Source organism: Mastacembelus armatus, chromosome 13 (assembly GCF_900324485.2).
Source record: "Mastacembelus armatus chromosome 13, fMasArm1.2, whole genome shotgun sequence".
Classification (NCBI taxonomy): Eukaryota; Metazoa; Chordata; class Actinopteri; order Synbranchiformes; family Mastacembelidae; genus Mastacembelus; species Mastacembelus armatus.
Window position 1 is genome coordinate 26,987,347 of NC_046645.1, and position 72,089 is coordinate 27,059,435.

The following is a 72,089-nucleotide window of genomic DNA, read 5'->3' on the forward strand; positions in this document are numbered from 1 at the left end:
CAGGATGAATATGTCAGTCTGAATGAATCAACCCCCCTCATTCATAAAAATGATCATGTTCCTCGAAGCACAGGTCGAGGTGGAGGAGTAGCTACAATCTTCCACTCAAACTTATTATTAAACTTTCATCCTAAGAACAATTTTAACTCATTTGAGAGCCTCACTCTTAGTCTCTCACATCCAAACTGGAAAACACAAAAACCAGTTCTACTTGTCACTGTGTACCGTCCACCTGTCCCTTACTCAGAGTTTTTAACTGAATTCCCTGACTTCCTGTCTGATCTAGTGCTTAGATCAGATAAAGTTATTATAGTGGGAGATTTTAACATTCATGTAGATGTTGAAAATAACAGCCTCAGCATTGCATTTAATTCTATATTAGATTCAATTGGTTTCATTCAAAATGTTAATAAACCCACCCACTGTTTCAGTCACACCCTTGATCTTGTTCTGACCTATGGCTTCGAAATTGAACATCTAATAGTTTTTCCCCCAAATCCTGTTTTGTCAGATCATTCTTTAATAACTTTTGAATTTAAAATGATGGATCATGCAGCGTTTGGAAGAAAATTCCACTACAGCAGATGTTTATCCGACAACGCTGTTAATAAACTTAAGAAAATGATTCCATCTTTATTTACATCTATGCCAAGTATAAACATAGTGGAGGGCAGCTGCTTCAATCCCACTCCCTACCAAATTGATCATGTTGTTGACAGCGCTGTAACTTCACTGCGTGAAATGCTTGATTCTGTAGCCCCTCTGAAAAAGAAGTTGGTGAATCAGCGAAGACTAGCCCCATGGTATAATTTACATATTCGTACCTTAAAGCAGGCATCATGAAGGCTGGAAAGGAAGTGGCGTTCCACAAACTTAGAGGAAATTTTTCTAGCCTGGAAAAACAGTCTACTAACATATAAAAAAGCTCTCCGTAAAGCCAGAACTACATACTATTCATCACTAATAGAGGAAAATAAGAACAATCCCAGGTTTCTTTTCAGCACTGTAGCCAGGCTGACAAAAAGTCACATCTCTGTTGAGCCCAGTGTTCCCTTAGCTCTCAGCAGTGATGAATTTATGAGTTTCTTTACAAATAAAATCACAACTATTAGAGATAAAATTCAGCAGATGCTTCCTATACCTGCAATAAATGAATCTTCTACTACAGTAGCTCTTGAATCATCTGTAGGACCTCAGTTATGTTTAGACTGCTTCTCTCCTATAGATCTCTCTGAATTTACATCAGTAGTTGCTTCATCGAAATCATCAACGTGTCTCTTAGACCCCATCCCGACTAGACTGCTTAAAGGCACCCTGCCATTAATGAACTCATCTTTATTGGACTTGGTAAATTTATCTCTAGTATCAGGCTACGTACCACAGGCCTTTAAGACTGCAGTAATCAAACCTTTACTCAAAAAGCCTAGTCTTGATCCAGGAGTCTTGGCTAATTATAGACCAATATCCAACCTGCCATTTATTTCTAAAATCCTAGAAAAAGCTGTTGCTAAGCAGCTATCAGACCACTTACACAGGAATGAACTATTTGAAGATTTTCAATCAGGATTTAGAGCACATCATAGTACAGAAACAGCACTGTTGAAAGTTACCAACGATCTTCTCTTAGCCTCAGATAATGGACTTGTTTCAATACTTGTCCTCCTAGACCTTAGTGCAGCATTCGACACCATTGACCACAACATCTTATTATAGAGACTGGAGCATGTGATTGGTATCAGAGGAACAGCGTTAACCCTCTGGGGTCTGAGGGGGTTTTTGGGGCCTGGACAAATTTTGACATCTCCTGACATTTGTGCTTTTTTCAGTGTTTTTTAAACATATTAATGTCTAAAGTCTAATAACACTGTAATCAGCACAAAATTGGCTACAATAATATGTGAGCTTCAAGTTTATACATTATTGTGTTTTTGAGAAAAAAGTGGTTATGCATGGCTAGTGAAAAACTACAATTTTTTACTCACTGAAATAAGACCATAAAACACAAACAGAACATTGGTTCACAAGACTTTGGAGACCAGCATGTTGTAGGCTAAAGTGTTTACTTCAGAGTGCTGTGAATGTCATCTTGTTCACACATTCACAGTAAACAATACACTGATTTAAATTTTCTAAGACACTTTTTGTCCAGAAAGGCCATATGCAAGAGGGTGTGTCTGAGGATGAATAGTCATGTGATTTACCTGAGAACACAAAAGACGCACTGAACGTCCAGACAAAGCCGCGCATAATGAGCCTTTCAGTCAATGTAGATGGGACGGATTAGTGCAGTACAATACAACACAATGAGGAGCCAAACGATCCTCATTTGAGTTAAAATCAGTGTTTTTACTCTGAGGACAAGCTAAACTGTTTGTCTCTGTGTGGAATGTAAGGAGCGCCGCTTCACGTGCGTAACGCGCCATCATCCAAACCCGCCGAAAAAGTGAGTAAATTCTATGATGAAGTTTGATATTTTGTGTCATTTCTCGGGGGCGTGCACATATTTACCTGGTTCACCTGAGATTATTTACATGTGAACAGTGGACAGTGTACAAGGCGGGGTCGCATTACCTGTAATGAGGTGAGACAGGAAAAAACGGACTTCTCCTTACGTTCATATGGATTAAATAAAAAGTGATGATTTGTTTTTGACTTGAATTGTTTCACTCAAAAGAAAACATTTCAAGCTTTCTAGCCATATAATTCTTATTTTTATGAGCCAAGTATTCGCTGAGATTCTGGTTGTTTTATTTACGCGTCTGTGAAGAGAAATGGCAGAGACAGAAAAGTCCGAGAGCGCACCCTGTCGGCTTTCTTTATTTAAAAAAACCACAACGTTTTGTTGTTATTATGATGGTATACCACTAAAACTAGACCCTTTACAGATTTGAATGATATTCTTCTTTTATCTGTACGATCAGAATTGACGGAGTAATTTAAGTTTGTTTCGGCCTTATCAGAAAAAGATGCGTCAAAAAGCGCCGGCGCGTGCGTCGACCCCAGAGGGTTAAAGTGGTTCCAATCCTATTTATCGGACAGATTCCAGTTTGTTCATGTCCATGATGAACCTTCCACACGAACAAAAGTTAGTTATGGAGTTCCACAAAGCTCCGTGCTAGGACCGATTCTGTTCACCCTGTACATGCTTCCTTTAGGCTATGTCATTAGGAAGCACTCTATTAATTACCACTGCTATGCAGATGACACTCAGTTAAATTTATCTATTAAACCTGTTAACACAAACCAGTTAACCAGACTTCAAGCCTGTCTAATGGACATAAAGGCCTGGATGACCAGTAACTTTTTACTTTTAAACTCGGAGAAAACAGAAGTCATTATATTTGGGCCAAAAAATCTCAGAAATAACTTTTCTCAAATTATAGCTACTCTAGATGGCATAACCCTGGCCTCTAGCACTACTGTAAAAAACATTGGAGTTATTTTTGACCAGGACATGTCCTTTAATTCACACATAAAACAAATCTCTAGAACTGCATTCTTTCACCTGCGCAACATTTCCAAAATTAGGAACATCCTGTCTCAAAATGATGCAGAAAAACTAGTCCACGCATTTGTTACCTCAAGGCTAGGTTACTGTAACTCATTAATATCTGGATGTCCCAATATCTCCATAAAAAGCCTCCAGTTAATCCAGAATGCCGCAGCCAGAGTCCTGACAGGAACTAGCAAGAGAGATCATATTTCTCCTATATTGGCTTCTCTTCATTGGCTCCCTGTAAAATACAGAATAGAATTTAAAATCCTTCTTCTCACATACAAATCCCTTCATAATCAAGCTCCTTCATACCTCAAAGACCTCATAGTACCATGTTATCCCAATGGACCACTTCGCTCTCAGAGTGCAGGTCTACTTGTGGTTCCCAGAGTTTCCAAAAGCAGAATGGGAGGCAGAGCCTTTAGTTATCAAGCTCCTCTCCTATGGAACCAGCTCCCAGCCTGGGTTCAGGAGGCAGACACTCTCTATACTTTTAAGGCTAGACTTAAAACCTTCCTCTTTGACAAAGCATATAGTTAGGGCTGGCTTCAGGCAACCCTGAACCATCCCTTAGTTATGCTGCTATAGGCCTAGACTGCCCAAGGACCATCGGTGCACTGAGCTCTCCTACCCTAACCCCCCCTCTTTCCTTCCCCTCCCCTCTCTTCTCTCCTCCCACCTCATGTATATTCCACCATTGAATGTCACTAACCTTGTGCTCTCTCCCTCTCTCTCTGTTCTCTCTGTACCTTCTGCAGGTGTCCCTGGTCCTGGAGCTGTATATCGCTGATGTGCAGTTACTGGTCCCACCAACCTGCAGTGTCTATTTGTTGTTTATTGTTGCTGTTCTTTTCTCTCTGCTCTATCCACTCACCCCAACCGGTCGAGGCAGATGGCCGCCCAAACTGAGCCCGGTTCTGCTGGAGGTTTTTTCTTCCGTTAAAGGGAGTTTTTCCTCTCCACTGTCGCCAAGTGCTTGCTCATAAGGGAATTGTTGGGTTTTTAGTTTTAGTTTTTGTAAAGTGCCTTGAGATGATTTGTATTGTGATTTGGCGCTATACAAATAAAATTGAATTGAATTGAAATTGAATCGCATGCGCAGGTTTCCAGTTTCCCAGAGAACTCATATTTTTTCTTCCATTCACCCAAATATCTTGCTGATCCTGGGGAATAGGTATTCATAAATTTAGGATCCCCCGTTAATTGGGGTTTACTGTTTCGCTTTCCCATAGTTGCAACTTGGCACAAGCAAACGATCAGTCACAACAGCGTGGGGATCGTCCACTGTATCAAGCTTCTACAGGTACTAATTACCTGTGGATACAGCCGTCCACCACACTCAACTTCTCAATTTTTACTTGTGCCCAACAAATAACACACAGTTTCAGTAGGAAATGACACCGTTCTACTCGGTTGGCAATTGCCTGTCCAACGTTCCCTTTTCATCAACAAACAAACAAATAAGCATTCACATTCACTCACTCACACAGTTTAATATGCGCCCTCCTAGTGTCCCTGACACTGGAAATACCTCATCATGTCCCTGACATGTGAATTTATTTTGCCATGGTCTTTTATCCCTCTGTCTCTGACAGTTATCAAGTGGTCTTGTCTAACAGTTTTTCACCGTCCGTGCATTCGAATCCCGCTCTGCAACGGTATTTAATTTAGACTCACACGTGATTTTTCCTGATGTCCATTCACACAATTTCACCCGCGGATCTTTACCTGATTTGACGCAAGGATTGCCTTCACGGTTTCCGTCAGACAGTAGAGCTGAGAGGATGTTTCCAGACGGGGATCCGCCGACCTCCCAACGAATTCACGTGGGTGGATTTTCTCCAGCCGTCTAACGACTGACTGTGCACAGATTCACGGCGTCCTCATCCTCCTCTTCATCCAAACTGTCGTATTGGAAACCGGGCGGAAACACCAATAAATATGTCAGGTTTACGCTACACTGACATGGTTCTTTTCCTGAAGGCAATGAAACACACGACAACTTTGTACCGAGTATATGTCTGCAAGTGAAAACTGCCTCAGTTGCAAACGGAGAGAAGAGACTTTCTTCTCTCCCCATGCGACTTTCACCCTTCTCTCCCTCTCTTCACTTAGCAGTCCTTTATTTGTATAGTGGGGAACAAAACCAGACACAGGATACATGGGTGCAATAAAACTTCAGTTCATCATGGGTCATAAGGTTATGGAGGTCAGCTGGAGAAACAGACCTATCACATAAACATCCTGTCTTCAGATCTAATTCCACAATGGCAACCTTTAAACTTTTGTCCTTATAACCCCAACACCCTGTCTTCGAACGGGTTGGTCTCCTCGGAGTGATCGGGGAGCTCGGGCGTAGTTCGTCCACTAGTGATCGAGGACTCCGTAGTTTCCCCGTCACTCAGGTATCCCTTTGCGGCCAGAGTGGAAGATGGGGGCCTGAGTCGTTTGGGGCAGATCAGGCACGTGGAGCTCTCCCCCTCTGATGTCTAAGACCGGATACATACTTGGTGTCGAGGGTGCTGCTGGGCTACTTACCGAATAAGGGGGTGGTTTCTTTTCTGAAGCGGGGCTCACTCCTTTTTTCAGCTCTGTGTTCTTGTGTAGATGTTGTGTACTCTGCCACCACAGGGCAATATTGGTCCACTTGTTGGCTTCTGCCTCTTCCTCCTTAGCATTTTGTTTAAATTTGATTTTGCTAAAGGTTGAGGCCTTCTCGCCCTCCTTCTTGGCTTCTTCTGCCCGATCTTTATGTTGTTGAGCCTTTTCCCAGATCCATGGAATCATGGCGTTGCGATCCTGTGGAGTCTTACCTTTTTCTTTGATCAAATCCAATAATCTATTTTTGTATTTCTCCATTTCCTCTTTAACATTCTTTCCACAACTTGTTAGTCTGCCTGCAGACAATGTCGATGCCACTTGTGTCTCCAGTTTTACCCATTTCTCAGCTGGGCCCGATCCATCATCCTTTATCTCGCGATCAGAGTCTCCAACCATGGTTTCAATGTTATGCTTCTCTGAACTGTTGTATTCTTCTGTTTCTCCACCAGATGGAGCAATTTTCAACTTTCTATTGTATTACCTTCCGCTGCCACTAGGGGCAGCCACTTCTTCTGCACTCCTGTCTGGCTCCACCAGTGGGAGCCTAATTGTAGGTGGAGCCTTGTATTACTTACCTCACTCCTACTTCCTCTTCACTCCTCAGTCTGCTCGAGCTCTCAACCCAAACACTTTTCTCTTTTCACTTACCTCTCTCTGTCTCTCACACCAAATGTCAACCCATTATTCGCATTGTCCTTTTTACACACTCAAATACCACTTCTACACCCAGTCACAACCTCACTCTTACTCTTCTTTATACTTATATATTATACTTTATTTATTTATTTAAGGCGACAATGTGTTTAGCAGCCGATCCAACACGGCACTGTCAATCTTAACTCAAGACCGATCTAACACGTTATATCTGCAATTCAACATGCAGTTGTATTTACCCTTTTATTCCAACTGGAATTTTATTTACTTGCAATCCAACATGCAATTATATTTACTTGCAATCCAACATGCAATTTTTCGGGGTCTCCCAAGCTCCCCGGGTATTTCAACCCAGCTCAGCCAGTCCCGCGTCGAGGACTGGTGGGATCCGCCACGACCGAGAGTTAAATACCTTGGTCCGCCGATCCAACACGGCACGGACTCATATTCCGCCAATCCAACACGGCACGGAATTTATTCACATCCCACAGTACACTTTTTAATATTTATGATATATTCATTACTTCAGGTTTTTATAATTTACCTTCCAGTCCGTCAGAATTTATTACCAGTCTGAAATGCACATCGACAATCCTCAATTTAGATTTGTTCAATTTAGCAGAATTTGAGTAACAGGTTTCTGCTTACCTTTAAGTCATTGCTCCATACAGAGGTCCATTGGCTGTCCCGTGGCAAAGTCTTAGCTTGTGTGTATGAGCTGCAGGAGGAACTTCAAGTGTTTTTGACAAATGAGAAGTGTGATGATGCTAAGTTGCTTTCAAGTGATGAGTGGTGTGCAAGACTGGCATATCTGGTAGATATATTTCAACATTTGAATGACCTGAACACACGAATGCAAGGCCGAGACAAAAAACCTGCTCACAAGTACAGATAAAATATTCGGAATTCGTTCAAAGGTGCATTTTATTTAATTAATTATGTTTTTTGACATATTTATTTGGTGATGTGCCATGTGATTTTTCTAATGTAAAAATATGTGCCGTGGTTCAAAAAAGTTTGGGAAACACTGCATTAGAAGGCTAAAAAGTATGCAGCGATTCTACAGAGGTATCTCACACTTGTGAGCATGAAAAGGATGTGCTGACTTTGTCTCTACCGACCACGTGGCAGGGTCTGCTGGAGGTGGTGATGATGGTGTGCACGCATCTGGTGGGGAGGAGGGCAGCATGCGAGATTTGGTTGTGGATGAGGTGTTGTGCATTTTTGCTTTTAAATAGTTTTAACCTGCTTATTGTATTTTTTCATTTGTGCTAAAATCCTGGCATCTTGAATATATTTGCATTTTTTCATTTTGTAATAATTTCTTGTTAAACTCCATACATGTTGTATGTCTGGAGTGCGTTTTTATATGAAATAATATCTGTGTACAAAGTGTTTATTTTCTCTCATTGTAAATAAAAACACTGTAAAAACACTGATTGTGAATCAATCATTACACAGGATAATGTGTTCCCCACGTCACCGAGAGGTTAGCTTGCACCTGGGTCGTAGAATAAACCACCCTGGTGGTATTTTTCAGGAGACACTTGACTATATATGGGTTGAAACTGTCTGGTGAGTGTCCAAAGCTGTCAAAAAACATTGCTTGCCAATCACCTGTCAAATATATCGCCAACCAGTGCTGTCCTGGCAGGCAGGAGGGGTTAGTTTACAATCAACGCAGCAGGACATCGCAATATTTTAAAATGGGCCATGTGATCACATGGTTTCACTCCCACAAAACAGGTTCTGCCTCCAATTATCCTTTTAGCAGCACAAATCAATTCGATGGTGTTCATGGCATGAGTTTCAATAAGAGTCCACCAGCACCAAATACCGCATAACAGATCATGTTAACGGTGCACGGTAGCAGTGTTCGGAACCAGGCCTCTAGTCTTACATTCTGTCTTGATCAGAGAGACGTTTCCCGTTGCTCCACTGTTGGCCTCTAAGTTAAAACAGAATAAGGTGTACCCCTGTCCAAAGTCGTGTAATGGCCAGGGGTCTTCTGTCTTTAAGATGCCGTCCTGTTGTTTGGACCAGCTGATAATATTCACGGACATACTGGCCACTGGGAAAGTGCAGCTGGAATGCTTTACCCAGGTGTGTTTAACCATCAGCGTAAAGACACAAATACTCAATGTCCATGTGCTCAAAATTAAATGGATTTCTGCTAAAACTGCCTGTGTAGGCTTCATTGTCCACGAAACCCAGTATGACAAATTTGGGGATTTGCACGATATAAAGATTTTCCTGACAGCAAACTCTGGTCCCTGCTGTGTGTAAGTCTGAGGATGGGTGAAAGTGTGACGTTTTTCACAAAAAGACTGGCGGACAGGGTTTTAACACAGAATGGTGTATTAGGGGCAGCCATTAGGCAGAATTCATCTTTCACCCTTACGAATTTCATGGAGATGTCAAGTCCATTAAGTAGAAATTCTTCCTGAAAAAACAGGTCAGCATGTATAGGAGCAATTAATTCCACAATCCTGCTGTTTTTTGTATATCTGCCCCTGGCCCCTAAGCCGGTATTTTCTCCTTCCAGGGCGACATCATTCATATGCCCTGCTATGTCCTTAGCTGTGCTGAATTGAATTTCCAGAGTGTCCCTCCCGTAGTTGATTAAGCATTCGATTATGGCACTGTAAGGACAGGTGTTAGATGCCTGGCTGATTAGTCTGTCACCTAGTATCACATCCACTTGTGAAAACAGGGTCCTGTCAGGATTTGTGATCTTCACACGCAAATACAAATGAGTGTCATTCAGGTCAATATAATCTTCACCGCTGGCTGGCACGTAAAATTCTATTGGGCCGGTGTCTGTGAGGGAGGAAACTGGAGGTATCTCAATAAAGGTCGAATTTTCAATAGACATCTGTGTACATGGCACCGTAAACAAATCTACTTCTGTCTTCACGCATTCTGTGGACTGGCTGTGAATGAGCGACATCCTTAAAATATGTCTTCAGCTACACTTCTACTGCTGCGGTGGGACCCTGCTCTGCGCTGCTTGACAGCTGCTTTTTTTCCGCATCGCCTGACCCCTCCACACCCTGCATTTTACGCACCTTCATGGCCTGGCGTGGAGCCGCTGCCAGTACCCCAGGGGTCTCTTGACGCCCCTAGCTGTATACAAGAAGGTCTTTTCCCAGGGAGGGATGATTGCCTCCCTATCAGTGTTACGCCCCAGCCTAGTGGTTGCCGGAGCGTAACACGATTGTGGAGTTTTTCTCCAAACCTCTTCCACTCTCACAAACACGAACTAGACGAACTACAGTTAACAAGAATATTTATTCTGTTGAAAACACAGAATACAAAACAGAATGTTCAAAACAAACACAAACGCTAATTTAGCCCTACTCAAACAAAAACGCTCCGTGAGCCCTACGATCTCAATCAAAAGAAACAACACAAAATCACAGGTCGCTAGCCTGGAAACTCCTAAAACAAACAGGAGAAAACAAAACACAAACGTAGCCTAAGAATCTAAATATCTAATCTAAACAACGAAAAACTACTATTACCACTAAACCTACAAAACGAAACAAAACCTAATCTCTAACTAACTAATTTACGAAAACGAAGTCTTTATCAAAATAGCTGGGAATGGCAAAGGTGGGAGAAATAGCTCTCTCGAACAGTAGTCCGTGGGCTTCTTATCTTCCTTCCGGGAAGTGTTGGACCAATCCCGGAAGTCCAATCCACGGTCCTTGAGTCCACGCCCACTCCAGCATCCGACACACACACACACACACACATACACACACACGAAATGGGGAGGGGAGAGCCAACAACACACATAATGACCCCTAGGGTCATAACACCTCCCCCCCAAGACCAAACATTTTCCCAAGAAAACGTTTGTCTCTTTTTTTTTTTTTCTATTTTTAACACCGGGATAGTGCATCAGCCATAACATTATCCAAACCTTTCTTATAGTGGATCTCCATATTGTAGTCCTGCAACAATAAGGACCAGCGCATAAGACGATGATTGTTGTTTTGCATTCGAGTCTAAGGCTAATGCCTCCTTCTCAATGGTGCTGTAATGTAGCTGATGGTTCTTGAATTTCTTCGAGAAATAACAAATTGGATGATCTATGCCCACATCATCCTCCTGTAGGAGTACAGCACCTGCTCCAAGAGCACTAGCGTCCACCTCCAACTTAAATGGACGGGCGAAGTTTGGGGCAGCCAGAACAGGAGCACCACTAAAGTAAAGCCTTGGCGGCCTCAAAAGCAGACTGACATTTCTCTGACCACTGGAACGGAGTTTTTGGACTTACTAAGAGGAGAGAGGAGCTACTACTTCAGAAAAGTTTTTGCAAAATGCTCTATAATATCCAGCCATTCCTAAGAATTGGCAGAGCTCATGGCGTGTCAGAGGGGCTGGAAAATCAAGTATTGCTTGCACTTTGGTAGCAATGGGAGAAACGTAGCCTTGGCCAACCTGTTTTCCAAGGTAGGAAACTGTTGCTTTGCCGAATTCACATTTAGCTAAGTTGAGCGTAAGAGAAGCCTGTTTTAACCTGTCAAAAATTTTTGTTAGCGTGTCTAAATGTGAGGACCAGGTGTCAGAATATGCCACGATGTCATCTAAGTATACTTCACAATTGTCCACACCTGACAGTACTATGTTCATTAGCCGCTGAAAAGTTGCTGGTGCATTTCGAATTCCAAATGGCATGACTGTGTATTGCAGAAAATGATCCGGAGTCACAAACGCAGAAATTTCTGAAGCACGAGGTGTCAGAGGAACTTGCCAGTAACCTTTTAGCAGGTCCAATTTTGTGACAAAGCCTAATATCCTAGCCAGGCGTCCTTTAAATTTCAGCACCTGTCCTTCGGCACCTAGTATGTGGACTCTGTGAGAAATATGACTGTAGCGCATTTTTATAAACAATGTAGACACGTCTAACATGCAAGTGGTATTGAATCCCTGAGTTATGCTATCAAAAGTGTCATAGTGACCGACAGGAATGTTCTATACATTCTCCTTGCCGGTCTTAGGCTCTCTTATTGATATGGCGGCAACATCTCGGAGAAAGCTGACCAAGGTAGTCGGGTACTGAAATTCGCTGAGACCGACTTCATATGGCTCATCCAGTTGTATTGGTCTGGCCAGCTGTACCCTGTAATTCCGTATTTTATTGTTGGGATATAAACGTGTGGACGCATTACTCGGCAATGTTACATGAAACCTGTTAGTCTCCTTGCTGTCTTTAAACGTGTCTTTGTTTTTGGTGTAACTCCCTTGTATGAAAGCTAACTGCCCCTGTCTCCCTCTTTCAACTACAAATGGCGTTTTTCGTCTCCCACTTCTCTCAACAAAAGATAGGCGCCTGTGAGGCTGTGATAGTGTGGGGCACTTTTGTTCACATCATCTTTGACCACTGTGTGACCAAGTGGCACGGAGCTGCCTCCCTTATATATTCTGAATATCTTTTGCCTGCACGCAGGTGTTAAATTTGTCAGGCCACCCCACCCATTTAACCAGCAGCTTGTCCCCACGTCTGGCCCATATTTCCTCTATCTTATAAGACTTATTTTCATCTATAATCACAGGCTGGAGCTGTTCCTGATAAAACGTTCCTTTCACAGCGTCGCCAGCTAGATCACACACTGTGACGTTCCAGAATAAAACTTCCGGGAGAGGAGTTTTATTCTGAAGAGACTAACAGGATGTTGAAGAACTATATTCAGCACATTGACTCATTAGCTTAACACTTTTCACCTGTGTTGGTTCACAGTTTAAATAGCAGACCCTGGGCAGCAACAAGCTGCCTGGTTGTCTGTTGCCATATCACAGAAGACCACGCCCGTCACTCCATTCATTCTTCTGCTTCAAGAGAAGGAGTCGAACATCGCCAGCCACAACCACCTGGTGAGAATACGCACACGGCTAAGGAACACCGGAACTACGGATAGTTCCTCTCAGTGGATGACTTTGGGAGGAGTGAAAGGAGGAACGAGGATAAACGGCTTAGTTTGGATCTGAGCTTACGCGGAAAAAACGCCAGCACGAGAGTTGCACAGGAGGAGACCGCGAGGATACCACTCCGCACCTAAATCAAGGAGGACAGGTGCGTCACTCACTACCGGCAGACATTTCTCACTAGTCTCTCCTCTCTCTCTGTTTTTACTTCAGCTCTGGAGAGAGCGATTGCCGTGGACCTCCGGGGAAGCCACTGCCAGACATACTCTGCAGATGCTGTGAGTTTGGACTAGCGTTTGTGAGGACCTTAAACGAACCCCGTTCTCACAAGTGATTCTACTTCCAGCAGTATCTGTCTGGAGTCACCTCTAACCACCATCTTTCCGACCACAACCAACCATAGACACTACTAGTCACTTACTTTGTGTAAATAAACACTTTATTGAACATTGACTTGACTTTGGGCGTTTCTGTGTGGGGTAAGGCTGTGACCCAACAATACAAATCACTAATAATCATGACACACACACTGTACACTACCGGAACTGTTGCTCTGCGTTCTTTTATAGTGAAAAATTCTGTGAATGTCTGCTGGTAACCCTTCCTGAATACCCCTCGATGCTTTTATATTCTCACTGTGTCAAATTTGAATATGGGGCAGACTTTTTCACCTGCAGTCTAGCACAGTGCATTAAACACTTCCTTCTCATTGTCTTCCTTCACTGATGCAGGGGCTCTCTTTATAGACCTGTGGTATGAGGCGTTATAAGCGCTCACTAGGTCATTGATTTTATCAACATATCTACGTGAATTGGCATCTGTTAAATAGCGCCATATTCGCCCTTTAAACGTTCTTTAAAACGCTCCACAATGGTAGCTTTAGTTTCATTTTGTGTAGAGAAAACATAATATTATACTTTTTCAACAGTTGGTTGAAGTGATGGTTGTAAAACTGCCGCCATCTGTTTGGAGCTTAAAGTGTGAAACTGTCCTCTTTGAAGCTGATTCTGCAGAAATTCTTGATTCCTCTGACATCTATTCAATTCAATTTAATTCAATTCAATTCAATTCAATTTTATTTGTATAGCGCCAAATCACAATACAAATCATCTCAAGGCACTTTACAAAAACTAAAACTAAAAACCCAACAATTCCCTTATGAGCAAGCACTTGGCGACAGTGGAGAGGAAAAACTCCCTTTAACGGAAGAAAAAACCTCCAGCAGAACCGGGCTCAGTTTGGGCGGCCATCTGCCTCGACCGGTTGGGGTGAGTGGATAGAGCAGAGAGAAAAGAACAGCAACAATAAACAACAAATAGACACTGCAGGTTGGTGGGACCAGTAACTGCACATCAGCGATATACAGCTCCAGGACCAGGGACACCTGCAGAAGGTACAGAGAGAACAGAGAGAGAGGGAGAGAGCACAAACTAGGGGAGAGAGAGAGCACAAGGTTAGTAAGATTCAATGGTGGAATATACATGAGGTGGGAAGAGAGAAGAGAGGGGAGGGGAAGGGAAAGGGGGGGGTTAGGGTAGGGGAGCTCAGTGCACCGATGGTCCTCGGGCAGTCTAGGCCTATAGCAGCATAACTAAGGGATGGTTCAGGGTTGCCTGAAGCCAGCCCTAACTATATGCTTTGTCAAAGAGGAAGGTTTTAAGTCTAGCTTTAAAAGTACAGAGAGTGTCTGCCTCCTGAACCCAGACTGGGAGCTGGTTCCACAGCAGAGGAGCTTGATAGATAAAGGCTTTGCCTCCCATTCTGCTTTTGGAAACTCTGGGAACCACAAGTAGACCTGCATTCTGAGAGCGAAGTGGTCTATTGGGATAATATGGTACTATGAGGTCTTTGAGGTATGAAGGAGCTTGATTATGAAGGGATTTGTATGTGAGAAGAAGGATTTTAAATTCTATTCTGTATTTTACAGGGAGCCAATGAAGAGAAGCTAATATAGGAGAAATATGATCTCTCTTGCTCGTTCATGTCAGCACTCTGGCTGCGGCATTCTGGATTAACTGGAGACTTTTTATGGAGATACTGGAACATCGAGATAGTAATGTGTTACAGTAGTACCTAGCCTTGAGGTAACAAATGCATGGACTAGTTTTTCTGCATAATTTTGAGACAGGATGTTCCTAATTTTAGCAATATTGCACAGGTGAAAGAAGACAGTTTAGAGATCTGTTTTATGTGTGAGTTAAAGGACATGTCCTAGTCAAAAATAACTCCAAGGTTTTTCACAGTAGGGCTGTAGGCCAGGGCTATGTCATCTAATGTAGCTATAATTTTAGAAAAGTTATTTCTGAGGTTTTTAGGCCCAAATACAATAACTTCTGTTTTCTCTAATTTCTTCTTTAATTTGTTGGGTTTTTAGTTTTAGTTTTTGTAGAGTGCCTTGAGATGATTTGTATTGTGACTTGGCGCTATACAAATAAAATTGAATTGAATTGAATTGAATTGAATTGAATTGAATTGAATTGAATTAAAATATTAGTCATGGAAACACTTTAAAAATATTTACTCTTTAAACATGGCAGATTTAGAGGTAGGTGTTGATTATTCTCATTATCAAACCTCATGAACATGAACAGGCGGAATTGTCCAGTCCAAATTTGTGCAGGAAGAGAATTTGGTCTTGAACTTGGTGTCATATATGACAGAACATAAAAATGTTTCTGCCTGACCTTCAGTATCTGTCAAGTGTTACACAAGGTTTTTCAAGTAGAGACGAGTCTTAAAAGTCAATATTTTTAGCTGATGCTTTTGCAGTTTTGACAGTAAATCTGTATCTGCATTAACAATATGCAGTAAAAGTCAAGCAAAATTTTGAACACTTTTGTGTGTGTCTCCCTGGCATTTCTCAGTCCATCCTCTTTTATTATTTTCTTTGTATAAATCAATACTCCTCTTTCTTGTGGTCTGTCTTCAAATGTCAGCTGTATTTATCTTGAGAGAAAAATGAATAGAGAAACTGCAGACAGAAAATAACTATAGTGGTGGTGTGCAATATATATTTCACTGAAAGTGTGTAAGCCCAAAGAAACTGTGTGTCCTAGAGGTGTGTCATCACACAGCCTGTTGAGTTTAGTTCCTGAAAATCTCACCTGCTGTGGCAGATCCTAGGCTTACATTGGACAGGACCTGAAATGTCCATAAGCAGCCTTTCAACCAGCTTTCAGTCTGTCTTTTTCTATTTCAAATGGAACTTGTCACTCCTGTGCATATCACTAGATGCTACCAGACTTTTCCTCCTGTGCACTAAAAGCCAGGGCTGCTCCTAAAACACAAATTATTGAGTCACCCAACTCACCAATCAATGGAAACTGCCCCTACAAACATGGCCCCATAGGTTTTTTGAAGGCAGTGGATCACCTTTTCTTGATAATGGAGATATAGAAGTTTTCTGCTACTTCCTCAAAATGTTAAAATAAAACTGTCTAGTGGTGGCAGTAATTAGAAGAAGCAGCGCATCAGGAGACGACAAAGTCCATGTTACAAGAAGGTCGGGGTGGACAGTTGGGTCAGAAAACACAAGTCTCTCCTCCAGAAAAAAGGTGTTCAATTCTAGTGTGAGACCTTATGTTTTCTATGTGTTGTTGACATATTTCAGTGTAAAACTGAAAAGTCTTACCCACTGATGATGTTAGAGGAAAGGTCAGGTCAATGGGTTATCAAAGTCAGATGACTTCATCCTCTGGGGATAAACTAATGGCACATTATTTAGAATAACAGTTAATTTCATCTTCATGGCTGTTCTGTTTACTAAATGTGGTGTACAAGGAAAATGGGCAAAACAATACAAACAGTTTAAATCCCTTTATCCACCCACTTTCTGCTGTCTGGGGAGTCACAGGTAAAAAACCTGGATAATCTCATTGGTCTGGGATGTAGTTGGTTTCAAATGGAAAGGCAAATAAAGACCCTAATGAACTTACATTTTGTATTAGGCAAATAGAAGTGTCACATCTAGAAGAAAAACAAAGGGACAAATTAAAAATGAACATTTTCAACAGTAGCAGCAATCCTGCTGACATAGTAATAGCTCAATTAACCACCTAAACACAACTTGAGTGGGAAGAAAAATGCAACAAGGGGGAATAAATGAATCTTAATGCATAACACTTGAGATAACTGAATTAATGAAATCTGCTGTGACATGCATGCTACCAGAAAACTGTCAAACTTAGACAGCAAGTAACCTTTGAACTTACATTCCTTATATTTCTTCATATTTTGTTGTGCAGTGTGGTTAAGGTTAGGCATATGGGTTAAGGTCAGGGGTGGGTCCGCCCCTAACCTTAACCTTAACCCATTAAATATCTAACCCACCCATAACCCTAACTTAGGGCTAGGGTCTAGGGAATCAATTATGGCACTGAGTGTCCTCACAAATGTAGAAGTGCATGTAGAAGTGCACTGGGCAGAAGACACCAGGAACATGCTGAGAATGGAAAGAGTTTAAAGTGAGCTCACAGCTTGTTTTTATTTATGTTTGTCTGCTCAGCCATCTGTCTCTGCTGATTCACTGAGAGTTTACTGAAGGCTGATATATACTTTTTTAGTGAAGTTGTCATATATTCGAGTTGTATTGTAAACTGCAATGTGTGTTCTCTGTTCTGACAGCATCATTGGTTTGTTTGAAACCAATAAATACTCACTTCCAGACAAAAGCTACAGCTGCATTTACATGGAGCCTGGTACTCTACTAATAATGGGAATAAACTGGTATCCTGTGACCACCTCAGTGGGAACAGACTGGCTTGGTTCGGCGCAATCAGAAGGGGTTGAGGAGGGGGTCAGGATGAGTCTGACGCTCCAGATGTTTGGTTCACAGCTGTCTCCATCATTCTCTACTGTCCTGCTCATTTTTGTCTTCTGTTTTCCTCACACTGATTCACTCTAGTCAGTCCAACAAAGCTCTACAGTAATTGATCGCTTGTCCCGGCCCTCTGCCATGACCTGTTCGGCTTTCCACCTACATCACCAAGATGTGTGCTGCCTTGTTTAATCAGCCATGCTGGGGGTATCACTGACCGGACTGCACCACAGTCCCCAGAAAGTTCTTGGTGACAGCAAACAGAACTGATTGGAATGCGGCCCTGTCTGCTGACCTGTCTCATCTTGACACTGGCCAAGTAGGCTAATTCATAAAAACAGAGTGGTTCAGTTTAGGCACTGATGGAACTGTGTTGATCTCTCTGTTGAAAATCCAGACAACAAAGTGAAGCTTTGGCATCTGTATAAGCAGAAAACGCACTTGTCAGGTCAAAGCATCAATATTTGAGATAGGTGGACAGTCAAGCAGAGACAGATGATTCATATCTTTTCCCTCCTGGCATGTTTGCCAGTGTTCTTAAAAACATCCGACAGATGTACCAGATGTTGTCTCCCCTGATTTGAATGCTGAACTTATAAAAAAAAAAAAAAAAAAAAAATTAAAATAATTTTAAAATAAAGTCGATTTCTGATTTCTCCTGGTATTAAGATACTAAACACGCAGTTTTACATCATCATAACATTTGCAATTTTAGGTGTATGTCTCCCTACACTTTGCATGGCTGTGATTAATACTTTCTGTCATTATCACAAAATAATTCATTTATTAAGTGACTGAGTGGAGAGAGAACTGTAATTCTATATTGATCAACATTAATATTTCATATTTTCCTAACTAAGAATTTAGTGTTAATCATTGCCAAAGCAAAATATCCTACAAATATCTGAATAATGCTTATGTTTTGTTGTCTCATCCTTGCTACCCACTGCAGTTAAATCTGCAACCAGAGTCAGTTCAACTATGTAGTGATTAAAAAACTGCGCAGCCACATTCATTCATCTTATCATTTGTATCAGCACCCAACATGGTTTTCTGTGCACAGTTTAGCTCCTTGCACAAATCGGTAGCAGGCAGCGTATAGACCAGTCACTGCCAGGCAGCATATAGACCGGTCAGTGCCAGGTAGCCTAAGTCCTGATATTTCACAGATCTCAAGTCATTTCAATGTCATCTCAAGACATTTTTGAAATGCCCTGACTTTTTCACTGGACTGTAGAAGGGTTAAGACTTGTACCTTCTGGTCCTGGAGCTGTATATTGCTGATGTGCAGTTACTGGCCCCACCAACCTGCAGTGTCGATTTGTTGTTTATTGTTGCTGTTCTTTTCTCTCTCCTCTATCCACTCACCCCAACCAGTTGAGGCAGATGGCCCAAACTGAGCCCGGTTCTGCTGAAGGTTTTTTCTTCCGTTAAAGGGAGTTTTTCCTCTCCACTGTCGCCAAATGCTTGCTCATAAGGGATTTGTTGGGTTTTTAGTTTTAGTTTTTGTAAAGTGCCTTGAGATGATTTGTATTGTGATTTGGCGCTATACAAATACAATTGATTTGATTTGATTTGATTTGAGCTATCTCCACTGTTATCTGATAATAGTTTTACCATAGCATTTTAGGGCAGTATTTTACCAATACTGCCCTATTGCCCCCTGTGGCCATTAAATGTTGCTGGTTTGTAGCTGCTGCCAATTTGAAGCAGGAGAAGGAGAAAAAGAGGCTCTTAGCTCTGTAAACCATCATTAAAACATCAGCAGCAGCGCTGATGCTGTGGGACTTTGATAGGTTTAACAACTTGTTCCGGGACTCACCAAATACATGATACTGTTCCCAAGTTGTTTTGCAGATAGTAACTTCATGTTTGCAACAAGCACCATTACAGTTTGCAGCATCTGATTTCACACTGATGTTGTAGAGCACTGCATACTGCATATGTGTAGGCAATATGTCTAAAAATATTGTCTAAAATATTTCCACCAAATTAGGGCAAACCAAACTCATGTAAAAACCATTCTGGAACATTAACATTTATTAAAACTAAATATGAATGTGACATTTTACATCTTATCTCCTACGGCTACATCTCTCCTCAACCAATGAGATTAAGTTTATTATGGATTGCTGCGTTTCGGTGTCATTAATAAATTATGTAGAATCTATCCATGCAGCATTTAAATGCATTGTAAAACAAAATGACTGGATGGTAATGTGCAAGCAAAGAACAATTCCCAGAACAGAAAATAAAATATAATTGGTTTTAGCATACAGAAATTCAATGTCCCATTCATTATTTTAGAAATGTTATAGCACTTAGCAAAATTTCTTTGTGTGTGTGTGTGTTTGTGTGTGCGCGTATCCTCCACTGGTACATCACAATAACACACAAATAAATTATGCATCAGAAACAGCATTAGGGTTTGGTATTGTGTCATTTTTGCATTATTGACATTTGACATTTTAAGGTCATTTTGGATGAACATGGTTGCTTGACATTTCACTGTGTCATTGTCTGAGTCATGTTATTGGACACAGTATGCCTGACGAAGTTGTGTTTTAATTTAAGACGTTTTTTCACTGAGTGAACAGGCAGCTGAGCTCAATATTAAACACCAGTTAACTGGAACAACAAAAGCAAAATGAAATATTTTATATGTAAAGTGCCTTGAGGTGACTGTTTTATGATTTAGCGCTATACAAATTAACTGAACTGAGTTTGATTTGAATTGAGTTGAATTCATTTGAATTCAGTTGAACTGAAAATGATTGAAAGGTCCAAGTTAGCTTTAATTTTAGTTGTGGTTTGAAATGTTACACAATGCAGATTTAAACTGCACTGTCCTTTTTTTCTCATCCACCCCTTCCTATCTTCATAGCTTCTCCCTGGGTGACTTCTGAAGAGGCACCAATGGGAAACAGTGCAGACTAGTTAGTAGCAGGCACAGACAATTGTGGAAATGAGCTTAAACTTTCAGAGGTGCCAGATAAAAGCTGCTTCCCAAGATCAGCTTCTTTAATTTTTTTAGGTTTTCTATTTGTTTCTGTACGAAAAAGGCCTTTTCGCATCCCTGCTGATGAAACCTTCTCTACAACGGAGGATTACTGGCTGCTGATGCCTCCCACAGTCAAGGTGCCTAAACAGGGAGATTACCGGTAACTGTACACTGGGTTCTTTTGTTTGAATGTGCACATGTAAGAAAAAGAGGCTGCAGGATGAATGTGTGTGCATGGAGGCAGAATAATGTGTGAAGATTTTTTTGTATTTGAAGATGAAGAAACACTTAATTAGGTTTATTTTGGGCATGAATGTATGTCTTCTTTCAATTCTGAGTCATTTTCAGATGAGAATATTTTATTTGAAGCATTAAATAATGTAAAATCTCAAAATTTATGAAATCAAATCATTTTATATCTGGAGCAAGTGTGCTGCAGTGTCCATTCCTCTGCCATGGAAAACAGGTTTTTGTTCAACCAACCATTCAGCTAAGCTCACTAATTAGAGGCCTCCCTCCTTAACTGAAGGTAATTAGTGAAATCAAATGCTAGGTTTGGTTTTAATCTAATTCTGTATGAGGGAGCCGCTAAACTCACCCAACAATGTTTAAATCAGATCAACGTCTGGGGCATGAAGTCTGTCAATTTCCTGCTTTTAGTCAGGTGACAACAAAACCTTGCAAAGTTAATAATCTCCAGATTGGCCAAAAGAGACTTTGCTGTCTAAAACAACCGAACACGTTTAAAAACTTTTAGGTACCCCCTCCCTTTTGTGCACATAGGTCACTTTAAAAAGTTGCACAGCCATTACCAAAAAAATCTGGCTAACAATAATAGTATTAAACAAGTCAACCTTTTAATTTCCTATTTATTTAGACCAGTTACATATTTAAGGCAGCTATACAGTACAGTGCTGTCTGTTGTGGCATGTCCAGTAAAATCCTGGATTCAATCATAGTGTCACAGTTTTGAGGCACGCTATGTGGCGTGATTAATCTCTGCTTAGTAGCTCTGGAAAAACAAAAGATGCAAGCATCAACTTATGATAAACATTTTTAAGGAACAATAAACATACTTTAGACAGAGCCATGCAACCTGTTCTGCAAGCTGACTGAGTGGTTTTTAAGCTTCTGCATTTTGACACGGCATCTCTTTAGCAGTCACAGACACAGATAAGCTCTCAGTGCATGTGTCACACAGATCACAACCAGAGTTTTCCAGTGTGTGTTTTCTAAAAAAGAAAAGCATATGTCAAAAGATTTTTGAGGTACACCTCAATATCATGTTATTCCGTTCTACGAACCAACAGCATCACTTTACTCAGTTTCAAATCACAATACAAATCATTTCAAGGAACTTTACAAAAACACAAAACCCAATAAATCCCTTATGAGCAAGCACTTGGTGACAGTGGAGAGGAAAAACTCCCTTTAACAGAAGACACATCAAATAGATACTCAAGGTTGATGGGGTCAGTAACTACACATCAGCGATATACAGCTCCAGGACCAGGGACACCTGCAGAAGGTACAGAGAGAATAGAGAGAGAGGGAGAGAGCACAAACTAGGGGAGAGAGAGAGCACAAGGTTAGTGACATTCAATGGTGGAATATACATGTGAGGGGGGAGGAGAGGAACAGAGGGGAAGGGAAGGGAGGGTAGGGGATGGGAGGGGAGCACAGTGACCGATGGTCCTCGGGCAGTCTAGGCCTATAGCAGCATAACTAAGGGATGGTTCAAGGTTACCTGAATCCAGCCCTAACTATACGCTTTGTCAAAGAGGAAGGTTTTAAGTCTTGCCTTAAAAGTACAGAGAGTGTCTGCTTGGAGGCAAATCTCAGGTCAAAGGATGGCAAATTTAATAGGCAAGGCAACGGGCAAAGCAACAGAGTCACAACAGGAGCATATGGCCTGCAGGACGGGTCAATATCGATTGACCACGAGCACAGAAAATGATCAGCTTTTGTATCAGTTGAACAGCATTAATTTACACATCAGTCACTCACATGTAAATCATGCCGGCAGGATGGCATACATAATATAATTAGTGTCTCCCTGACTTTCCGTCTGCTTCCTTGTGACTACAAAGCCGTGTTAAGAGTCTTTGTTGAATTAACATATGACACAAAAGGGAGGTAGTAGACATTTGTCTGTCAAGGTATACATTTCCCTCACATATCCCTCCTTTTATCATTCTATGATAACCACAGCTAAAAAGGTTAAAACAATGGTCAGGATTTTTTAAGGCAGAGCAAAAATCAGGATGTTTTCTCAGGAATGTTAATTCACAAAGACTTTCATAGCATTTTGTCACTTATTTTTTTGAGGGTATAAATTTCTCTCACACCTCCCATTCTGCTTTTGGAAACTCTGGGAACCACAAGGAGACCTGCACTCTGAGAGCAAAGTGCTCTATTGGGATAATATGGTACTATGAGGTCTTTAAGGTATGAAGGAGCTTGATTATGAAGGGATTTGTATGTGAGAAGAAGGATTTTAAATTCTATTCTGTATTTTACAGGGAGCCAATGAACAGAAGCTAATATGATCTCTCTTGCTAGTTCCTGTCAGGACTCTGGCTGCAGCATTCTGGATTAACTGGAGGCTTTTTATGGAGATACTGGGACATCCAGATAGTAATGAGTTACAGTAATCTAGCCTTGAGGTAACAAATGCATGGACTAGTTTTTCTGCATCATTTTGAGACAGGATGTTCCTAATTTTGGCAATGTTGCGTAGGTGAAAGAATGCAGTTCTAGTGATTTGTTTTATGTGTGAGTTAAAGGACATGTCCTGGTCAAAAATAACTTAGGCCCAAATACAATAACTTCTGTTAAGTAGAAAGTTACTGGTCATCCAGGCCTTTATGTCAGTTAGACACGCTTGAAGTCTGGTTAACTGGTTTGTGTTAACAGGTTTCAGAGATAGATACAACTGAGTGTCATCTGCATAGCAGTGGTAATAGAATGCTTCCTAATAACACTGCCTAAAGGAAGCATGTACAGAGTGAACAGAATCAGTCCTAGCACAGAGCCTTGTGGAATTCCATAACTAACTTTTGTGCGTGTGGAAGGTTCATCATGGACATGAACAAACTGGAATCTGTCCGATGAATAGGATTGGAACCATGCTTTTCTCTCTCCTCTATCCACTCCCCCCAACCGGTTGAGGCAGATGGCCACCCAAACTGAGCCCGGTTCTGATGGAGGTTTTTTCCTTTGTTAAAGGGAGTTTTTCCTTTCCACTGTCTTTTTTGTAAAGTGCAAGAATCTGTCCGATAAATAGGATTGTAACCATTTTAATGCTGTTCCTCTGATACCAGTCACATGCTCCAGTCTCTGTAATAAGATGTTGTGGTCAATAGTGTCGAATGCAGCACTAAGGTCTAGGAGGACAAGTATAGAAACAAGTCCATTATCTGAGGCTAAGAGAAGATTGTTGGTGACTTTCAACAGTGCTGTTTCTGTACTATGATGTGATTTAAATCCTGATTGAAAATCTTCAAATAGTTCATTCCTGTGTAAGTGGTCTGATAGCTGCTTAGCAACAGCTATTAGAAATAAATGGTAGGTTGGATATTACTCTATAATTAGCCAAGACTCATGGATCAAGACTAGGCTTTTTGAATAAGGGTTTGATTACTACAGTCTTAAAGGCCTGTGGTACCTGACCTGATACTAGTGATAAATTTACTAAGTCTAATAAAGATGAGTTAATTAATGGCAGTCTAGTCGGGATGGGGTCTAAGAGACACCTTGATGATTTAGATGAAGCAAATACTGATGTGAATTCAGAGAGATCTATGGGAGAGAAGCACTCTAAACATAACTGAGGTCTTACAGATGATTCAAGAGCTACTGTAGTAGAAGATTCATTTATTGCAGGTATAGGAAGCATCTGCTGAATTTTTATCTCTAATAGTTGTGAAGAAACTCATAAAGTCATCACTGCTGAGAGCTAAGGGAACACTGGGCTCAACAGAGCTGTGACTTTTTGTCAGCCTGGCTACAGTGCTGAAAAGAAACCTGGGATTGTTTTTATTTTCCTCTATTAGTGATGAATAGTATGCAGTTCTGGCTTTACGGAGAACTTTTTTATATGTTAATAAACTGTTTTTCCAGGCTAGAAAAAAATTCCTCTAAATCTGTGGAATGCCACTTCCTTTCCAGCCTTCGTGATACCATGAGGCTAATCTCCTCTGATTCACTAACTTCTTTTTCAGAGGGGCCACAGTATCAAGCGTTTCATGCAGTGAGGCTACAGCACTGTCAACAATATGATCAATTTGATAGGGAGTGGGATTGAGGCAGCTGCCCTCCACTGTGTTGGCACATGGCATAGAAGTAAAGATGGAATAACTTTCTTAAATTTATTTACAGCATTGCCAGATAAACATCGGCTGTAGTGGAATTTTCTTCCAAATGCTGCATGATCTGTTATCTTAAATTCAAAAGTTATTAAAGAATGATCTGACAAAATAAGATTTTGGGGGAAAACTATTAAATGTTCAATTTCGAAGCCATAGGTCAGAACAAGATCAAGGATGTGATTGAAACAGTGGGTGGGCTTATTAACATTTTGAGTGAAACCAATTGAATCTAATATAGAATTAAATGCAGTGCTGAGAGTATTATTTTCAACATCTACATGAATGTTAAAATCTCCCACTATAATGACGTTATCGGAACTAAGCACTAAATCAGACAGGAAGTCTGGAAATTCAGTTAAAAACTCTGAGTAAGGGACAGGTGGACGGTACACAATGACAAGTAGAACTGGTTTTTGTGTTTTCCAGTTTGGATGTGAGAGACTAAGAGTGAGTTATAACTGTTCTGAGGATGAAAGTTTAATAATAAGTTTGAGTGTAAGATTGCAGCTACTCCTCCACCTCGACCTGTGCTTCAAAGAACATGACAATTTTTATGACTGAGGGGGGTTGATTCATTCAGACTGACATATTCATCCTGCTGCAGCCAGGTTTCATTAAGACAGAGTAAGTCAGTGGTGATCAGTTATCAAATCATTTACTAACAGAGATATAGATGAAAGAGACTTAATATTTAATAATCCACATCTGACTGTTCTGTTTTTCTGTTCAATAAGAGGAGTAGTCTTAATTTTCATTAGGTTTTTATGAATAACTCCTCTTGTATTAACTTCTGATTTATTTGATTTATATGTTCGAGGGGCAGACACAATCTCTATGTGGTTTGAGGGGTGTGACGGTTCTTAGGAATTTGCAGAGACGCATTTGAGTCATTTGAGATTGTCAAACTTTAGGTTGCCTAATAAACTCGGCCAACTTTCTAGAGATGAGAGCTGCACCATTCAAAGTGGGATGGATCCCCTCGCTACCAGACCGGGTTTTCCCCAGAAACTGGCCCAATTGTCTATGAAGCTCACATCGTTTGCTGGACACCACCAATCTATTAGAAACGTGAACAGGCAGGTGATGAGCCATGGGCTTCTGCTTAGGAGTATGTTTCCGTCGGACCGTCACCCAGGCTAATTCTCCGTGCTGCTCCGGAGCTGCCCTTGGACCGCTAACAGACCCTGAGCCTGAGCTTGGTGGCTCCACACCTGCTAACGGGACTAAGCTAGATGGCTTTTGTTCAAAGGTGCGGAGCCGTGCTTCCAAATGAGTGATTCTCGCCTCCAAAGCTAGCAGAACCTTACACTTAACCTTACAAGTATCATTATCACTAAAGGAGGAAGAGGAATAACTAAACATGTGGCACACGGAGCAGGAAAGAGAGAGAGAGGGAGAAGCCATGTTTCTAGGTAGCTAAGCTAACTGGTAGGCTAATAAATGCTGAGTCTGGGAATGGCAATGAATACCGGTAAAAATAGAAAGGTACTTGACAAGTACCGGAATGTAGCAGTAAATGAATTGTTTAGTTTGTTTTTAGGTGTGTTAGACTATAGCTAGTCTGTTGCTAATCTGTAGACAAACTATGCAACACACACAGCACGACACGCTTGGAATAGGAAGTGATTCACTTACCCGGAAACAGTTCCTCCAATTATTCATTATACCATACTATGTTATTATCAAGTTGTATTGTTTTTTCTCGCTCTGTTAGTAAGGGTATACCAATAAAAAATATGTTTCAACAGGAGATGGGGTTGTATCGGGTGCGCTTGTGGACAAATGGTGAATAGGAGAAGAGCGTGATAAAGGTAAGAGAGAGAAGGCGCAATGCATATGTTTTTTTAAGCAGAATGATGTGTTTTATGGTAATCCCAAAGCTAGAGCGCTGTTACAATGGTGACGGCTGTCTGTTTTAGTGTATATGGCTGCCGTGCACTACAGCGAATATAATACCACTATTAAAAATGGCGCTGCGTGACGTTTGCAGAAAACAGATCAGAACTACAGTATGGCAGAATAACTCATGAGAGGCGTAGTGTCAGGTCCCGGAAACCAGGTTTCCGGTGCTGGGATTTTATTTTGAAGGGACAAGGGGAAATGTTTTGGGTGCTATGTCCTCAGCTTGGTTTGATTACTGATCTGTGTCACCTGCGGACCTGGCTTAAGTAGCAGGGATCGTGGGGACACAGATCGCCGGATTGTTTGTTACCATTACTCCCGTGTGGATTCACGCTTCGGCAGTATATGCTCTGTGGTTAATTGTTTGCTTTGATCGGAGGAATCAACAGCTTACGGCAAGTGACTTTTTCATTCGTTTCGCGGATACGGCTCAGAGGAGCTAGCTCTTGTACTGTTGTTCACATGAAGAGGAATAGACTCGGCGTGGGGGACGCTTTCTCTCCTGTGGATTACTATTTTGACTGTCGTTGTCATTAAACCGGCACCTACTGTGCTCCCGCTCCGGAGCGGGTTCAGGTGCGAGCACTGTTTCTGTTACTGTGTCTCTCCTTTATTAACCTGGTTTTTTCCTGTTTCCTGTTTTCCGAGTCTGGAGAGAGCCCGGCCTCTGGTAGGCCCCAGAGGGATCCATACACCGTCAGATATTGCTCTGCGGACCCGAGACGGACATATCACCTCCATCTCCGAGGACCAGTCCGGCTGTACCGGTACTGGCCGTTGGAGAAACCAACACCTGCCGACTCTTTTGGTTCATCACTCATCACCACTGGCCTTCAACCACGATCCACACTTCATTCATTGTACTGCATTTAATAAACTTTGGTATAATCTGCTTCAGTGTCCTGGGTACTTGTGTTAGACGGGGTTGTGATCCATACAAATTGATACACAAATCATGACAGAACAATCCGGCCAGAACATGGATCACGCTTCGCCTGCATCGGTGCCCTGGAAGTCTGGAGTGGAGTCTGCCCTTTTTGCCCACGAAGAGAAGTTAACCCTCTGGGGTCTGAGGGGGTTTTTGGGGCCTGGACAAATTTTGACATGTCCTGACATTTTTGCTTTTTTCAGTGTTTTTTAAACATATTAATGTCTAAAGTCTAATAACACTGTAATCAGCACAAAATTGGCTACAATAATATGTGAGCTTCAAGTTTATACATTATTGTGTTTTTGAGAAAAAAGTGTTTATGCATGGTTAGTGAAAAACTACAATTTTTTACTCACTGAAATAAGACCATAAAACACAAACAGAACATTGGTTCACAAGACTTTGGAGACCAGCATGTTGTAGGCTAAAGTGTTTACTTCAGAGTGCTGTGAATGTCATCTTGTTCACACATTCACAGTAAACAATACACTGATTTAAATTTTCTAAGACACTTTTTGTCCAGAAAGGCCATATGCAAGAGGGTGTGGCTCAGGATGAATAGTCTGAGAACACAAAAGACGCACTGAACGTCCAGACAAAGCCGCGCATAATGACCCTTTCAGTCAATGTAGATGGGACGGATTAGTGCTGTACAATACAACACAATGAGGAGCCAAACGATCCTCATTTGAGTTAGAATCAGTGTTTTTACTCTGAGGACAAGCTAAACTGTTTGTCTCTGTGTGGAATGTAAGGAGCGCCGCTTCACGTGCGTAACGCGCCATCATCCAAACGCGCCGAAAAAGTGAGTAAATTCTATGATGAAGTTTGATATTTTGTGTCATTTCTCGGGGGCGTGCACATATTTACCTGGTTCACCTGAGATTATTTACATGTGAACAGTGGACAGTGTACAAGGCGGGACCGCATTACCTGTAATGAGGTGAGACGGGAAAAACGGACTTCTCCTTACGTTCATACGGATTAAATAAAAAGTGATGATTTGTTTTCGACTTGAATTGTTTCACTCAAAAGAAAACATTTCAAGCTTTCTAGCCATATAATTCTTATTTTTATGAGCCAAGTATTCGCTGAGATTCTGGTTGTTTTATTTACGCGTCTGTGAAGAGAAATGGCAGAGACAGAAAAGTCCGAGAGCGCACCCTGTCGGCTTTCTTTATTTAAAAAAAGCACAACATTTTGTTGTTATTATGATGGTATACCACTAAAACTAGACCATTTACAGATTTTAATGATATACTTCTTTTATCTGTACGATCAGAATTGACGGAGTAATTTGAGTTTGTTTCGGCCTTATCAGAAAAAGATGCGTCAAAACGTGCCGGCGCGTGCGTCGACCCCAGAGGGTTAAATAACATTCCCAGTCTGTGGACCAGATTGCAGGACAAATGTCCCAGCTGCTACGGGATTTTTCCGCTCGGCAGCCAGTAGTTGCCCAGGGTCCTGCTCCACTACCGGAGGGAGGCCCCCGAGGAGCAGGCAAACTTAAGTTGTCTCACCCAGCCCGCTACAGCGGGGAAGCAGGGGTGAGTCGCACATTTTTAACCCAATGTGAACTAAACTTTTCTATGCAGCCCTCTAGTTTTCCAAATGAACAGGCTAAGGTAGCATATACGCTATCGTACCTGGACAGAGAGGCGGCAAAGTGGGGAACTGCGGCGTGGAGGCGCCGAGCGCCATGCTGCGCCTCGTTCGAGGAATTCGGAAAACAATTGGTTCTCATTTTTGACCCGGTTCAGCCGGAGGTGGAGGCAACAACTCGACTCGCCAGACTCAAGCAAGGCATTTAGCCATTACGCAAGTTCAGTTTCAGATGTTGGCAGAGGAGAGCCCTTGGGATCGGGCATCTCTTTATGATCATTTTTATTTAGGCCTCAATGAACGATTAAAAGACGATTTAGCTCATCAACCTAAGCCTAGTAGCTTAGACGACCTCATCGACACGGTTTCTCGCCTAGATCAACGTTACCTTGAACGACAGATGGAGATTCGTGGAACTGGAAGACGTCGAGAGGTTTGGGGACCATACCGAGGATTCGGTGCCGATGCAGCTCGACCGGGGCCGTGTTGGGGCGGAGGAACTTGACCGAAGACAAAGGTTGCGTCTGTGCTTCTACTGCGGTGGGGAGGGACACACCGCAGCAACCTGTCCAGGAAAAGGGGACGGCTCAGCAGGACCGGGGGGGGCCCTGCTGAGCCACACAGGAAGCCCTCGAGTTGGGACTCGTGTCCTCACAACGGTGTTCTTAGGATCGCCACCAAATCGTTTAAGGTGGGAGGTTTTAATTGACTCTGGTGCTGATGTTAATTTTATCTCCAGGACACTATTACCCAGGTTGGGTGTTGGGACTACTAGACTTTCACGTCCGTTGGAGGTGAGGTCACTTAATGAAGTGAAATTACACCGTGTTACCGAGATTTCTGACTCTGTGTTTCTAGTTAGATAGAGGAGAAGGTGACTTTCCATGTAATCGACACGCCCAGTCCTGCGGTGGCTCTGGGGATCAGATGGTTACAGAGACACAACCCCCATATAGACTGGAACTCGGGCAAGATACTGTATTGGAGCCCATCCTGCCACAGCACCTGTATACACAACGCTGTCATGGCTGAACGGGTTCAGCCGCCAGTCGGGTATACACCCGATTTGTCCCTGGTTCCAGCATGCTATCACGACCTTCAAGAGGTATTCAACAAAGATAGGGCAATGTCCCTTCCACCCCATAGACCTTATGATTGTTCCATAGACCTTTACTCCGGGGCGGTTCCCCCCAAGGGCCGCTTGTATCCCCTGTCTCGAGGGGAGAAGGAGGCTATGGAGAAATACGTTCAGGAGTCCTTAGCCTCAGGGATTATTAGACCTTCCCGTTCTCCTGCAGGGGCGGGGTTCTTTTTTGTTGATAAGAAGGACAGGGGTTTGAGGCCCTGTTTAGATTTCCGGGGGTTGAACGACATCACAATAAAGAATAGATATCCCCTCCCGCTGCTAGCTTCAGCTTTTGAGCTTCTCCAGGACGCTAAGATTTTCACCAAGCTGGACTTAAGGAATGCCTACCACTTGGTGCGTATCAGAGAAGGAGACGAATGGTAGACGGCCTTTAACACTCCGTCGGGCCATTATGAGTATTTGGTAATGCCGTTTGGGCTAACCAATGCTCCCGCCGTGTTCCAGAATCTGGTCAATGATGTACTTGCAGACATGCTGAACAAGTTCGTCTTTGTTTATCTGGACGACATACTTGTCTACTCCAATTCTGAGGCCGAATACATCCAGCACGTACGGGCTATTTTGCAGCGGCTGCTGCAGAATCGCCTGTACGCTAAGCAGGAGAAATGTGAGTTCCACACCTGGAAAACCTCGTTCCTTGGGTTCATGATCCAACCAGGTGAGATCTCGATGGACCCAGACAAGGTACGAGCAGTAAAGGAGTGGCCAACCCCCAGTTCCAGGAAGCAGCTGCAGAGTTTCCTGGGATTTGCAAATTTTTATAGGAGATTCATTAAGAATTACAGTGGGGTGGCTGCCCCTCTTCATCGCCTAACCTCCACCAAGAGCCGCTTCTCTTGGTCTAGTGACGCCCAAGAGACATTTGACAATCTGAAGAACCTGTTTACCTCTGCGCCCCTCCTCAGGTTCCCAAAGCCGGACCTGCCGTTTTTGGTGGAGGTAGATGCTTCCAACACCGGGGTGGGGGCAGTTATCTCCCAAAGGGACCCAGAGGATTCTAAGATTCATCCTTGTGCCTTTTTTTCGAAGAAGCTTTCGGAAGCTGAAAGGAATTATGACGTGGGCAACAAGGAGCTGTTAGCGGTCAAGCTGGCCTTAGAGGAGTGGAGACACTGGCTGGAGGGGGCCAAATACCCTTTTACTGTTTTTACTGACCACAAGAACTTGGAGTATTTGAGATCTGCGAAGAGGTTGAATGCTCGCCAGGCCCGGTGGGCTATATTTTTTGAACGTTTTGATTTTACCTTATCTTTCAGACCGGGGTCACAGAACAGTAAGGCTGACGCCTTGTCCAGACTCCACGCCCCTCCTGAGTTAGAGGAGGAGCCTAAATTCATCCTTCCTGCTCCTGCACGCCTGGGGGTCGCCAGAATTCCCCTGGAACGGGACATCGCTCGAGCCGCAGGTAACGCCAGACCGAGTGCTTGCCCTACTAACTGCCTGTTTGTCCCAGTTCGTTTCCGTTCCAGGGTCCTGGAGCTCAGCCACGACTCCCACCTGCATGTCCACCCGGGCATCAACCGGACGCTGAAGGTACTTTCGCAACGGTTCTGGTGGCCTACGGTACGGACGGATGTCTGACGCTACATCGCCGCCTGCGCGACCTGCGCGAGGGCCAAATCTACACATCGCCCACCGGCGGGATTGCTTCACCCTCTACCGACACCCAAGCGCCCGTGGTCCCATATCTCAGTGGATTTTGTAACTGGACTGCCCGCATCTAGAAGTATGACCACTATCTTAACTGTTGTGGACCGGTTTTCTAAGATGGTCCACTTTGTGCCCCTCCCGCAGCTGCCGTCAGCCCCAGCCATGGCCCAGCTCCTGGTGGAGCACGTGTTCCGGCTCCATGGCCTACCCGAAGACATTGTTTCAGACAGGGGGCCTCAATTTGTTGCCCGTTTTTGGAAGGAGTTCTGCAGGCTCCTGAAGATCTCGGTGAGCCTCTCCTCCGGTTTCCACCCTCAGACCAACGGACAGGCGGAGAGGCTCAACCAAGAACTGGAGACTGGTCTGCGGATCCTATGTGCAGACGACCCTGCCTCTTGGGTGAGTAAGCTGGTTTGGGTGGAGCACGCCCACAACAGCATCCCCACCACAGCCACTGGATTGTCCCCGTTCCAGGTAGTACATGGTTTTCAGCCCCCCTTGTTCGAAAATCAGGACCTGGACTCCACTGTGCCGTCTGCTGCGGCGGCGGTGCGGCGCTGCCACCTGGCCCTGCGGAGGGACACACAACAGCTCCTTCGCTCTGTATCTTCCTACTCCTCACAGGCTGACAGGAGAAGAATGGCACCCCCGAGGTATCCTTCCCCATATCCCGAGTGTTAAGCCCCGTAGTGGTCACGCTGAAGCTGCCACCTACGATGAGGATTCATCCGACCTTCCATGTCTCCCGCATTAACCCTCTGGGGTCGACGCACGCGCCAGCGCGTTTTGACGCATCTTTTTCTGATAAGGCCGAAACAAACTTAAATTACTCCGTCAATTCTGATCGTACAGATAAAAGAAGTATATCATTCAAATCTGTAAAGGGTCTAGTTTTAGTGGCATACCATCATAATAACAACAAAACGTTGTGCTTTTTTTAAATAAAGAAAGCCGACAGGGTGCGCTCTCGGACTTTTCTGTCTCTGCCATTTCTCTTCACAGACGCGTAAATAAAACAACCAGAATCTCAGCGAATACTTGGCTCATAAAAATAAGAATTATATGGCTAGAAAGCTTGAAATGTTTTCTTTTGAGTGAAACAATTCAAGTCAAAAACAAATCATCACTTTTTATTTAATCCGTATGAACGTAAGGAGAAGTCCGTTTTTTCCCGTCTCACCTCATTACAGGTAATGCGGTCCCGCCTTGTACACTGTCCACTGTTCACATGTAAATAATCTCAGGTGAACCAGGTAAATATGTGCACACCCCCGAGAAATGACACAAAATATCAAACTTCATCATAGAATTTACTCACTTTTTCGGCGCATTTGGATGATGGCGCGTTACGCACGTGAAGCGGCGCTCCTTACATTCCACACAGAGACAAACAGTTTAGTTTGTCCTCAGAGTAAAAACACTGATTTTAACTCAAATGAGGATCGTTTGGCTCTTTTGGCTCCATCTGCCTCGACCGGTTGGGGTGAGTGGATAGAGCAGAGAGAAAAGAACAGCAACAATAAACAACAAATAGACACTGCAAGGTGGTGGGGCCAGTAACTGCACATCAGCGATAAACAGCTCCAGGACCAGGGACACCTGCAGAAGGTACAGAGAGAACAGAGAGAGAGGGAGAGAGCACAAACTAGGGGAGAGAGAGAGCACAAGGTTAGTAACATTCAATGGTGGAATATACATGAGGTGGGAGGAGAGAAGAGAGAGGAGGGGAAGGGAAGGGGGGGGGGTTAGGGTAGGGGAGCTCAGTGCACCGATGGTCCTCGGGCAGTCTAGGCCTATAGCAGCATAACTAACTAAGGGATGGTTCAGGGTTGCCCGAAGCTAGCCCTAACTATATGCTTTGTCAAAGAGGAAGGTTTTAAGTCTAGCCTTAAAAGTACAGAGAGTGTCTGCCTCCTGAACCCAGGCTGAGAGCTGGTTCCACAGGAGAGGAGCTTGATAGCTAAAGGCTCTGCCTCCCATTCTGCTTTTGAGAACTCAAGTAGGCCTGCACTCTGAGAGCGAAGTGGTCTATTGGGATAATATGGTACTATGAGGTCTTTAAGGTATGAAGGAGCTTGATTATGAAGGGATTTGTATGTGAGAAGAAGGATTTTAAATTCTATTCTATATTTTACAGGGAGCCAATGAAGAGAAGCCAATATAGGAGAAATATGATCTCTCTTGCTAGTTCCTGTCAGGACTCTGGCTGCGGCATTCTGGATTAATTGGAGGCTTTTTATTAAGATATTAGGACATCCAGATAGTAATGAGTTACAGTAATCTAGCCTTGAGGAAACAAATGCATGGACTAGTTTTTCTGCATCATTTTGAGACAGGATGTTCCTAATTTTGGAAATGTTGCGCAGGTGAAAGAATGCAGTTCTAGAAATTTGTTTAATGTGTGAGTTAAAGGACATGTCCTGGTCAAAAATAACTCCAAGGTTTTTTACAGTAGTGCTGGAGGCCAGGGCTATGCCATCTAGAGTAGCTATAATTTTAGAAAAGTTATTTCTGAGATTTTTAGGCCCAAATATAATGACTTCTGTTTTCTCCGAGTTTAAAAGTAAAAAGTTACTGGTCATCCAGGCCTTTATGTCAGTTAGACAGGCTTGAAGTCTGGTTAACTGGTTTGTGTTAAGAGTCAGCATGGGGGGATGTGTCAGTTGGTTGTACTTGCATGGCAAGGGGAACCTAAGGGTTTTTTCGGGACCTCATATGTCTGCGAGTACTGTTACAACAAATATGAGTTCCCCTTCTGCATAATTGTAAACACCTGTGTAATGTATGCTTCAGACTGTGCATACAGCACCCCGGCCCCACATGTCTTGTCTAAACAAAAAGTGTCTTAGAAAATTTAAATCAGTGTATTGTTTACTGTGAATGAGTGATCAAGATGACTTTCACATCATTGTGAAGTAAACACTTTACACTACAAGATGCAGTTCTCCAAAGTCTTGTGAACCAATGTTCTGTTTGTGTTTTATGGTCTTATTTCAGTGACTAAAAAACTGTAGTTTTTCACTAACCATGCATAAACACTGTTTTCTCACTGAAGCTGTTCTCAAAAACACAATCATGTATAAACTTGCTGCTCACATATTATTGTAGCCCAGTTTGTGCTGATTACAGTGTTATAAGACTTTAGCCATTAATATGTTTAAAAGCAACTGAAAAAAGCACAAATGTCAGGGCATGTCAAAATTTGTTCAGGGCCCCAAAACCCCTCAGACCTCAGAGGGTTAACATGAGGACCGCCAATGAACCAGGTGTGAAGAGTTTCCTTGCAGACAATAGCTGCACTTGGGTGTTTAATCTGCTTCATTCGTCTCATATGGGGGGAAGCTGGGAACGTATGATTGGATTCACCCGACGTATCCTGGACTCTCTTCTGGTGCATGTTGGACCCCAACGTCTTACTCATGAGGTTTTGACCACCTTCATGGCAGAGGTAGCCACAATCATTAATGCATGTCCACTGGTTCTAGTGTCACGTGACCCAGACATTTCACTCATTCTTACACCTTCTACACTTCTCACCCAAAAGTTCGGGGTACCATCTACTCCTCAAGGAGATTTTGGAGAAAAATACCTCTTCAAATGACAATGGAGACAGATCTGGAGTTTGGCTAATTCCTTCTGGCATTGCTGGAAGAAGGAATATTTCTCAACCTTCCAGAGTTGTCGCAAGTGGCACCAAACCTCAAAGAAGGGGAACTACTGGCCGACGGGCCTTGTGGTAAAGACTTACCCAGCAGTGATGGACGAGTGAGGAAGGCTGACGTGAATGTTGTAAAGGACTCTACTTGTAGAACCTACCTCAGGCCAATAACAAATATGGTTATCCTTCTGTCTGACTTCACGTGATATGTGTTAGATTAGTAGTAGTTAGTGACATCTATGATATCAGGCGGGGAGTATTCTGCCTCAGATTTCAGAGCCTTCTTTTACTTTTCTAGCCATCGATCAGCTAATGTTAATTTTGTAGTTCATTTTTAGTTTGCATCAGTCTCTACAACCATAGGAGCCCTGTTTATCTATGTTGGGCACAGCCTGTAAGTATTAAGTACGAATTGTGAAGTAACATCTTTTGTTAGTGTAGTGTTGGTACAGTTTCGAGTGTATAAACCTTGTAAATATGGAGGAAAATAAGAATAGAGTCAGCGTTAGCGCTAGCATATTAGCGTGTTAGCTAACGGTTGTACTTCAGTTGTTATGCCTATTAATCGTGCACATTTGATATGTATTTTGTGTGTTATAAAACCGGGGAAGGTTTATGCATATCTGATTGAGATACGTTTTGTATTGCAGTTTTTACTCTGTCTGTCTGAGTCACGGAATAAAACGCAAGAAAGGAGATTACTGCTTCCGTGTCATCAATGGAGGAGTTAGCTATCTGCATAGCAGCAGTGAGATATATCTGGAGTTCTGTGACACTATTTCTAATGCATGCAGCCACAGAACTGAAAACAAGGAAACACACAGTGGTTATATAGTCTGATTACGCCCTTTTCAACTGTAACTCTTGCTGCTCAGCTCGTTCCAATATATGGCCTTTACATCAGTGTATGCTCAATAATATTTCACCTCCTATGTATGGTCTCTACATTAGTATATGCTCAGTAATATTTCACTTCCCATATATGGTCTTTACACCAGTGATTACAATAATTCAATTTTTTATCTTGGACCACTCACATAACACAAACTGACATAAAGGCCTGGATGACCAGTAACGTTCTACTTTTAAATTCAGAGAAAACAGAAGTTATTGTATTTGGGCCTAAAAACCTCAGAAATAACTTTTCAAAAATTATTACATTATTAAATTTACTGTAGATGACATAGCCCTGGCTTCCAGTACTACTGTGAAAAACCTTAGTTATTTTTGACCAGGTCCTTTAACTGTCCTTTAACTCACACATAAAACAAAACTGCCTTCTTTCACTTGCGCTTGGTTCCCTGTAAAATACAGAATAGAATTTAAAATCCTTCTTCTCACTTACAAATTCCTTCATGATCAAGCTCCTTAATACCTTAAGACATCATAGTACCATATTATCCCCCATATTATCCCAATACACCACTTCGCTCTCAGAGTGCAGGTCTACTTGTGGTTCCCAGAGTTTCCAAAAGCAGAATGGGAGCCAGACCCTTTAGCTATCAAGCTCCTCTCCTGTGGACCCAGCTCCCAGTCTGGGTTCAGGAGGCAGACACTCTCTATACTTTTAAGTATAGACTTAAAATGCTTCGACAGAGCGTATAGTTAGGGCTGGCTTCAGGTAACCCTTAGTTATGCTGCTATAGGCCTAGACTGCCCAAGGACCATTGGTACACTGAGCTCCCCTATCCCTCCCCTCCCTTCCCTTCCCCTCTCTTCCTCTCCTCCCCCCTCACATGTATATTCCACCACTGAATGTCACTAACCTTGTGCTCTCTCTCTTCCCTAGTTTGTGTTCTCTCCTTCTCTCTCTGTTCTCTCTCTCTCTGTACTTTCTGCAGGTGTCCCTGGTCCTGGAGCTGTATATCGCTGATGTGCAGTTACTGGCTGCACCAACCTGCAGTGTCTATTTGTTGTTTATTGTTGCTGTTCTTTTCTCTCTCCTCTATCTACTCACTCCAACCGGTTGAAACAGATGGCCGCCCAAACTGAGCCTGGTTCTGCTAGAGGTTTTGTCTTCTGTTAAAGGGAGTTTTTCCTCTGCACTGTCGCCAAGTGCTTGGTCATTAGGGATTTGTTAGGTTTTTTGTTTTAGTTTTTGTAAAGTGCCTTGAGATGATTTGTATTGTGATTTGGCGCTATACAAATAAAATTGAATTGAATTGAACTGTATGCCATCTTGCACTGTCTCTACACTTGTGGCCCCATCGTCAGTTCACAACTCACATCTTGATCAATAAAGGCTGTATTGCTTTGAGCATCTAATAGCACATACAAAAGTTTTTCTTCGCGTGGATTTGCGGCTGATGACACCCACACTGGCACTGTCATTGACGTAATAACAGATTGTCCAACTCTGGTTACATTGAGCGACATGGCAGCTGCTGTTTCTGTGATGTGTTTGTTGCTTTGTGTTACATTTTCCATATTCATGTCTTTCTCTTTTCAGATCCTTATTGTAGTCTTTGAAGGCACCCAACCATGAAGGTAGGTTGGGTGCCTTTGGTGCAGATGTCACAAGTGAGATGGCATCTGCAGTCCTTTGCACTGTGCCCTTGTTTCAAACAGCCATAACACAGTTTATTGTCCTTCACATATGTCCTTCTATCTTCTACGGACATGCCCATGAGGCTTGGGCACTTGTGGAGCTAATGTGTGTCTTAGCATAGCATACATGGAGATCTAATCTGTGGTTTAATCACTTGTTTGACGTTGTGCTCAGTTGTTTTTGTGCTGAATACACTTGCTTTGTTCCTTTTAACATCTTTTACATTCCATTTGTCACTGGTTGTTTCACGAGAGCGAAGTGCATGAATAGAGGTGGGTTGCAAGCCACGTCTGCTTCCAGTGACAGAAATGTAGCAAAATCACTGAAGCTAGGAAAGCCTTTACCTTCCATAAGAGCCGTTGTGACGTACCGATTCCATCTGGTAGCCACCCAGTCAGGCAATTTCTGAAGCAGGTTTTGATTTTCTTCACAGTCGTTCAATATTTCTAGTCCCTTCATGTGAGGCATTGCAAGCCAACATGCATTTATGAAGTCTGCGAAGTTCGTCAGTCCTTCAGCATCTTTAGATTGTATTTTTGGCCAGCTTGAGAGCTTCTCTCGGAATGCCCTTTGAATAACAAATGCCTGGCCATAACGCTGGTTAAGTTTTTCCCAGGCATCTCTGTAAGCTTCTTCATCATTTCTATAGAAAATTCCTTCTAAGCATTTACCAGCTGGACCACATACTTTTTTAGATAATACAGTTTATCTGCAGCAGAAATGCCCTTTCGCTCAATAAGTGACATGAAGGTGGATTTCCATTCAATAAAGTGGATTGGCTCATCATTGAACACTGTTGGCTCTGGTGTGGGAAGTCTATTTAACATTATACTGTCTTGAAATGCCTGTGCAAGTTGAGTGACGCTAGGGCAGGGTGACAACATAGTTGCGTTAAGAGGGGGTGATGCAGAGGGCTTTAGTGTGGAACTTGGGCTCACCTGCTCACTTCTGACTGGAGATCACATATGTGTGATATTTCCTTGTTGTAGACTTCCAACCTGGCTCGAGCTGCTTCAGCGTCCTTTTCAGCTCGCAGGCGGTCCAATTCAGATCGTTGTACATCCATTTCTTTCTTGTGTTGCACTTCTAGAGCCATTATTTTTTCTTTCTGCCTTTGCTCCTCTTGCGCAATCTTATATTCATTCTGCTTTGCCGCTAGATATGCTGCGGCATCAGCCCGTTTTGAGGCATGATATGAAGTTGAGGAATGGTGAGTGCTGTTGGACTGTGCAGAAGTGGAGCCATAAATGGACAGTGCATAGTCATAATCTAGAAGCTCACGCATGATCTGCATCAAAGTCACCATCGATGCCAGTTAATCTTTCAAAGATGACTTTCATGACATCACGAGTTATAGCTTCACGTGTCAACCTTTCTCCTTAAATTAGCTGACGGTGTCAGCTACCATCTGTAAAGGAAATTAAACATTTACGTTAGCATAAAAGAATAAGTTGTTTGTGTAATAAGAGTATGGGGCAGCTAAGTCTAAAGCTTCCCCCCACCTCAGCCAATAGTATTCATTCTTGTACTCAAATATATGCTCATTGAACTCAAGATCTGTGGGGTTGGTTGCAGATTAACAGCTTGCTGGCTGCAATTTCCAACACAGAAGAGGGTCCTTGTACAAGCTCTTTGGAATTTCAATAAAAAGCATATATTTTTGAAAGAAGTCTTCTCCTCTGCTTTTTCTACAAAAGAACATGCCTTAACAATTTGGTGACCCTGACGTGATCTGAGACGGGCAGAACTGAGGAGAACTGCAGACTGAGTGGAGAATGCCTGCAGTCAACTCACTTGGTCGACGGAATAAATAAGTAGGCAGAAACCTGTTGTTATAAATAACCGAATTCTGCTAAATTGATCTTATCCAAATTAATGTGAGTTGATTGGAGGTAAGCAACGACAGTGCAAATTGTAATTAAAATTGGTCGGTGGAAATTAATTCATGATAATTATATTTGGATTAACAGATTTATTATATTATTATATTATATATATATGTTAACAGAATTGAAATTCTAAACTTTAAATATTAAGATCGCGCAAGTAGGGGTTGGAGTCCTGGGATATAGTCGAATCCTAAAGACCCAAAGATTGGCAGCCGGTTGGGTTAGAGTCCCAGCTTAAGGGCTGGGATTGAAGTCCCCTGGAATTAAATTTCCTAAAGTATAACTGAATGAGGGTTACAGTCCCTTAAAGTATTTTTCGGGGTTAGACTCCCTGAAAATTGTTGTGTATGAATTGTGTGTGTATTAATTTGAGGTATTGATACGAAATTATGTATTGTGTATTGATTGTTTAATTCCCTGTGTGAAGCACACAACGTAAAATAACAATACATTTTAGAAACATAAATATTCTTCACAAACTTTGCTCCCCAATCTGACTGAAGCTAAACCTTTTCCTTTTCATTTATCTTTTAGCTCATTCATGTGTCCGTCCTCCGTTCAAGCACCGTTTGTTTTTTCTCCCTTTTTGCTTCTCCACTGTCAACCTTCCTTTCAAAATAAAATATTAAAATAAAATAATAAAACTTCTGCCCAAAGAGGAAATTACCAAACTAAAGGCACATAACTCTTTCACATGACTTAACTACCGTCACTTACACACAGTTTAACAGAAAGGTGGAGGCCCTCAGGACTCGTTATGGTCTCACTGTGGTTGTGATGTGGGAGTGTGGGTAGACTTGGCTAAGTCGCTTTTCGGTGGCAGGACGAATGCTATGAAACTCCTTCAGGTGACAGAATGTGCAGTAGGAGAAAAAGTTCACTACTTTGATTTCACAAGTCTCTATCCCACTGTGCAGTCCAAAAAAGTTTATCCGGTAGGGCATCCAGAGGTAATAGTAGGCAATTTTGACAGTACTGAAAATTATTTCGGCCTTGTCAAATGTACAGTGTTACCATCTAGAGGTCTGTACCATCCTATTTTGCCCTATAGGTTCCATCACAAGCTGATGTTTCCCCTCTGCCATACATGTGCTGAGGAGCTAAATCAGGTCAGTGAGTGCATGCACAGTGAGCGTGGGAGACAGCTGACCGGCACATGGGTATCTTTTGAGCTTGAAAAAGCGGTTGAAAAGGGGTACCGGATCCTGTGCATTGATGAAGAGTGGCATTTTCCAAACAAGACCAACACGTTGTTCAAGGAGCATGTCAGGGCATTTCTGAAATGTAAGCAAGAGGCATCGGGTTACCCCAGACACATCAAAACTGAGGAGGAACAGCAAAAATATATTGAAAGACTATTTTATACACGAAGGCATCAGGCTAAAGCCTGACAAGATAGCTGTCAATAAAACAGTCAGGAGTTGAAACAAGCTACTTCTGAACTCCCTGTGGGGGAGGTTAAGCATGAGAACCAATTTGGGGTCGTGTGAGTTGATTACAGAACCTGAGAGATTTACAGAGCTAATGTTTAGTGATCATTTTGATGTTAGACAGTTCTGTTTCATCTCTGATGAAATAGCCATAGTACAGTGGAGACATGCTGACAACAGAGACGGTAGGGCAGATGATGTGAATGTGTACATCGGTGCAATGACCAGGGCGCATGCAAGGCTCATATTGTATGAACTACTGGACAAGCTGCAATAGAGAGTTCTGTATTGTGACACTGAGTCTGTTATCTTCACTTCTAGACCCGGGGAGTGGACACCGCCCCTAGGTCCTTAATAGGGGATTTGACAGATGAGCTGTGTGATGAGGATGGTGAGGATGATTTCATCACAGAGTTTGTCAGCTGTTCCGAAATGCTACACTTACCACATGCAGAGAGGCAAGAGACAGGTCAAATGTAAAGGGGTCACATTGAATTCTGCTAATGCAGCTGTTGTGACTCATGAGTCACTGGTGGGGCTTGTCGGCATTTGTAGCTGACCAGAAAACAGACAGACACCTTATTGCTGTAGCAGAGACCATCAGGCGGGATAAAAGAAAGTTTCATTTGAAGAATGACACTGTTGTGAAGAAGTTTAGAGTTGTGTACAACAAGCGCAGGGTGTTGCCCGACTATAACACATTACCTTATGGATTCTAAATTAGAGTTTGACAGCCATCTGATGCATCCATTCAGCATGATAGTAAGTGAGCCCTCGAATAGTGGCAAGACTTTTTTTGTCGAAAGCGTCATTGAAAATGCACAGTCTTATTTCACATAGATTTGATAATGTTGATAATGTCTACGTTTACTCATGCTGGCAGCCTCTGTATAGCCAGCTCCTAAAGATCAGAGACATAAATTTTGTCAATGGGCTGCCAGAGTCATTGTGTGATGATGCCCTCTTGCCTCCAGACAAAAATAATCTTCTGATTATAGATGATCTGATGAATGATACCAGCGATAATTTGGAGATTCAAAATGTTTTCACAAAATATGTCCACCATAGGATTTTGAGCTGTTTTTATCTAGTCCAGAATTCATAGGCCAGCCGTACTATTAGTTTAAACACAAACTATCTTTTCTTATTTAAAAACCCAAGAGATAAATATCAGGTGACACTGACAGGCAGGCAGTTGTTCCCCGGTAATACTAAATACTTTTTAGAAATATTCAATGACGCAACAAGCACTCCTTCCAGGCCAGGCTCTGGCTCATTGATTATAAAGCCAAAATACCTGATTATCTGAGACTTGGAACAAATTTGCTGTCTACACAACCGGTCGTGTACATCCCCAGAAAGCTGAAGTAATGATGTCATCCTGTATGCAGAGAAATTTGGCACTGCTGGAGCTCTTGCATAAATCAGTACTGAGGCAATGGTGTCTCATCATAAGTAACAGTGGCACTGTTACTTACAGTGCCAACAGTGCGGCGGATTTGCCCCTACTAGGAACTGCTATACCCTTCATCATTAGTCTTATTAATAGGAGAAAGATATGGAGCTCACACAAAAAATGTATTTGGTTCCACACCATCAGCTGGAAATGTTAAAGCAACATCAGCATCAGAACAATGAAACCATAAGACAGACGGTCCAGAATGAACTTGACCGGGAAATGACAGAGGTTGATGTTCATGAGAAAGATAAAAAGTAAGCAGGCATTCTATGGAGATATTTGCCACTGGTGGGACAGGGCGAGTGTGAAACGGATGTGCTGTCGCTGTCTCTACCACCCTCAGCAGGGGTTGCAGGTGATGCGGGTGATTTGGTTGTTGAGGATGTATTGAAACATATGCCCAGAGGAAAAATGCAGAGCACATCTTGTCTGTGCTGTCCAGGATGGCAGATATGATATCATGGTCGGACCAGGGTGAGGTCAGCAACAATAGCAAACAATCAGAGGCACACATCTATTTGATTTCATGAAAAGAGTCACAGCACCACACCGTGTTTCAGGAACTTTGGCGCCTCAGGGATGGGCTCCATTTTTAAAAACATTGGCAAACGTAAATGTGCCGTTATCAGCTGTAACAAACACTCATCCCCACAGAGTTATTGAAGAGTATAAATCAGGGAAAAACTATGAATCTAGTCCTTCAGACCAGCACCAGCACCACCACCCCACCTTCTCCAGTGAAAAGAAAAACATACCTACGGCCTGTGATGCCCCCCATTCAGGAGGTCTCCACTACACAGACCGGTCAGGATTCCGGGAGGTGGCTTGTCCAATACTGCCCCCTGCTGACTTTAGACTGTTTACTATTCTGGAGTAATTAGTTGATTCACTGCACCTGCCCGCTGCAGGTTTTAAAGCAGACCAGGACACTGTGTTCCTTGCCAGATTGTGGTTAAACCTCGTGTGGACACTCTACTGCTACTTGATAATACTCAAGCTCTGAGAAAATTTGAATTGATCTTATAAATTGACCCATAGCGCTATTTTCCCTGCTTTCACTTGTACAGATTGTGTGTCTTCTAGAGATCTGCCTTCAACTTGTGTGAACCGTGGAAACACAGAGGAACTGCCTTGCCCGGATTCCATACGGATTACTACGACGTACCTCTGGACTCCTTTACCTGACTGGAGAAGGAGATAAGTAATTGGACATCAATTCTTCCCTTATGTGGATGCTCTCTTCCCTTTGTGGGAAGCTCTTAAGCGCTTCCCACAAATAGCTAGTATTGAAGAAGCCAAGTTTGGTAACTGACACAGTCATTGTGACTTTTGACAGTGGAGTTGTTTTCTGGATTATGAGGAAGCTGTTCTGTTTGGACTTAAAGATTTGAGTTTCTCTACTATTAGGAATAAAGGACAATAAGGGAACCTCCTGGATCGTCGTGACGAGGAGCCCTAAAATAGGAAGATCCCAACTAAAGGGAGTTAAGAAGTGTTTAGTTTTCCCCGTGCACCTGTGTCTCTGATCGCCTTAGTTTCCTGTAATAGTTGATTCTGCTGACCTTCCAAGCAAGAGAGAATTGGGAGTGATGTACTCTATGCAATCTTCTCTGCTTTGGGTTCTTGCATCTATAGGTCTCTCATTCGCTAGATTGGCTGCCATGTAGAGGAAAGTCTGGAACTCACCCCATGTGAAAACACCATTTCCTCCTAAGTTATGAAGACCTCGCTTCACAATACGAACTGCAGCCTCTGCTGACCCATTCCTATGGGGAGAGCTCGCAGGATGGATCTTCCAGTACCATTCGGTACCCTGTTTGGCAGCTTCTACCTCCATGTCGGATTCCTGCAGCTTATCTAAGAATCCGTAGAGTTCTTTAAGAGCAGGCCTGGCTCCAATGAAATTTGAGCCTGGGTCAGACCATAGCTTTCTCGGATGACCTCTCAGAGCTGTGAATCTCTGGTAGGCAAGTAAGAAGCCCTCAGCTGACTGGTCACTCACAATGTCAGTGTGTATAGCCCTGGACGCCATGCAGCAGAAAACAATACCCCAGACTTAGAGTCGTACTCTTTTCCTGACTTCATCCCTTACCTCGTAAGGACCAAACAAGTCCAAGGTTGTGAATTCAAAGGGCGCTGCTGGCCCTGTCCTCTCTGGAGGAAGGTCACCCATGATCTGCTGGCATCTCTTTGCCCTTGTTTTTCTGCAAATCACACAACTGTCCACTACCTTCCCGTTTGAGCTCTTGTTAGAACTGCTGAGAATGTCTTCCTTTGCAGTTTATTTACTCTCTCCCTTGCATCAGCAGCAACTTCTGCAGCAGACTTCTTCGGCCACTCTTCTACTGGATGCCTGAGGAATTGCGGTCCATTCTGCCATACAGAATCTTCATTTAGATTCTTAGGACTGCCTCCCCTCGTGATGAGGTCTGCAATGTTGAAGTCCCCTGGGATCCACCACCAGTCCCTCACTGGCCCAGCCTTTTGTATTTCCCCGACTCTGTTCGCAAAGAACGTCTGGTACCCGTAACTTTCACGTTGAATGGCCCCCAGTACAGTTTGGCTGTCCACCAGGTGGAACCAACGCTCAACTTCCCTCCGTCCATGCTTCTCAAAGTACTTCTTGAGACGTACAGCAAAAACTGCACCACAGATCTCGGCCTTGATAGCATCTCCCTTCTGGTCCAATGGTGCTAATTTGGCCTTTGACTCAACTAACCTGACATCTACTCCTTGGTCTGTCTCCCACCTTAGGTATAAGATGGCCCCATAAGTCTTGTCACTACCATCTGAGAACGTAATCCCCCATGGTTTTCCCTTCCAGCCAACTGGTGTGAGGCTTCTGTGAAACTTAACTTGACCGAGCTGCACATACTCTTCAAAGAGTTTGATGGCTTCATCCCTAAGACTACCTGAAAGTGGCTTGTCCCACGTTTGTCGAGTTAAGCTCCCATTTCCCGCCTCTTGGAATGCCTTCCTAACAAGAATTGCGCCCTTTTGCTTGGCAGGTGTAACAAGACCAATTGGATCATAGAGCCCAGCAACCTGGCTTAGCAGATGTCTCCTTGTCAAAGGGTTAGGAGTTTTCAGTTTCACTTCGTTTTCAAGCAGGTTCTGGCCCGTTCTCATTTTCCTTCTTCTTTTCGAGAAGTTAATGGAAGTCATGATGTAGAGCTTATCCTCTTCTACCAAGTAACCGGTACCCAAAGCCTTGTTTTCTTCCTCCTTCAACTGGTTTGGAAGCATGATCACTTGACCTCGAGCTTGCCTACCAATCACTTGCCTCCCACTTTGCCCTGACCGGACCCATGGCTTGAAGTGCAAATCCGCCAGCAGTCAGAATCTCTTCAAGTCCACTTATTATCGCGGCCAGTCTATCCTGGTCATTGTGGGATGTAAGGATATCATCGACATAGCAATCCTCCTCAAGGACTCGGCGCTCCTCTTCCAAATGAGCAAACTTTGCCAATCTTGCTGTCTCACGCATAGCTAATTGTGCAATGCATCCAGCAGGGCGATCTCCGATATTAACTCTCGTGATGGCATACTCGCCTATTTCTTCTTCCTCAGTATCTCTCCAAAGGAACCTATGAAGATGGACTTCACGCTCTTCCAGCCAGACGGAGTTGTACATTTTCTTAATGCCTCCAAGAGCAGCAAATACTCCCTTCCTAAATCGGAGCAGGACAGCTCTGATGGGGTTGAGTACATCTGGTCCCTTGAGCAAAAGATCATTCATACTCAGTCCCTTGAATTTTTGGCTACTATTCCAGACCAGCCGCACCGGAGTAGTCGTTGAGTGGGGGTTTGGCGCCACCAAGTGGCTGACATACCAAATTGGACCGTTCCAACTATTAATCACTTCCTTGGTGAGTTTTGTTGCCGCCCTTCTTTCTACCATGTCATGGACCTGAGCTGCATAAATACCCCGCCACTCTGGTACCCTCTTAAGTTGTTTCTCTGTCCTTAGAAAAACACTTTCCACTCCACCTCTGTTGTACGGGAGAGTAGCTGGGTCTTGAATCCACAGATACTTTGTATCACAGTGTGGAGACTTACTGTGGGAGTCCTCCTCAACATAGGTGAGACCTTCTCTTATGATCTCAAGTTCCTTCTCTTCTACTAGGGTCATTTCTTTCCCTCCAGGCTGACAATTGCCACAGCGACACCCTCCACACTTTGGTTCGCAGGCTGCTCCAATACTGTCCCACCTCCACCATTCAATAAACTCACGATTACTTGCTAGTGTTACAGCCTCTTGACTTTGCCCCCTCTGGATCACCTTGGCACTACTTGGGGCTTCAGCCTTCTCAAATATTTCCTCATACTTGACTGCGGCTGCTCTCATGGACCGAGCAAAATGTGTCCTAGACTCATATGCTGTCATATCCACTACCTCAAACAGATCTGGGTGTGCTCCAGCAACAGTCTTCCCCAACGGACTGTCCCACAGGACAAGATCTCCCACAATTTTCATTCTTTGCGGTGCGAGTCTCCCCTCCCGATGGCTGATAAGGAGTTCAATTTTCTCCGGTCTTTTCAATTCTTCAAGGTCTGCCTCTGGGAAGAATTTCTTAAGGTGCTCCGGAGGTACACTTCTGTGAACTTTGGCAATCTCCTCCAACCCATAGCAAACCAACTGGTGAGCCTTCTCCGTTCCCTTGTGAGTCCTGACTCTAATCCTGAGAAGATATCTTTTCGTGCTCACTCTAATGACCATCTTGCCAACTCCATGGACGACAAGGGTAATTTTCTCTCCTCTAAGCTTGAGTCTTTCAGCAGCTTCATTTGTAATATAATTTGTGTCCGAAGCCAAATCTATTAGAGTGCCAATTTTCTGTCCTGCATTTGCAGTTACCTCCATCAGCATCATAATAACAGGGAGTTCTTTCAATCCACTTTCAGCCAACAATCCCATTTCGTCCATCCCAGAGCAGTTTTCCATCTTAGCTTTGTTGGTGAATGCTCTTTTACACTTTTCTGCTAATTCTGGCGAGAGCTCAGCCAGAAACTCCTCCTGCTCATCTGTCAATCTAGTTCCTCTCTTATGGTCTCTGCTCACGACTTTACCTTCAACCATACCCTTAAGCTCCCCTTTTTGACAAAGGAAGTAATGGTGGTCTGATGAGGCTCCTCTTTTGCAGTCTTTGTTCCTGCAGAGATAGTTATCGCTGCACCTGCCACCACCTTCATGACACCCCAGACACTTTTTACAGGCGCCCAGTTTTTCCACAATGGACCTCTTTTCTGATGGTTTTAACTCTTTGAACCTTTTGCAGAAAAATATCTTGTCCCTGTGTCTCTCTGCTCCACATACGATGCATCCACTTTCTGTAGAAACTTTCTTTGTAGTTCTGGTGAAAGTATACCTCTTTTCTGCCTTCTCTGAGATCTTAAGCTGCTCAAGCTTTTCCAGAAATTCTTCTTCTTTCTTTAGGAACTTTAATAGTGCATCGAAGTGGTTCTCTGGTGTGATGCCATTTGCAGGCTCTGTTAGGTAGACCAGCCATTCCCTCTTCACAAACTCAGGTAATTTGCTCTCAATGGACTTTGTTACAAGTGGGTTCTTAATTGCGCCAATATTTCCAAGATCTGTTAGATCTGCCAGGGCTTTTTCCACTGTTTGGATTAACTCTATAACTCTCCTTGGCTGATTTCCTCTCACAGCAGGAATCCTTTCCAACTCCTCAACAATTTCCATGGCAATTGTGATTTTATTTCCAAACCGATTCTCTAGCACCCTGAAGATGTCACCAGCAGTGTTGTAAGAGGATAGCCTGAGCTCCTTAGCAATCTTATCATCAATGCTGTCCACCAGCTGGATCTTTTTAACCTCAGCCGGTCCCGTCGACGAGGACGTGGGGTGCAGTATTTGGTCGACTGGAAGGGATACGGTCCAGAGGACCTGGGTTCCGGCCCGTTTTATTCTGGATTCGGGTCTCATCGCGGCATTCCACCGCCGTCATCCCAATCAACCGCGGTGACCGTCAGGGGACGGTCTTTTTGGGGAGGAGTACTGTCAGGATTCCGGGAGGTGGCTTGTCCAATACTGCCCCCTGCTGACTTTAGACTGTTTACTATTCTGGAGTAATTAGTTGATTCACTGCACCTGCCCGCTGCAGGTTTTAAAGCAGACCAGGACACTGTGCTCCTTGCCAGATTGTGGTTAAACCTCGTGTGGACACTCTACTGCTACTTGATAAGACTCAAGCTCTGAGAAAATTTGAATTGATCTTTAAAACCCGTAGCGCTATTTTCCCTGCTTTCACTTGTACAGATTGTGTGTCTTCTAGAGATCTGCCTTCGACTTGTGTGAACCGTGGAAACACAGAGGAACTGCCTTGCCCAGATTCCGTACAGATTACTACGACGTACCTCTGGACTCCTTTACCTGACCGGAGAAGGAGATAAGTAATTGGATATCAATTCTTCCCTTATGTGGATGCTGAAGAGGAGGCCTAGCTCTTAAGCGCTTCCCACAAATAGCTAGTATTGAAGAAGCCAAGTTTGGTAACTGACACAGTCATTGTGACTTTTGACAGTGGAGTTGTTTTCTGGATTATGAGGAAGCTGTTCTGTTTGGACTTAAAGATTTGAGTTTCTCTGCTATTAGGAATAAAGGACAATAAGGGAACCTCCTGGATCGTCGCGACGAGGAGCCCTAAAATAGGAAGATCCCAACTAAAGGGAGTTTTCCCCGTGCACCTGTGTCTCTGATCGCCTTAGTTTCCTGTAATAGTTGATTCTGCTAGGTCCCAAGGAACCTAGGGAGCAGTCTAGGTAATTAGTAAATACACACACTTATTCTCTACTCCATACTATGCCCAGAATTAATTGACTATCTGTTTCCTTTTAGATCCCGTTGACGTTATTCCCAGATCTTCCACCAGATCCACCCTTCATTAATTTTAATAAACTGTAATTGTTCTTTACCTCACTCGTGTCAGTATTTATGAGCTCTGAACAAGCTTGGTAAATCCTAACAAGACCTACTGTAACACAGCATTCTGGGTTCAATACTGATTGATTGACATCATGAATGTATTTGAAATATTGACTGACATCATGAATATTCTGTAACACAAAGAGAGAGCACTGTCTAAGAGTCTTCTCTCCATGCCACATGAAATTAAACCTGAGATGATTCATCACACTGGTGACCTGTACAGGGTGTACCCCTGACTTCCACCCGAGAGAGAGCTGGGATAGGCTCCAGCAGATCCCCGTGACCCTGAGCCAGGAAAAGCGGGTATAGAAAATGGATGGATGGATGATTCATCACACTTGTTTGTTTCTGAGAATTAGCAACTCTCAAACTTAAAGAAATTTCCATGACACCGCACTCATCACTGCTGACTCCACTACTGCTGCTGCTAAACGTAGCTGCTCATGCTGCTGCTGACATCACTGTTGACATAGCTGCTGGCGCTGCTGATGTCACTTCCGCCACTGCTAGCTGCGCTTGAAACGACCATTGTAGCTGATAACCCGCTTAGCTAGAAACACACACTATGAACTGCAGTCCTACCCTTTTAAACTATTCATTGCACCACCACCCACAACTGTCACCAACCAATAGGCATTAGCACAGGCTAAAAAAGGAGGAGTAAAATGTAATTTTAAAATTTGCACAACCCACAACTGCTTACAACCAATAGTAAACAGCGCCGACTAGAAGGCGTAGTAAAATGATGTCATTTTCAAATTTGAACCACCCCCAACCAATGACAATTAGCACAGCACAAAAAAGGAGGAGAAATTAATTTGATGTATTTATTTTATTGGTTCATGATGTGACGTGGTCATATGATTGGATACACCCACTTTTGACCCCCCTCCTTCCACCCCAGGGAGTAAACCATCTATATCACGCTCTTTGAGCTCATTCTGGCCTAATCTAAGCCTGTGTATATTTATCAGAACACAAATGCCTTCCTCTCTGATAGCATCATTTTACCTCACACCCACACTTATGTTAAACATACACATCTTGCCAATGTGAAGTCCTGTGTTGCTGAATAAAGTGGTAAAAATGAACCTAAATGAAAGATGACTGCTTTGTCTTGGGTTAAATCTGCAAAACACAAAAGTGTTTTATCTCCTGAAGGCTTTTTGGTCCCTCACGAAAGCTGAGCCATGGATGTAGGACAGTTGTGTGTGCTACATTCAGTCACTCCGTAAAATGAATGTATTTTGTCTAAGTGACAGCAGTGCAGAAAATGAAACCAGGGCAGCTGAAAAGCAGATGCTGGTACAGGAAACAGCAGGCAGATGGACAATATGGTGCTTACAGGTCAATATTAATGTAAAATGACACCTTCATATGGGTCAACATGAAGGTGTGTTATTGTTTAATTAATGTGAAATGATTGGTGACAGATTCTTAAATTTTCTCTGTTAAGATCTCCACCGAAAACCAAATGTGTTTCTGAATAAATCTCACTGGCCATGCACCATCTTTCTTGATTGTTCCAAATGAATCGATTCATGATCCTTTTTCCTCCTTTAGTGATAATGATACTTGTAATAAGTGTAAGGTTCTGCTAGCTTTGGAGGCGAGGATCACTGATTTGGAAGTGCGGCTCCGCACCTTTGAACAAAAGCCATCTAGCTTAGTCCCGTTAGCAGGTGTGGAGCCACCAAGCTCAGGCTCAGGGTCTGTTAGCGGTCCAAGGGCAGCTCTGGAGCAGCCCGGAGAATTAGCCTGGGTGACGGTCCGACGGAAACATACTCCTAAGCAGAAGCCCACGGCTGATCACCTGCCTGTTCACGTTTCTAATAGATTTTCCCCGCTCAGCGACACACCCGCTGAGAAACCGACTCTGATAATTGGCGTCAGAAACGTGAAGCTAGAGACACCAGCGACCATAGTCAAATGTATTCCTGGGGCCAGAGCGGGCGACATTGAGTCAAATCTGAAGCTGCTGGCTAAGGCTAATCGTAAATATGGAAAAATTGTTTTTAACTGAATTTCCAGACTTCCTGTCTGATTTAGTGCTTAGTTCCGATAACGTCATTATAGTGGGAGATTTTAACATTCATGTAGATGTTGAAAATAATACTCTCAGCACTGCATTTAATTCTATATTAGATTCAATTGGTTTCACTCAAAATGTTAATAAGCCCACCCACTGTTTCAATCACACCCTTGATCTTGTTCTGACCTATGGCTTCGAAATTGAACATTTAATAGTTTTCCCCCAAAATCTTATTTTGTCAGATCATTCTTTAATAACTTTTGGAGGAGAGGAAGAGAGGGGAAAGGAAGGGAGGGGAGGGGTAGGGGAGCTCAATGCACCGATGGTCCTTGGGCAGTCTAGGCCTATAGCAGCATAACTAAGGGATGGTTCAGGGTTACCTGAAGCTAGCCCTAACTATATGCTTTGTCAAAGAGGAAGGTTTTAAGTCTAGCCTTAAAAGTACAGAGAGGTATGAAGGAGCTTGATCATGAAGGGATTTGTATGTGAAAATAAGGATTTTAAATTCTATATGGGGATGAGGTCCAGAGGCTGGTGGGGTGGTGTACGGACAGCAACTTGGTCCTCGACACCTCTAAGACCAAAGAACTGATTGTTGACTTCAGGAAGAGTCCAACCTGCAGCCTATCAGCGTGAACGGGTGGAGAGGGGGACCAGCTTCAAGTTCCTGGGTGTGCAAATAGACGCAGACCTCAAATGGAGTTCTAACACCTTGGAGGTTGTGAAGAAGGCCCAACAGCATCTCCACTTCCTGAGGATCCTCGGGAGGAGCTGCTGACCGTCCTCTACCGCTGCTCTATTGAGAGTGGGCTGACTTATTGCATCTCTGTGTGGTTCTTGAGCTGCCCCATAGAACACAAGAAGGCACTACAAAGGGTCATTAACATCGCCCAGAAAATCATTGGCCACCCTCTTCCCTCCCTGAAAGATCTCTACAGCACACACCCAGGACACCAGCACACACCCAGGACACCAGCTGTTTAATTTGTGCCGTCTGGCAGGAAATTCAGGGCTCTGAGGGCATGGACAAACAGACTCAGGGACAGTTTTTATAACAGAGCAATAGCTCTGATCAATGCAAACATGTAACCTGATCTTGTACTTGAACACCATTTCTTTGTACAGGTTATGTATTTTAATTCTGCATATATTGCATTCTATATTTATTGTGGTTATTGTATGTTTTTTTCTTTTTGCACTGACGTGGGACTGTATTGTACTATTATACAAAGTATGACTGTGCCATGAGAAAGATTTATACCTATCACTGTACGCACACACACACACACACAAAACTAAGGCTATTTTCCTTTTCAGTGGTATTTTAGATGCCATGTTCCTTTTGCTGCATGAAGTTTTATTATGTTGTGTTGTGAAACCACAGCATCTCATGTGTATGTAATTTATTAGAATTATCCGGCACTTCCATTTACTGTTTCATTATTTGATGCTAGTTTTCCTGCAACACTTCCTCTGAACCTCAATCTAATCTAAAGTTGTAGGAAGCTGTGAAATAGTTTGCTCTTTGATATTGTGGCATCTGGTCCTTCTCTGGATTGGAGAAGGACCACATGCAGCTGACTTTAGCTGCAGGAAACAGAGGATGTGGTTGCTATGCTGTCAGTCAGTTTTTTATTACTTTTTCATAAATTGTCTTCTGTGTCAATGACCAGCCATGAGAAAGTGATGGACAGCATTCGATTTTTTTACTGGATGAAGAAAGTATTGAAATAAGAGTCTGTTGTGTAAATTTAAAAAAATGACCAAATAACCTTTATTGCATTCTGTTGTTATTGTGTTTTTAGGCAAAGCACCTGAACTGACTAACTCACTGGCCACAAAGGGAATGTCTGGCTGACCAGTGACCTCCCCAGTAATCCCAGTAAAGACAAGTATTGACATTCATCCTTCCTGTCTGGACTGTCAAAACATTTGTATCCAACCACCTGTAGTCATAGGCAGGTTTGACATTTTGGTCATGACCCCTGAGATGCATGTTGAAATCATTCGTAAGTGAATCTTTTAGCCATGAATGTTTTATGGAGAGAAATTTTGGAGAGTAATTTGGTGGAAACAGTAGATGTGACAAATGTGTATTTGTATTAATGCCTTATTTGTACAACATATGAAAAGTTAAAGAAGAAGAATGATGATTGATTAGGTGATAAAATGCAGCTAAAGACAAGCTTTGGTCATATATTTTGGGGAGACAGCTGCATGTTCTCTCAAACCAGGGCAATACTCCAGATTTTAACAGATTTAAACATCTCTTCAAGAACAGCAAATGAATTTAGACACATCTCACGTTTTTGCCTACAGCACTGAGCTCATGTCAGTTAAACCCTGGTCTGTCCTGTTTGGCCAGAGTTTTTCAGCTCTACAGTGGTGGGAATGAAGATGATTACACAGCAGTGAGGGCATCCTCCCTGGTGTGCGTGTGTGTCATTGTGTGGTTGTGTACCATCTTGGCACCATGTTTGTTTTGAGTGTGTGTGTGTGTGCATGTGCAGTGGGCTTGGTGTCTGCTCCCAGGGGTGTAAGCCTTCTTAAGATAAGCTATCTACAGCGCCCAGACACTGTAACACTGCACGACAGACACTGGCTATCACTGCAACAGCAGGCCCCAGGGAGGGAGAGCAGGTGAAGGCAGAGGGAAGGCCTTGAGTCGTGATAGAGAAGAGGGGAAAGCAGCAGGAGGAAGGTGGTGACATTACAAATGAGAGAAAGAAAAGGAAAAGAGATTGCGAAAGCTCAATGTGGCAGCATGATTCTTCAGAGATACTTAGTGGTTGATCGAATACCTTCAGAAACTCCCTCCCCAAGTGTGTCATCTTTTCTTTAACTTTCAAAAACCACCATTTTCAAACACACTGACCGGTCAGCTGTGTGCTTCTCATCCAAATCATTAACACTGTGATTAGAACTTTTCATATTGACAACTGACTGGAACATTGAGACTGTCTGAAAATGCACATCATGATAGATTATAGAGGGAGGGTCAGAATCAAACATTTAAAAAAGTCTGTACAACAACTCAGTTGACTTAAGGAAGATCATTCCAAATCCAAATGAAAATTACAGAACCGGATCTCTTTCTCCCACTGGACTCATCTTCAGTCTTCCTGAAGTCCTGCTCTAATACAAGTACGTCTCCACACTGTGGGCTTAAAGTGGTAAGGAACCATTTTTCTGAGTTTATTCCATTTTTGTTGCAACAGATGCAGAAGGTTATAGTACAGACAGGGAGTGAGAAACCAGGATGTAAACACTGGGTTCATTGGACTCAGAAAACTGAGTTCAAATCTATAAGGATGGAAATGCAACTTAAATTTCAATGATAGACAGTGTTCTGATGAGTAGTGAAGGAAATCTCATAAACATCGACTCTATGACATGGCTTCAGGGGCACATTTCATCACACCTGAAACATGTTATTTTAATTAGTGTTACAGTTATTGTGCCACTTTTCACTAATAAAAAAATAAACTCATGCTTGGAAATCATCACATCTGACAGCACTTGGGCAAATTGTATCTGCATTTACGAGCTACAAACATTTGTGTGTTGTGACTCTGCTGCCAAACGTCGCTTGTGAAACATGGATCTGCAGTGCCTGTTCATAGCTATTGCCCATGTCCTGCAGTTTATTGGAGGGCTGCTGTCTGTTTTTCAGTGGGAAATGTGCAGCCTTTTGGGAATTGACTGTACCTGGGCCATTGTCAGAAAGAAAAAATGAAAGACATCTATGTATACATATACTGCTTAGGAAGGCCTATGGGAGCATGAAGGTGAGGAAAATAAATGTGATCTTGAAGGAAGCAGAAAACACAAAAAGAGAAGAGACATAAAGAGGGAATGCCTTGGATTGAGAAAAAGATGGGGAGAGAAGAAAGGATGTATGAGGAAATTTGATTGGAAAAATTAGATGAGAGATTGGTGTAAATGAAAAAGACAAGGAGAGGAGGCTGACGAAAAAGGAGGAGAGAGAAATAAAGGGAGAAGAATGGAGAAGACTTTTGGGACTGAAATGCTAAGAGAGGAAAGGGCAAGAGGGTGATGTAAGAAAAGAAATAAGAGACAAAAGAGGCAGAGAGGAAGGAACTGACAAGAAGTGAACGAGGGAGGTCAAAGAGAGGTGGATGGATGATGTGAAAGAAGAGGGGAGTCAAGAGATTAAAAATCAGAAGAAGAGAGAAAAGACATTTGGGAAGTGTCAAGAAGGAGAGAGGGTAGTCATGAGACTATATTGGTGTTCAGAAATAACAGAGTGGAGCATTCACCGATAATTGTTTATTACATTACATCAACTCTGTAGCCAAAAATCTGTGTAAGAGTGACTGAGGTCAACAGTTTGATACTAATATAAATGATGCTGCAGTAATACTCCTTTATATCTGCACTTCTAATGAAAATATAATCTGTGATATACTGAAATCTTGTAGCAAAGCAGGTTGGTTCAGATTTCAAGAAAAGCAGGACTTTTATACATGAGCATATTTTACAGCCACTTTCCAAGGTATACAGCAGACTTTAGATTAAGGTACTTCATTGCATTTTGTATGCACAAGTCACAGGAAACATCAAATTTTTGTCAGTATGTGGTTTCTCACATGAGAAACTGATCTGTTTCTGAAGACTCATCTGTGAAAATGAAATCATTCCAGGTGCTACCACAAAGACTTGAGCCACATGAGTGTGCACAATGTAATGTGTACACTGTAATGTGTACACACAAGTGAGATATGTCTGCAATGGAAACACCTGGTGTGAGTGAAATTCCAGTCTCCAGTACACCTGGTGGACTTCGCGAAAAGGATGGAAATGGCTGAACACATTTGTCCAGAAAAAGGAGGAGCATAGGGTGACATACAAGAGTGGAGGCAGGAGCACACAAGTTGATTACATCTTGTGCAGATGTCTCAACCTGAAAGAGATCAGTGACAGCAAAGTAGTGGTTGGGGAGAGTGTAGCCAGACAGCATAGGATGGTGGTGTGTAGGATGACTGTGGTGGTGAGGAATATGAAGAGGACAAGGGCAGAGCAGAGGACCAAGTGGTGGAAGGAAGAGTGTTGTGTGGCTTTCAGGGAGGAGCTGAAACACGCTCTTGGAGGTCAGGAGGTTCTTCCAGATGACTGGACAGCTACAGCTAAAGTGATCAGGGAGACAGCTAGGAGGGTACTTGGTGTTGGCGAGGCAGAGAGACAGAGATGGGAAGGATGTGCAGCAGGTTAGGGTAATTAAGGACAGGGATGGAAATGTGTTGACAGGTGCCACAAGTGTGATGGAAAGATGGAAGGAATACTTTGAAGGGTTGATGAATGAGGAAAATGTTAGAGAGCACAGAGTAGAAGAGGTGATTGTTGTGGAGCAGGAAGTAGCAAAGATCAGTAGGGATGGAGTGAGGAAGGCGTTGAAGGGGATGAAGAGTGGAAAGGCAGTTGGTCCTGACGACATACCTGTGGAGGTATGGAAGTGTTTAGGAGAGGTGGCAGTAGAGTTTTTGACTGGGCTACTTAAGATTTTGGAGAGTGAGAGGATGCCTGAGGAATGGAGGAGAAGTGTACTGGTGCCCATCTTTAAGAACAAGGGAGACGTGCAGAGTTGAAACTACAGAGTAATAAAGCTGATGAGTCACACAGTGAAGTTATGGGAAAGAGTAGTGAAGACTAGGCTGTCAGAAGTGAGCAATTGTGAGGAGCAGTATGGTTTCATGCCAAGAAACAGATGTAATATTTGCTTTGAGAATGCTGCAGCCAGAGTCCTGACAGGAACTAGCAAGAGAGATCATATTTCTCCTATATTAGCTTCTGTTCATTGGCTCCCTATGAAATACAGAATATAATTTAAAATACTTCTTCTCACATACAAATCCCTTCATGATCAAGCTCCTTCATACCTGAATGACCTCATAGTACCATATTATCCCAATAGACCACTTCGCTTTCTGAGTGCAGGTCTACTTGTGGTTCCCAGAGTTTCCAAAAGCAGAATGGGAGGCAGAACCTTTAGCTATCAAGCTCCTCCCCTGTGGAACCAGCTCCCGGTCTGAGTTCAGGAGGCAGAGACTCTCTGTACTTTTAAGGCAAGACTTAAAACCTTCCTCTTTGACAAAGCATATAGTTAGGGCTGGCTTCAGGCAACCCTGAACCACCCCTTAGTTATGCTGCTATAGGCCTAGACTGCCCGAGGACCATCGGTGCACTGAGCCCCTCCCCTTCCTTTCCCCTCTCTTCCTCTCCTCCCCCCTCACATGTATATTCCACCATTGAATGTCACTAACCTTGTGCTCTCTCCCTCTCTCTCTGTTCTCTCTGTACTTTCTGCAGGTGTCCCTGGTCCTGGAGCTGTACATTGCTGATGTGCAGTTACTGGCCCCACCAACCTGCAGTGTCTATTTGCTGTTTATTGTTGCTGTTCTTTTCTCTCTCCTCTATCTACTCACCGAACTGGTCAAGGCAGATGGCCGCCCAAACTGAGCCTGGTTCTTCTGGAGGTTTTTTCTTCCGTTAAAGGGAGTTTTTCCTCTTCACTGTCACCAAGTGCTTGCTCATAAGGGATTTGTTTTTTTTGTTTTTTTTGTAAAGTGCCTTGAGATGATTTATATTGTGATTTGGCGCTATACAAATAAAACAATTGAAAATTTAATTGAATTCATGTCCTCCATTATTTTGCATAAGATACATTACTGCAATTACTTCCTGATACAATCCAGCTGAAATACCAAGATCTGATTAGTCACAGAACCCCTGATGCTCCAGGGGGACACACATTCCTTAGAAACCTCAGCATGGAAATGAACATTAGCTCAATATTGTTGACTGTGCATATTCAGCTAACTTCCAACTTCTTTACTTTTTTTTTTTCCATTTACTGGTATTAGTTGTTCTTATCTATAGTATTTTACAAGAGCTACAAGCTTATCTGGTTTTGGACCTGGAGAATTCACAGGCTGAGGAGTAGATTCAAGAAACCTGACTTGTAGACCGGAGGATGTTACCTGAGGCTGTGCAGCTAACTCAGATCTGGGCAGAGAATGGCAGCTTTTCCTATCTTTTTTTGGCCAGATCCTTCTGTCAGGTTTTGTATTAGGGCTGGCCTCAAAATGTAGACACACACAGGTCAGACACAGGGCAAGAAAACATAGGGTTTTATTAAACAATTGGCTTAGCGTGTCCCAGGAAACAGAAAATTGATATGAATGTAAACCTAATGCTGAGCATGAAATATAAAACAGAGGGGACAAACTGTGCTGCAAGGAAAACACACATGGGGGCTGCAGAGAAACTAAAGTCCATCAAGCATTAAACAGCTAAGTAAACAAGCAACACGGGTCATATAGCAAAACACAAAGCAACAGCAGGTGTAAGTGCACAGGGAAACAATTACACGCAGGTGGAAATCATCAAGAACAAACAAGAGACATAACAAGGGCAACACAGGAAATACAACCAAAATAAAAGTCTGAACCTAGGCATTCATGGGAGTCCTGACAATGTGTGAACTTTTTTTTTTTTTTTTAAAAAGACTTTCATTAATTGATGTTTGGGCTGTTCCCAGGCAGAGTAACAGGCTGTGGTTGTCACGGTTTGGTAACAGAGGAGACTTCATTCACAAAACGAACCAACAGGACTGAAGGGAATGGCTTTTATTCACACAGACAGTTACCATACAATGACCAGTAGATGTCCACGAAGAGCTACGTCAGAACATGAATGAACCAACATCCAGCAACATACAGAAGTGATTCCACACCACACTCCTGTGAACGGGATCTCCGTTGTTCACCTCGTCATGTCTCCTAAGAACCCGACTTCAGCCGGGGAGAAAGGGCACTGAGCACCTCTGCTCAGTGGAAGACAAACTACCAGTCTGTGTCAGTAGGCAGGAGAGCACCAAGACCCAACAAAGGTACTTCCCTGGTTTCCCTTAGAGTCTGTGAGTAGAATGGCGGCAAAATGAAAGTCCTAGTCATGGTCCATCGACGACTAGGAAAACAATAGTTTGTTCTTGTAGAGTGCTGAGTAGGAAGAGCCGTAGGCACCAGAGAGGCTGGTCAACAGACAACCTGGCCAATGCCAGGGGCACAAACAGGTGTATAAGAAGCCCTGGGAGAAAACGAGGCGCAGGTGAAAACAATCACTAATCTGGCGAACAGAAAAACAACCCAACCAGTTCCCGTCATGATCCTTCAAAGTAAAAACAAACAGGAAGTCCAGACTGCGGCTCATGACAGTGGTATCATGGAGAGATCACCTTATTAAACTGGGTCAATTGGCTAAAAACATCTAAACCTCTGCTGTTCCAACAGACACAGAGCAACACTGGAGGCACCTGTACGTCCAGCATTCAGTCCACTTTCACTGCTGCTATGGCTCTTTAGTCACAGAACTGCAGTAAGTGAACCCATGCTCCATGTAAATATATTGATTTCAGCTTCAAAGAGATTTTAAAGAACAATGTATTTGCTCCACCAGCCTTCATCACTATGATTTTTCTTTCCAGTAAATCACAGATGAGTATCGAACCCAAATACTGAACCAACCCTTCACAACGTACATGTAACATAAGTCTAGCGTCCATATTTTTCTGCTGTTACTGGGGTTTTTCCATTTTTTCCTCTGACACTGAATTTGAAGTGAATTGTGACTTTACTGAATTGTTGTTTAAGCTGGATGATATTAGTATTAAAGCTGTATTCTATTTACCACCTCACTAATAACGCTTTTTAATTTTGAATTCCCAGGGAGACCAAAGGTTTAACCAGGGCTTTGAGTAAAGCACATCAGCAGTTTTTGGGAAGCTTAGTGCTTGTGTTATTTCAGCTCTGACCTATGTGTGTGTGTGTGTGTTTGTGAATCTGTAAGCTTTCCCCCATGTAATGAGAAATTGATTTTGTCTTTCTGTCATTTATGCTTGTCACCCTGTTTTCTGTCTGTCTCTATGTGAGCGTCATGGAAAGATGGATGACCGGAAGTCAGCAACTGTTTCAAGATGAACAATTGTTGGTTTTACTTGAAACTGTCACAGAAGGCAAATGATTCATTTTGTTTCTTGTTCTGTCTTTTCAGAGCTTGAAGGAACACAAAATCCATCACAGTGTTCATCAGCAGCCTGGTCACTGGGTGAAGCCTCATCCAGCTGTTAAATACACAACACTTCTATCATTATTTCACACAAAACATGCACGTTGCTTTAGTTACACCGACATATTAATCAAACATTGAAACATTTAAAATGGACCCTTTGGACAAATGCCTCTAGCATGGAAGATTCACTCACTTCTAAACTGTTTCCCTGTTGTGGTAACGTAATCACTGGATTATCGCTGGATTATGAAAACAGATCAGTGTCTCCAAGAGGTGGCTGATAACGGATGTACAAACTACATGACCATCACACAAGAACCCTGAGTCCACACCCACAGTCTCTTCTGTGATTCTGGAAATAAAAGCACTTTAGTTAAGAGTAGAGGAGGATCATGGCTTTGGACTTTGTGCAAAGTTTTTCTGTATAAAACCAAAAATGTGAGAGTCCAGACATGAACATAAAAATGTGAAAAATGCTGTACTCGCTACTAGTTGATATTAGACTGCAAGAGTGAATATTTTGAGAGATCTAAACAGTGTAAACATGTTACTGCAATGTTTATTATTTATTTATCTTCATGATCCAGTTATTATTGTAAATTATTATTATTAGTATTATTGTAAATTTGTTGTACATCAAAATGATTTCTAGGGGACAGGGTTGATTATTGGTGCAAACAGCCTGAGAGAATGATCCTAAAATCTCAACTTATTGTCCATGTACCTAGTCATTACTCATAAAATATATACATTAAAAATTAAAGCATTCCATATTGTGTATGTCCATACGTGGTTTACATTGTTTGTGTACAAAGAGACGTATTTCCCATTTCTTCCTTGGAGAGGTGAGAGTTTTCTGAATTGACCTTATTAAGAGCCTCCTGCTGAGACTGAGAGTGAAAGAGGAAAGGAAGGTAGTACAGGAACAGGAGAGATGAGAGACTGTTTAGAAGAAGCAGCAGAATCCAAAAACAAATGAAAGAAAGGACAGTCAGAAACAGGGCATACTTCTGCATGCATCATGAGCTCTTTAATGGACCAAAAGGTCCTGACTGTCACATTTATAACACACAGACTCATCTTCACATTGAGATGGAGTGATGCATAGAGACAGAATCCTAAAACACAGACTGAAAGAAGAGAATACAAACAGTGGCTGCATTTTTCTTCTGCAGAAAAGACAGAAAGACAGAGCGATATGCTACACTAACTGTGCTCTCGGGAAAACATGCTATACTGAGAATGGAAAACTCGTTCTGTAAAAAAAGCAGCAAAACAGATGGGGAGCAGTGTGTTTCTAATTTTCTCAGTGGACATCAATCAGATGATTGGCACCTTGAAAACTTCAGCTGGATAGAGATAATTGTTGTTTAATTAACAAGGACAAAACCTGATTTCAGACTCCAACCCCCCTGTGTAGAATAACTGGTACAGATAAAGACTAAAATGGTGTAAAATTTGATTTGATAGTTGATTTAAAAGCATGTTGAGCTGTACTGCAGCATACAGGCACGTGTTTCTGTTACTCACTCTGAACAACCGCATGCAGCCTCTTCCTCTGCAAAAAGGTGAGCAAATAAAACCAAACAAACAGGGGGACACCATCCAAATAGTTTGGAGTCCAAAGGAAAAATTTAATCTCAAAGTCAGTTTCTTACAAGTATGTCTCTCTACAAAGACCACCTTCATTTAAAAGATTTACATAGCCCCTAATATACAGGTCAAAGGCTCATACAGGCCACTTTGCACTGAAACTGCATCATTGCTCAAAGCAATAGCATATTTACCAACTTCATCACTGACATCTGACCAAACAACAATTTATAATAGAAAGCAGGAACACACGCCCATTTATTACCTTCAATCCCAGGCTTATGTCCTAACCACTGAACTCTTATGCATGCAGTCCCATGTTTAAAACATACTGACCCTTAGGCCTCATTTATTTATTTATTTAATTTTTGAATATGTGAGTGTCTCTACATGTTCAATGACATTTAATTGAAAATGAGAGAAACTGGGAATGAATGGAAAATTGCAACTGCACTGTTCTTGCACTATTGTCAAAATTCACCATGTGATATCCTGTAAATGCATGTAAAAGTGAACATAAGCACAATAAGACATACATCTTAATGATGCCTCATTTAAAAAGAACAAATTTGGATCGTTCCACTCTGTCTGTGTTGTTCAACTCTAATTCATAGGTCACATCCTCATCAGAGAAAACAGAGCAGAGAACCACCCCATTATTTTCCCTGGCAAGGGTCCACTGACACGATTTTATTATCTGATCTGCTGGATTTTGCAGCTTGTGCTCATGGAGCTGGAGGAGAGGCAGTTGGAGGAAATATTTTCCCCTCTGCAGACAGGCAGCTGATGCTTCAGTTTACTGTAACTCCTTCTAGAAGCTCATTGGTATTCTGCTGCTTCCACAACTTTTAGAAGCAGGGACAAATATAATGAAACTTCTGGTTGTTTGCAGCCATAATAAATGAAGCAGAAAGAGGAGAAAAGAAGGGATGGAGAGAATGAGAACAGAAAGTAGAAAGACAGCAAATGAATGGCGGGTGAAGAAATTAATTAAGTAAAGATAGAGGAAAACAGAATAAAACGAAAAAGTGAGTAAAGCACATAGAGAAAATGAAGATGGGGTAAGGAGTGAAGGTGAAAGGACTGTGGTGGAGAGGAAATGAGGGAAAATAAATAAATGAGGTTGAAGAAACAGGAAGAGAATTTTAAAGAGGTTGATCAAAAATGAAAAAAAATGAGGGAGAAAGAAGAATGGGTTAACGGAAGGATGGAATCAAATGGGGATGGATTGAAAGAATGAGCAAGAGAGCGCAAAGCATGAAAAATGGAAGGAGTGTCAATAAATAAAGAGGAAATGAAGAATGAATAAGAATAAGGATAAATGAGTGTAAACAGTAGAAATAAGGAGAAGTGGGAAACTAAAGAACTGAAGACGAAGGAATGATGTGGAAGAAAGCAAGATGAAAAACAGTGGATGCACAGAAAAGAGAAGGTTGAGTTGGCCTTGAATGACATCCTGGTTTCTTTGCTGTTGAATTATTAATGGCAGGTTCCTATTACCTGCTGCGCGCACACACACACACACACACACACACACACACACACACACACACACACACACACACACACACACACACACACACACTTGATTGTACATCACACAAAACTGCGCACATGACGAGACAAACATATTTTACAAGTTCAGTGTGAAATACACATATGTGCTAAATCCTACCACAGGCCATATGTGGCCATATGTGCTACGTACCACAGGCCTTTAAGACTGCAGTAATCAAAAAGCCTAGTCTTGATCCAGGAGTCTTGGCTAATTATAGACCAATATCCAACCTACCATTTATTTCTAAAATCCTAGAAAAAGCTGTTGCTAAGCAGCTGTCAGACCACTTACACAGGAATGAACTATTTCAAGATTTTCATTCAGGATTTAGAGAACATCAGCACTGTTAAAAGTCACCAACAATCTTCTCTTAGCCTCAGATAATGGACTTGTTTATATACTCCTAGACCTTAGTACTGCATTCGACACTATTGACCACAACATCTTATTACAGAGACTGGAGCATTTGACTGGTATCAGAGGAACAGCATTAAAATGGTTCCAATCCTACTTATCGGACAGATTCCAGTTTTTTCATGTCCATGATGAACCTTCCACATACACAAAAGTTAGTTATGGAGTTCCACAAGGTTCTGTGCTAGGACCGATTCTGTTCACCCTGTACATGCTTCCTTTAGGCAGTGTTATTAGGAAGCACTCTATTAATTACCACTGCTATGCAGATGACACTCAGCTGTATATATCTATTAAACCAGTTAACCAGACTTCAAGCGTGTCTAACTGACATAAAGGCCTGGATGACCAGTAACTTTCTACTTTGAAATTCAGAGAAAACAGTATTTGGGCCTAAAAATCTCAGAAATAACTTTTCTAAAATAATTACATTATTAAATTTAATGTAGATGACATTGCCCTGGTGTCCAGCACTACTGTGAAAAACCTTGGAGTTATTTTTGACCAGGACATGTCCTTTAACTCACACATAAAACAAATCTCTAGAACTGCATTCTTTCACCTGCGCAACATTGCCAAAATTAGGAACATCCTGTCTCAAAATGATGCAGAAAAACTAGTCCATGCATTTGTTACCTCAAGGCTAGATTACTGCAACTCATTACTATCTGGATGTCCCAATATCTCCATAAAAAGCCTCCAGTTAATCCAGAATGCTGCAGCCAGAGTCCTGACAGGAACTAGCAAGAGAGATCATATTTCTCCTATATTAACTTCTCTTCATTGGCTCCCTGTAAAATACAGAATAGAATTTAAAATCCTTCTCCTCACATACAAGTCCCTTCATGATCCCTTCATACCTTAAAGACCTCATAGTACCATATTATCACAATAGAGCACTTCGCTCTCAGAGTGCAGGTCTACTTGTGGTTCCCAGAGAAAAGCAGAATGGGAGGCAGGGCCTTTAGCTATCAAGCTCCTCTCCTGTGGAACCAGCTCCCAGCCTGGGTTCAGGAGCCAGACACTCTCTGTACTTTTAAGGCTAAACTTAAAACCTTCCTCTTTGACAAAGTGTATAGTTAGGGCTGGCTTCAGGCAACCCTGAACCACCCCTTAGTTATGCCGCTATAGGCCTAGACTGCCCGAGGACCATCGGTGCACTGAGCTCCCCTACTTTGTTGCTGTTCTTTTCTCTCTGCTCTATCCACTCACCCCAACCGGTCGAGGCAGATGGCTGCCCAAACTGAGCCCGGTTCTTCTGGAGGTTTTTTCTTCCGTTAAAGGGAGTTTTTCCTCTCCACTGTTGCCAAGTGCTTGCTCATAAGGGAATTGTTGGGTTTGTAGTTTTAGTTTTTGTAAAGTGCCTTGAGATGATTTGTATTGTGATTTGGCGCTATACAAATAAATTGAATTGAATTGAATTAGTTTTAGTTTTTGTAAAGTGCCTTGAGATGATTTGTATTGTGATTTGGCGCTATACAAATAAAACTGAATTGAATTGAATTGAATTGAATGACAGGGTCTCTAAGTGTCTTTTCAGTTTATTAGCTTTCACACTGCCACACAGAGTTTTGACACAGAGGGAACTTTCTTCATCTACTACAAACATGAACACAGCTTCAACAACAGACGCAGGTGGCATTTAATCAGTGGGCACACCAGCACGGACGTAGCTCCGTATAACACGTGGGCGAAGGAAAAAAGAATCAATATTGGCGCTATCAAAGTTCATTTTCTACGAGCTGAAAATAAACAGTGCTCATTATGAAAGTGCCTTGATTCATAGTTAACACATTCATTTAATATTTTTTAGTGCCTACTTTCGACTAGCATAGCTTTTACAGCTGCTGGCTTAACCCATAGGGAGATGACAGTGGCACACAACTTACCAGCACAAGCTGCACAGTTTACATAAGATCCATAAGATCAGCAGTCTCCAAGGCAGATGGGAACTTATGTAAGGGAACAAAGTGCGTCATCTTGGAGAATCTTTCTACAACATTTAGGATAACTGTGTTTGTTGGGGTCATGAGGTCAAAAGTACAATTGTTGTCATTGTGTAACATGATTTGAAGACAATACCATGTTTGTGTTAGCAGGTGTCTATCTTACCAGATAAACCACATAACTTTTTGTCCTGTGAAAATGATGAGCTAAAACTTCTCACTGCACCCACGCATCATGTGCCTTGTTTGTTCCTCACTATAAAAATAAAGGACTGCTCAGTGAAAGGGGGCGAAGGCGAAGGAGAGTCAAGGTCGCATGGGGGAGAGAAGAAAGTCTCTTCTCTCCATCTGCAACTGAGGCCTTTTTTCACTTGCAAAGTATATACTCGGTACAAAGTTGTCGTGTGTTTCATTGCCTTCAGGGAAAAGAACCATGTCAGTGTAGCATAAACCTGACATATTTATTGGTGTTTCCGCCCGGTTTCCAATACGACAGTTTGGATGAAGAGGAGGATGTGGACGCCGTGAATCTCTGCAGAGTCAGCCGTTAGACGGCTGGAGAAAATCCACCCGCGTGAATTCGTTGGGAAGTCGGCAGGTCCCCGTCTGGAAAGATCCTCTCAGCCCTACTGTCTGACGGAAACCTTGAAGGCAACCTTCGCGTCAAATCAGGTAAAAACCCGCGGGTGAAATTGTGTGAATGGACGTCAGAAAAATAATGTGTGAGTCTAAATTAAATACCGTTGCAGAGCGGGATTAGAATCAAATTGATTCGAATGCACGGACGGTGAAAGTTGTTAGACCACTTGATACCTGTCAGGGACAGAGGGATAAAAGACCATGGAAAAAATAATCTCCCATGTCAGGAACATGGTCGAGGTGTATCCAGTGTCAGGGACACTAGGAAGGCATTAAAACAGTACTGTGGAGTGAATGTGAATGCTTATTTGTTTGGTTATTGATGAATATTTGTTTGTTGATGAAAAGGGAACGTTGGACAGGCAATTGCCAACCGAGTAGAACGGTGTCACTTCCCACTGAAATTGTGTGTTATTTGTTGGGCACAAGTAAAAATTGAAAAGTTGAGTATGTTGGACGGCTGTATCCGCAGGTAATTAGTACCTGTAGAAGCCTGATACAGTGGACGATCCACACGCTGTTGTGACTGATCGTTTGCTTGTGCCAAGTTGCAACTATGGGAAAGGGAAACAGTAAACCCAAATTAACGGGGGATCCTAAATTTATGAACACTCATTCCCCAGGATCAGTAAGATATTTGGGTGAATGGAAGAAAAAGTATGAGTTTCCAGGAAAACTGGAAACCTGCGCATGAGATAAATTGGTAACTCAATTAAAAGCAGAAGCAGCTATAGCAGGACCTAAGAAAATTGATAAATTTAAATTACAAATTATAGAAGCTGTTAAATGGCAGGAACAGGCAGAAAGAAGGCAGCTTTGTGGGTTACAGACAAGAAAGGAAAGAGATAAAAAGAAAGGTGATAAAAAGTCCCTCATAGCAGCTCTCCACAAGAGGATCCAGCTGATTTTGTAGGGCGCCCACAAGCACTAATTCAACAGGAAGAACGCAGAGAGCAGCAGAGACGTCTGCTTGCACAAGCCGCAGCAGTGGCTGCGGCTGAGGCAGGGGCAGCAGGATCAGCTGAAACCCCAGCTCCCCCAGTCCCCCCCAGTGGGATAGTGGGACCTGTCCTATATAGCCCCAGTCACACTAGAACGGGAAATCTGTACAGTCCCCTGGTTAATGAGGTTCAACAATTGGCAGCAGCTATGTCTGACACAAACCTATTTAAAAATCCCCAGGGCGGTGGGCCGTGGCCTGGGCCTCGCCCCGACCCACCTCCCTGGTCACCACTGGAAGATCAGACTAGCATCTTTCCAGCTATAGAGGTGCCTAACCCCCACTATGGAGTGGGAGGTGATAATAGGCCCCTTCTCCTGGTAAGGAGACCCTGGTCCTGCAAAGAATTAGAGGATGTAGTAAAAGGACTGGGGGACCCCCTTGCTAATGTTCGCCAGTGGATTGTTAATTTGCAACAACTTATAACTTAGATGGACAGGAAATAGACTCAGTATGTAGAAAAGCCTTAGGGCATAGGTATGGGGGAGTGAGGGGAGGATACACAGGGCGGACCCCAGCAAGAGTGGTCCTGCCCCCTGGAGACCCAGTGTTAGGTAATCAAGTTACGGCATGGATAGAATACAAGTAGCATTTGTTAAACCTCCTGATTACCAAGCTATTGCTCAGTGTAAACAGAAAGATGATGAGGATGTGCAGGAATACAGAGGAAGGTTAGAGGAAGTGTTTAAAGCAAACTGGATTGGAACCTGATGAGGCCCCTGGTTCAGCCTATCAGCAACAACTAAAACAAGCCTTGCTGAGTGGTTTCCGCCCTTCCATTACGCATCACATACGAAAACTTAACATTAATACTCCTACAGATGGAGTCACTCAGATAAAGAATTATGCACAGCATGCACAAGACATGCAAAAACATAAATCAGAACAGCAATCTAAGGCTGCTGTGTTTGCACTTCTGGATGTGATGAGCAGTGGCGGAGCTGGGGGGGGGCCCTCAGCATTTCAGTAGAGGAGGATTCACAGGAATAGGCAGGGGCAGAGGAGGCCCAGCTAGGCAAGATAGCAGGTTCAGAGATGAAGGAGAAAAAGATGACACATGCTACAACTGTGGTCGGCCAGGTCATTTTGCACGAGAGTGTGATCGACCACGACAGAGACAGAATAGGAAGAGGCATAGAAGGCCAGATGAGTACAACCGACCTGAACCCCATAACGTTAATGCATGACTAGACCCCTCAAACACTGAAGAATTGGATCTTAGTGAAATTGTGGAGACTTATTATAATGCAGAAGGGAATAAAGTGATGCCCATTAGGATGCTAAAAATTAATGGAGTAAAAATAAAATTTTTGTGTGATACAGGAGCAGACAGAACAGTATTGAAGGACAGAATTCCTGGAGTGACAAGAGGTGATAAACATATCTTTGTGAAATCAGCAAATGGACAGGTCACTCCTTGCAGTTTCTCTCAAAGCTTTGTGATTGAGGATGAGGCATCTGGCTTCCGGGAGAAGGCAATGGCAGTTTTATGCCCAAGCTGTCCAGTTAATCTACTGGGCAGAGATCTGTTGAGCAAACTAAAAATATCCTTGGTGCCCACTACCAATGAAATGGCAGCAATAGGTCCAGGGGAAGAAATCCCCTCCTATGTAGTGCTAAAACAAGGGGCGCCTCACTACTGGTGGTCCCTAGACCTGCCCACGCCTGACCCCGGACGGACAGGGGAGGAGCTCCTGCGTCTATTGCCTAATCCTCAACCACTCCACACAGAGAGCCTCACTCCAGAGCAGATGCATGTCACTCTTCACTATAAACACACTCCAGGCCCTGACTTAGATTATGCACAGAAATTTGAAAAACTACGGCCACAAAGAATAACTCTTAAGACTCTTTACACTGACAGAAAAGGAAAAGCAGTCTGTTCTGTAGGACTCACCCAGGAAGCTAAACGTCTTGTAAAAGGGTGGACACCTAATCCTCATCTGTCAGTGTCTAAGACTAATGATATGCACTGGGAGGAGCTGAAACAGTTTTTAAATGAAGCAGAAAGCATTTATGGTTGGCACGAGGGCGAGGGGGGCTGGTTCAGTAACAGTGTGGGAAACCGCTTTTACAAAAACCTAAATTGGGTTGTAACTGCCACTCCCGTGCCCACCTGGGGGAAAATGACCGAGAATGTGTGTTGCTTTTGGAGGACATAGATCCATGTTTGGCTGCAGTGCCTGACAGTTTCTGGTCCCGAAGCAAAACTGATGTAGGCCTAATGACCACAGCCTCAAAAGTCATAATCAAACCTAAATCAGATTATAGACCTAGAATAAAACAGTATCCCCTAAAACCAGATGCTTTAGCAGGAATCAGGCCCGTAGTGCAGGAGATGCTCGATGCAGGAATCCTGGTGAGAGCCCCAGAGGCTCAGTGTAACACCCCCATATTTCCAGTCAAGAAAGCTGATGGAAAAAGTTGGAGGATGATCCAGGATTTGAGGGAAGTCAATAGGGCAGTGGAGAGTTGAGCACCATGTGTCCCAGACCCCCACACCCTGATGAATCAATTAAGACCTGAAATGAAATGGTTTACAGTAGTAGACCTTAGCAATGCTTTCTTTTCTATACCAGTGCATCCAGACTCACAGGGATGGTTTGGTTTCACCTTTGAGGGAAAGAAGCTCACATACACTAGGTTACCCCAAGGCTATGTGGATAGCCCCACCATATTTGTATCTGAATTAGGAAATTGCTTATCTACATTCCACATGCCTACACAGCCAAATTTTGACTTATGTTGATGACATCTTAATCGCATCAGACACCCAGCAACACAACAAAGACACTGCAATAGCGCTGTTCAAACACTTAGAAAGAACAGGCAACAAAGCATCCCCAGAAAAATTGCAGTGGGCTACCTCTGAAGTTGTATTCCTGGGTCATAAACTAACACCAGAAGGCAGAGCCCTGACTGAATCCAGGAAAACAGCTGTTCAGCAAGCCTGTAAGCCTATCACTAAGCAACAGATGATGCAATTCTTAGGGCTGTGTAACTATTGTCGACAGTGGATTCCAAACTATGCTCAGGTGACACAACCCCTGTTAGATTTAATTTATGAGACTCCAATGGCCATGAAGCAGGAAATAAAGTGGACTCCTGAAGGCGAGCAGGCTTTCAGTGAGTTAAAAGGAAAACTAGTGACCACACCAGTTTTAGGCCTACCAGATTATAGTAAACCTTTTGTCCAGACAGTAGACTGTAAAGGGAAGTTTATGACCTCAGTGTTGACTCAGCTGTCAGGAGGAAAACAGAAGCCAGTAGCCTATTACTCAAAGAAGTTAGATCCTGTCTCAGCAGAGGTGGTACTTTTTCACCCACTTACACTGCTAGTCCCACACTCAGTTGACTTGCTTTTAACAGAGACCAAGATGTAATTTTTGTCACCAGCCAGACATCTGTCTGTCATGGCTCTCTTAATGTCTCAGCCGCATTTGACCATAAAAAGATGTTCTACACTTAATCCATCTACTCTGCTGCCCACAGCTGAGGAAGGCACACCACATTGTTGCATTACAAACACTGAAGAGACGTGCAAACCTCGTAGTGATTTGAAAGATGTTGCCTTAGCTGAGGGGGAAGTGTGGTTTGTAAACGGCTCCTGCTCTAAAAATGACAAAGGAGAAAATATGTGTGGTTTCGCTGTAGTGTCACAACAGGACGTTTGTGCAGCAGGTCAACTCCCTTCACATTTCTCAGCACAGGCTGCAGAGATAATTTCTCTAACTCAAGCATGCAGACTAGCAGAGGGAAAAAGTGTTACAGTGTACACAGATAGCC